This window comes from Amblyomma americanum, chromosome 5, assembly GCF_052857255.1.
Source record: "Amblyomma americanum isolate KBUSLIRL-KWMA chromosome 5, ASM5285725v1, whole genome shotgun sequence".
In the NCBI taxonomy this organism is placed as follows: Eukaryota; Metazoa; Arthropoda; class Arachnida; order Ixodida; family Ixodidae; genus Amblyomma; species Amblyomma americanum.
The window spans coordinates 106,671,465-106,743,553 of record NC_135501.1 but is presented as its reverse complement, the minus strand read 5'-3'; the positions used below and the strand labels follow the sequence as shown (position 1 = coordinate 106,743,553).

At 49.4% G+C, this 72,089-nt stretch overlaps 1 protein-coding gene across 1 annotated transcript; it reads left to right on the top strand.

The window, feature by feature from the left end:
- Window positions 1–35,566: 35,566 nt before the first annotated feature.
- LOC144134087 (uncharacterized) lies at window positions 35,567–56,608 on the top strand. The gene is made up of 5 exons (XM_077667073.1): window positions 35,567–35,683; window positions 36,251–39,460; window positions 54,958–55,074; window positions 55,614–55,760; window positions 56,462–56,608. Exons 1-5 carry the CDS (start codon window positions 35,567–35,569, stop codon window positions 56,606–56,608), a joined length of 3,738 nt encoding a protein of 1,245 aa, XP_077523199.1.
- Window positions 56,609–72,089: the final 15,481 nt, after the last annotated feature.

Below are 72,089 nucleotides of genomic sequence, written 5' to 3'. Positions count from 1 at the left end.
GTCAGTAGAAAAAGAACGAGTTCTGAACTGTAGAGACAGAGGCGCGGAGGGCGTAGACATCTTAGAGTGACTATGGCGGGATAAACGATATCCTGGACGGATGAAGATGTCTGATGGCAAGCTATGAAAAAACCTGTTATAGACGCAGACATGGGCAAGTTTAAGACGGAAAGCTGAGGTGTGTAGATCAAGCTGGAAATTAGGTTTCTCAATACTAGTGCATTTAGGCTAATCGGAAAGACTAAATGTAGCTGCACAATCATGAGTGAATTTGAGCAAATTTATCACGTTAGCTTATGCTATGGTTTATGGTTTATGGGGTCTTAAAGCGACTCGGGCTATCAGGGACGCCGTAGGGGAAGGACCCGCAAATTTCGACCTCGTGGTGTTCTTTAACGCACACTGACGTCGCACATTACACGGGCATCTGCTATTTAAACGACATAGAAATTCGAGCAGCCGAGAACGAAAGCCACTGATCCACCACGCTGGTTATCTTGATGAGGATCCACTATAGAATATGCACACTGTTGTCTTAGGTGGCAAATGTTGCATATGTGATATGTTTGACAGGGCCGATGCAAAGGCAAATTACGGCATAAGTAGCGGAGGGTGCATTTAGCAGACTTTATAATTTAGTTTCTATTGCAACGATATTTCTCTCATGAGATCTGGGTGAATAAGGAGAAAAATGTGTAGGCTAGTGGAGAATCGTAAAAGCGGTAGGTGGAAGTTGGTATTACGACGGCTGTGGAGAGACAGTAAAAAAGTTTCATTAACATTTAAAGTCGTAAGCCAGATATACACATTTGTGTTTTCGTGAGATGACTCTGCCAATCTCAAAAGTTCGACAGGTTAGCAGCCAGCCAGTGGACTGCACAATCATTTGCAAAAAGCCGGATGTTAGATTCAATGTTATGGGCCAGATCGCTAATAAGGATTATTCGAATGGACCTGGAAATTGGTACATTATCCTCTCGAGTCCGCCGTTTCCAAAGCATATTCACCCACCCTTTACCACGTCCAGACATGTTCCTCAAGTCACCGTACTTGGCGAGGAAAATGACACCGTTGGAGGAAAGACGACTTAAAGCTACCTGACAAGGCACCCTTTCAGTTTACTACATTTCTTTCGTGAGGGTCATATCTATTCATTAACACCTAGGCAGAGCTACCTACCGTGCTTTCTATTCTTCCGAAAAGAAAGCCTCGCTTTCAGCATGCTGTATTTCGTTATTTAAATACTTCGGTAAAATATATGCGTGAATAAAGGGGCGCAATTCAATGCATTCAACTCTGTTTCTTTGGCCTTACTCAAGAAAGACTACACACGCAATCTTTTCCACGCAACATGCACATTAAAGAGCGTTCGTAAAGATGTACTTTGCAGAAAAGGCCTAGGTCACATCAGGTTTTAAGAGCTGGACTGGTTCACCGTAGCGTGCTTTTGCTATGGCGCTTTGCTATGGCATAAATAACATCATTGTTAATAAGTTTAAGGAACGAAATCAAGCACTAACTGTCTCACTTATATTGATGGACACCCGAACTGCGCCGTAAAGCAACGGCTAAAGGAGTGTGTGAAAGAGGTGCCGTACTGGATCTCAGGAAAATTTCCACAATCTGGGAATCTTTAACGTGCACTGACAACGCATAGCACACGCGCGTTTTCTGCGTTTTACCTAACCCTAAACGCGCCTCCACGGTTAGTTTCAAACATGGGTACTCCGGCAGAGTGAGACGATCGTCTTACCCACTGAGCCACCGCAACGTGTCAGTACCACCATTAAATTGTTTTTAGCGATGTTGAGCTGGTATAAACTACTTGGGCTAATGTATCTGCATATTTTCTATTCTAACGACGGGTTGTACATTTGCGTCCCTCATAGCCTGAGTCGCTTTGGGACGTTAAACCCCAATGAACCAATAGGTTGTACATTCAATAGAATAGTGTCATCTCATAGGGCGACAAAAGTTGCGCCTTGAGGGTACGGCGCGACGGAGTTAATAGGTTGGTGCCTAAATATATAGGACTGACGACACTCTGCTTTGCATTCATAGATATCTGACAATCCTCATACATTTTTGGCCCAATGGTGAGCGCCACTGCACAACGGCGCAGTGGTTAAGCGGTGCAGTGTTTAAGAACTGCGCCGCTGCGCTCCGATGGCAAGGAATCCTACTGGTGGTGCTTGTTAGGAACCGGTTGTTCTTGTCGAGCAGGCACTCATTAACTACCGCCTACCAAGTTAATGAAAAACTGATATATAATTGGTTTTTGGGAAAAGCAAATGGCGCAGTATGTGTCTCATATATCGCTGGACACCTGAACCGCGCCGTAAGTGAAGGGATAAAGGAGGGAGTGAGAGAAGACAGGTAGAGGTGCCGTAGTGGAGGGCTTCGGAAAATTTTCGACCACCTGGGCATCTTTAACGTGCACTGACGTCGCACAACACACGGGCGCCTAAGCGTTTTGCCTCCATAAAAACGCAGCCGCCGCGGTTGGGTTCGAACCGGGAACTCCGGATAAATAGCCGAGCGCCCTAACCACTAAGCCACCCCGGCGGGTAATGAGAAAATGAAAATTGCTTTTTGGGAAAAAGAAATGGCGCAGTATCGGTCTCACATCTCGGCGGACACCTGAACCAAGCAGTAAAGGAAGGGATAAAGGAGGGACTGAGAGAAGAATGGAAGAATTTGGGGCCGTAGTGGAGGGCTCTGGAATCATTTCCACCACAAGGGGATCTTTATCGTGTATTGGCATCACACAGCACACTGGTGCCTTAGCGTTTCGTCTGCATCAAAACGCCGCCGCCGCGGTCGGGTTCGAACCCGGGTACTTCGGATCAGTTGCCACCAAGGTGGTCGGTTCGCTCGAATGCCGGTGGGAAGATTGTGATGACGTCACAAGGTCAAGTGGCCTAGGTGGCCGATATAATTTGTTTTTTCCGGTGATTTTTCGCTCGCAGTGCCGCCAATGAGGCCGGATATTTCCTGCTGAACGGAAGCCGTTTGGGACGCCTCCGGCTATCGGATTACTTAACGGACACCTTCAAGTTCCTTCATCCTGCAACCTTCTTCCGTGACCCTGTGACCTGTATATTGCTATGCGAGGAAGCGCTGTGGGGCTGCGACTTCACCCCTAGCCTCCGCCGTGCTTTCCTTCGGGGGAGACTGCGTGCAGACAGGGCGCCAAATTTTGGGGGGGTTATTGGGCGAATTATACAAGATTGCCTAAAAGCAAGGAAACAAACTACAAGTTAAAAAAGGATGCAGGAGCAAAATTTTGTGCTTATAAAAAAGGATAGTGGTAGCCAGAGAATTAACCTCCTCCTATGTCTCTTGAAGCGTTACTTTGGAGCGTGTGTAGATACGGGGAAATTAAATTATAATTCTGATTTAAGTCCGCGATATTCCTTGTTTTTGAAGCAAAAAGCTTCACTATGCTAGTCAACACCGCGCTTCGCGCGAGCCGGCGTATGTCAGAGCACGAGTGACGTCACGCACGGCGCAGGTTGCCGCCTCGGACTCCGTCGCCTGTTTCCATCCGTTTGTTTCTCTCTCTCGCTCCCTAGTCACTACTGCGCATGCGCCACTAGTAGCATCGAGCCACATGTGTTCCACCGCTGCACAGCGCCGCGCCTTAGATCAAAATGCAACTTTCAATTTTCCGTTTTCTCTTTCCTCTTTCTCTCCCTCCTTTATTTCTTCCTTTACGACGCGGTTCGGGTGTCCGCCGTGATATGTGAGACGGCTACTTTGCCATTTCCTTTCCTCAAAAAGCAAACAAAACAAGTGATCCGACGGCGTTCATAGGGTTTATAGAGCTTGACAACTTTGCAAAGACCGTTACTTTTCCGGAAAGGAATGCGCACAACTGGCTCCGTGGGTCAGTGGAGACCTCAATATCACTTTCGCTTTGTATATCCTCGATTATATGGGCTAATCCACAATTAATGCGCAGAGTAAGTAAGTCCATAACTTGAGCAGTAAATGGGGTTTGCACCAAATGTGAAGACATAGCCAGTGGCGACTTCAGGCGGGAAGACGCAATTCCCCTCGTAACGAGGTTGGCATCGAGTGACAAATATTATGCTGTCAAAGAGTCTACTTGGCCTTAGCAACCACGTGCGACACAAATGGCCCGTTTACATAAAAAAATCTTTCAGCTGAGAACTACAAACAAGATTTTTCGGGTTCTTTGAAGGCAAATTTCTAACAAGTCGCAGAGGATTTAAAGCATGTCGGAACTTCATCAGCAACCACGTTTTGATAATATTCAGGATCAACGCTTCAAATGGTAAAAATTGAGTAGCGACCGGGCGGTTCACTATGCAGTGTGCGAGATACGCATAGAATTCAGGTCAATGGGGGCATGATGAATCAGAGTGTAAACGGTACAAGCACAGCCTTGGTGATGTAATGAGTCTGCTGGTCTCATTCTTACGAAGATTATAGGCCTGGGGAAATAGGCAGAAGGTTAATAGGGCATAAATAACGGCAACCTGCTGCCTGAATTATAGGTAGAATGCGATATGGCTTCCCCGATCAGAAGAGCCCCGTTACACATTGGGAGCGAGCTGATTACACAGCTATTTCCCTGAATGCTGAGGAGTCCACCTAAATGCTGCTCTATGCGAGGTTTCATACCCCAAAGCACCATATTTACCTCAGAGTCTATATCAGGGGTCTGGTTCGCTTTTCAAAAGCACAAAGAACGGCTTGAGGGTCAGTGTACATGATCCAGAAAACGATGAACTTCCTTTACAACACGCACAATAGAGAGGATATCGAAGGTAGTAATGTCTGTTGGGTCTTGGTAAGGACTTGGTGTATGAGCGGGGTTGTAGTACCGTGTAATCCGCGTATGCAAAGTGTCGTTGCGTGCTACAGTCTGATTATATGTATAGTGGTGGGCAGCTTGGACCTGCCTCCATACCACGTGAAGGACTGGGGACATCCGCTAGACTTCCACTCGGGCACCTCTTTCTTCCTTTGTTCTGTATCTCCCTCCTTTATTCCGTCCCTTACGCCGCGGCTCAGGTGTCAGCCGAGATGTGCAACAGACACTGCGCCATTTCCTTTCCACAATAAACCAATTTTCGTTTCGCAATACCGCGTCCATCGAAAAAACGAAAATAATAATAAATTGGTTTTTGGGAAAGAAAATGGCGCAGTATCTGTTTTATATGCCGTTAGACATCTTAACCGCGCCGTAAGGGAAGGGATAAAGGAGGGACTGAAAGAGGAAGAAAGGGGTGCCGTTGTGCAGGGCTCCTGAAAAATTTCGACCACCTGTGAATCTAACGTGCACTGACATCGCACAGCACACGGGCGCCTTAGCGTTTTGCCTCCATAAAAACGCAGCCGCCATGGCCGAGTTTTTTTTTTTTTATTCGAGAAGTGTGCCATGAGGCATAAGTTGAAAAAGGAAAGGGGGGAAGGAATGCACGGGATTGAAAGTTAAAAGAAGGAGTGAAGAACCGTTGCGCTGAGGTAGTCGCAGAGGTTGTTAATGAAACGGTTGTCCATTGTCCACTTCACGAAGTCACTTTCGCGGTTCCACCGCAGGCCCACCTCCCTGAGGAGCCGTTTTCTGATAGCAGCCGTCGCTGGGCACGTCCACAACAAGTGCCGCACATCACATATGTCCGGTGCAGCGCCACAGTGAGGGCACCTGTCAGGTAGTGGCAGATCTTTGGCACGCCACCGATGACGGACAGATGGTGTCAGAGCCGCCCCTGCCCGAATCCGGCGCACGGATACCTCCTCCTGCCGAGTAAGACTACGGGGGAGAGGGTGCGAACACGGAGGAATTAGAGCGCGTGTTCGCTGGCGCAGAACTTCGGAATCGGAAACGTGGGACAGGAACAGATCTGGGGGAAGAGGGGAAGGTGGCGGATCGTCTAATGTATGAAGATGAGTCATAGCATCCGCTTGAATGTTATGTGGATCCTGGGCATGGCCGCGAATCCAGTGTATGCGCACAGGACATGGATACTTTGCGCAGAGCACATGAATAGATTGTGAAATCTGGAACGTTCGTCGAACAGCCTTCAGCTGTTTAAGGGCGGCGCGGGAGTCGGTGTAAATGTGAACTGTATTGAATGTTGGAACGAGCGGAAGGGAAGCAATGGCATTGTAAATGGCTTGAAGTTCCAATGCCAAGGGAGTGCACGTATCCGCAGTATACGTCGCGCGAGAGTTGAGATGCGGATGAGATGGACTATACACAGCAGTAACTCCCCTCTCTGCAGAATGAGATGCATCCGTGTATAATATGCACCCTTCAGCAGATACGCTGCTGATACCGACGGGGAAACAGTGGGGCGATTGTCAGTGAGCTGGCAATAGGACCACGGTGGAAGTGTCTTTAAACGATGAAGTTTGAGAGACTGTTTTCGAGCTCTATTGCCACCCGTTGGTCGATGATCTCACTGAGTGTATTAAGTTGGGCGAACTCCTGTAGCACAGGTATGGGTGTTAAACGAGGCAGATATGTTATGACGCGCATAGCCTCACGATTGATAGCTTCAAGGGAGTCCCACTGTCTGCGGGTGAGACGTTGAAATTGAGCCTGATATACTATCCGTGGCTGAAGGATAGAGCGCACAAGCTGGCGGGCCGTATGAGCACGTGCGCCACCAGAGCGCATAGCTATGCGACGAATCAGACCTAGAGTAGCGTGAGCCGATTTACGGGTGGCTGTCAGCCACGGGGTGCCAGTCCCAGATGTATGGAGGAGAAGACCAAGAATACGAACAGTTTCTACCTGAGGAATCAGAGAATTATGTAGCGTAAAATTTAAAGGGGGAGCTTTCCGTAAGGCGGCTTTATTTCCAATTCGAATGAAACATGATTTAGTAGGAGAGAGTGTTAGACCCAAAGGTGGGAGGCGAGATGTCAATACATCCAGCGCGTGTTGGAGGACCGACTGATGAATAGACGCATCTGGATGACAGCACCACAAGGTGATATCATCGGCATATGCAAGCACGCGGATAGAAGGGATGGTCTCTAGGGCTCGAACCAGAGGAATTAAAGCCACATTAAATAATGTGGGGGCGAGAACGGAGCCCTGCGGCACTCCTCTATTGGAAGGGAAATTACCAAAGGGCTTTCCGTGGACACGCACGCTGAAGGTTCGATTTGCTAAAAAGGCGTGAATGGAGAGGAGGAACCGGTGAGGGAGACCAAGAGTTTGTAGGGAGGCAAGAATGGCAGAGTGATGGATGTTATCATATGCCTTTGTTATGTCTGTAGCGATTACGGTTCGTACAAGGTGACTCTGTGGAGAGTGGTCAAGCACGTCAGCAGCCAAAGTAGCAAGGCCGTCCTCCGTTCCAATATGTGGGCGGAAACCAATTTGGGAATCTGGGTAACAATCATGGGATTCCAGCCACCATGATAAGCGTGCGGCTAGAATGTTTTCATAAAGCTTGCAGATGGTAGGGGTAAGGGAAATTGGACGAAGGGCCGAGAGAGATACTGGAGGCTGACCTGACTTGGGGATTGGAACCACAATAGAATGCTTCCAGTCTCCCGGCATGACGCCAGAAAGCCACACTTCGTTAAAAGTATCAAGTAGGGTTTCCAAAGCCCTCCCTTCCAAGTTACGGAATAAGGAGTTAGGTATGCCGTCGTGCCCGGGAGTAGTAGTAGTTTTTAAACGGTCAATGGAGGCCAGCAGCTCTGCCATGGTGAGGTCAGAAGTAATCCCATCGGGGGGCTCTGTTACCGATAAGTCAGGTGGAGACGTAGCGGTGCAGTCATAGTTTGGAAAAAATTGACGGGCCGCTTGTTGTGCAAATGTGTCCTCATCCACATTTAGCGCGAGGCGAATGCTCTCTGTGTAATCTGCAACCTGAGAAGGGCGCTCCATGGCGTGAAACACTCTCCAAAGATGTCGATTGCCCTGCGTAGAGGACAGGCGGGCACACCATGCAGCCCAGCGTTGCCTGCCTAGCCGCTTTGCATAGCGCCGCGCCCGTGCGGTAGCGCGGTGAAGAGTAGGAAGAGCCGAAGGGTCATCGGGGTGACGAGTAGCGTAAAGATCCGCCTGGCGACGAAGAGCCCACAGATTCAAGAGATGTATGTCCGGGTTTGGGTCATCTTCATTTACAGTAGTGGTAATAGTGTGAGTAGCGAGAACATCAGATAGAGTAGACAATGCTGAAGAGGGGTTGAATGTAGATAAATGATTGTCTGCGCGTACAGAATCCCATGATGTTATTCGTACAGTGCGGCGTATTTTCCGTAGACGCGTAGGCGTGAGGGAGATAAAAATAGGGCTGTGATCGCTACCCCAAGTATCAGAATCAACAGCCCAACGAGGGTTACCGGGGCCTAACCACCAAGTCAAATCAGGTGAATACGGGCCACCTCGTGGGCGGGTAGAAGTATTCGGGTGGTTTAAAAGGTGAAAGGAATGATCTGAAAAGCTCCCTTGGATGTGTGAACCCCTTGAGGAATCCGATGGGTAACCCCACGCAGTGTGTGCGCCGTTGAAGTCACCGCCAACTAGAATAGGGATACCCGAGTTGGTAGAACGTAGAAAACGAACCCATCCCAGATTGGGAGATGCGGAGCCAGGACGACTATAAAAAGAAACTAGAATAAGGGGTGTGCGTGCAGGTTTTACGAGAAGGGCGACAACCTCTTGACGTGTGTTGCACCACCGTGAAAGGTCGAGCGGTGTGTGCGGAACTGAACTGTGAATATAAATTGCAGATTTACCTGGGCTGAGGGAGGAGGCGGTGCAACGGCGATCAGGGATAGATGGTGAATGGTATGCGCAGAAACCTGAAAGGCGTGGGAGTGCATTATGCTCTTGCAGTAGGAACGCCCATGCCCTCAGCTTTCCGTCGCGAAGGCGGATGTTCACTTCAGAGGCCTTATTAGCGAAACCGCGACAGTTCCACTGCACCACCACCGATGATGATGCGCTATCCATGACGAGGCCGAAGAGCTTCCACGATGAGGGATGTCACCTGCTTCATCAGCGCTAATATCTTGTCCACTGTAGGGGTAGTCACGGCTAACAGGTGGTCGGCACCTGATTGTGGGCCAGTGCTTACCCTAGGTGATTCCTCTGATGATTGCTCCCGAGTTATGAGAATTCTTCGAGAGGATTGAGAACGACGCTGTTCCCGGCGCTGGGTGAGTTCTTCTAGTCGGCGGCGAGCCTCCGCGATTGCATTGTCTAAAGCTGTGTCTTCATCTGTAGTTTCACATGTGATGGATGCACTGGACGTTTGGGCGTACCATTTGATCTGGGAAGGTGAGCCGCTTGTGCATATGTACGCTGGCGAGGAGACATATGGTGAGCAGCAGGCTCAGATAAAGGAAGTTCAGGGAAGTCGTTGTCGTCACATGCGAGAGCTGCAAAGCGATTACTTGTAGGAACATCCATTTTTGCAGGCGACTTGTGAAACTTCTTCGCTTGCTTCTTCTTTGGACAAGCGGGGGAGCGAATGTCATGGTCCGGCGATTTGCACAGGGCACAATGAGCTGTTGGTTCATTCATGTCGGCCACAGCTGCTGGATTAGGGCAGGTATTTTGCATATGTCCTTCTTTGTGGCAGTGATAGCAAAAAATACGACGAGGTCGGAAGGGCTGTGGTTTGACGATCGCACCGTAGTAGGTAAGGTACTTCGGGAGAGTCAACGGGCCTTGCAGGATGAGCAGGTATGAGCCCCGGCGACCCATAGGCCGTGCTTGCAGTACAACATGAGTTGAGCAGCGAATATTTGCGCGCACCTCCTCGGGAGGGCTCGTGCTGTCGACATGATAAACCATGCAGCGGAGTGTGTCAGGACCAGATGCAAAATATATTTGCACCGGGACATGCTTGCTGTCATCCAGGGGGATCCGCGTAACTGCGCAAAGTTTCTGGGCGTCCATCAAGGATGACAAGTTTACCGTGATGGTGTTCGATGGGCGATGGACGACAAACCCGCAGTAGTTCGAAGAGCCAAGGGCATGGTCAATTGTGGCTTGAACATTCCGGGCAGGGATGGCAGTCATATCAAAGCGCAATGTAGGCTTGATGGCAACGCGGAACGAGTTCGCAGCAGGCGGAAGAGAGCCTTGACTCACGGGAGGCATCTGTGGAGGAGGCTCAGACGCTGGTGACGGCCCTTGGTGGGAATACTGAACTGGCGCGACGGGCACAGTTTCTTGAGGGAGTGCCACGGGCACGGAGGCGGTAGAGCAGTCCATGTCACAGGCCAAAGTCGTAACATCGGAAAACGGCGCAGGCTGGAGGCCTAGAGGCGCTGACGATTGCGTGGACGTGGAGGCTGCGTCAGGTGGCAACACAGCGGGCATCCGCGTAGCCGACGTCGACAACGCAGAATCCATGCAGACGCGTAGCGCGGCCTCGCTCGGCAGCGCCGAGCTAAGCCTAGCTTGCCCCTGAGGGTTCCGGTTGGGTTTTCTCACTTGAGAATGCGCCCGCCGTGCCGGGAATTTCTCCGTAGGGGCGTCGTCAGCATTCGGTCGCACGGAGGGCACTATCCGACCCACGCCACACACGAGAAGACAGCGAAAAGCGAAAACACAGACCTAGAAGCAGACACGTATCCACCCACTAGGTCTTCGTCTTCTTCAGATGCCATGCCCCATGGCCGAGTTCGAACCCGGGTACCCCGGTTCAGTAGACGAGCGCCATAACCACATATCTAGTACGGCGAAGCGAGGATGCTGCTTTGATCAACAGATATCGCAAGTGCAGATGAGATCCCAGCGGTGTAATCACCGGTTAAAATCAGTGTGGTCAACCACATTGAAACTTACGGCGCATGAGCAGTAGAGAGGCGGGACATGCGTCAAGCTCTACATCCAGGCGCCACTGCCTCTTTGTATTCTTCGCAGCTATTGTGCACCCCCATTCTCGTGAGGAACATGCATCTGGAGCATAACACCGAACGGAGGAATACGAGTGCCGAGGCGCTTATAAAACGCTTCGAATGCCTGAAGCCCGAGAAGGTCGCCTACGTGGACGCGGCTAGTGGGAAGTCAGGCGTGGTGGTTGCCTCTGTAGTCAACGGACTAGACGCCCCTCGCGTCAGCAGCACTATTCGCAGCCGCAACATAAAGAAGGCCGAAGTTGCCACAGCGCTCGCTTGCGTTGGAACGAGAGCAATATTCGTTGTAAGCGATAGTGAAACTGCCATATGGAATTCCATGAAAAGAAGAATCTCGCCAGAAGCGGCAAGGATCCTGGCCGGCAGAGAGCTGACCCGCAAATTCAGCTTAATATAGACCCCAGCGCGCGCGTCGGTTACCGGCAACGAAGTGGCACTCGAGTTAGCCCCAGCTCTCTACTTCCGGAAGCGCCGGACTCTCGGAACCTGGACGAGCGTGCGCAAGCCTATTCCGAAATTGTTCAGAACTCTATAATAAACAGAAAACTGTTGCCCCCACCGGATTATAAGCTAAGCAATAAAGAAGCGACCGCATGGCGGCGCCTGCAAGCCGGAAATTTCGTTACCTTAGAATGGGCCTTTCACGTCCTTCCAGGGGAACAAGAAAATGGATTTTGTAAAACGTGCGTGGAGAGGGGCACCCTCGACCACACAATATGTGAATGCGCCGACTCCCTCGGAGTCGAAGAAAATATTCATGTAAGAGAAAGCTGGAAACCCCCAGCGGAGCTAAGCTGCCGCTTCGCAGAAACAAGCTATCCGCCCGGATGCTGAGGCCGTGAAGAGACGAAATCCCTTTGTTAACGTTTAATCGCGGTAGCTCCGGAACTCGTTCCCGGCACGCAATCCTGGAGTAGCAATTAGTCTTCATTTCCGGTGGAAATAGAAAGCTGCGATACCATCCATCCATCTATACGCGCGCAAATGCAACACTGGCGCAATAGCGCAGCTGGTTGCCATCCTAACGGCGCATGCGCGGTAGTGGGGCGTGACGTCACACCTTACAACAACGCATGCGTCGTTACCATGGCAACCAGCTTCACGATTGCGCCAGTGTTGCAGTTGAGCCTGGCTATGGAGCTTGACGTTAAAACGCCTTATGGCGAATTCCACCGGTGGATCCGAAGCAAGGTGCTCGAATGGCAAAAAAACTCCCCAAACCACCTCGGACCGCAGCGACCGTTGTCGACCAGCGGAACATGTAGAGCACGCAGCGAAGTACTAGTTCCGGACGTTGAGGTCTGGGAATTCTGGTGCCAAAATATGCGTAAGCAGACGTCGAGAGGCAGGCACTTCTTTCGCGATGGAACCTATTAGTCGCTTTGTTCATGTTACGCTTAAGGTGCACTGCATTTTCGTGAACCTCGTAGGCAATGAGGAGCACAGTTATGATCTAGTTAAGTTCATAAATTAATATATATCGCATGTCTGCAGAGTGCTTACGGGGCAATTTCCAACGAGGAAATTGCCTTTCGTAGACGTTTCTGCGAAATGTTCCTCGAAAAATGCTTGGAAGAGGTACTTTTCGTTGTCGCTGCTGCTGCTCTCCGAGTGCGCGGACCCAGATTCCGACGAGCTCTCATCAGACAACGCGAGGGCTAGTGCTATTCCATACGATGCCATATTTAAGAGTTGTAACCGCTATGATGCAGGCGACGAACATGACATACGCGCGCAAAACGCGCGCGCGCGAAACAGCGCTCAGTGTTCCCCGCTGACATTCCTGCACGCGCTAAAAATAGCCAAAAATCACAAGTGTGTTTAGGAAGGGAAGACATCGCCGACTAAAAGTTCCGGCTAGATCCGCCGCTTGTCGGCGGATCAACTTATTGCGATCCGTATGAAACGGAGTTGCTCCGAACAACCAGCGGAATCGGCGCGGTCGGTCCAGGTCGACCAGTGGAACTCGAATTCGTCGTTGCGGAGCAAGAAAAGCTGCTCCAGCACGACCAGTGGAAATCGCCATTACAAAGCTGCACAGCTTTCCTTTTTAGCCGTTTGGCTGCGCTCGGGTGGATGTCAGTGAGTAATTACTCCCTATTATAAAAGCCCTAAGGGTATGCGCACTGTCAGTGCGGTGCTCCATGGGTGAATAAGCCGGCGGTGTGCGCGTGTAGTGCACCCCGCATCGTCGTCGGCTACGAGAAGCTGCTTCGGACACGACCCCGAAATCGTTTCATGGTGTGAAGAAGTCCGTCAGCGTAAGAATGAAGCTCTAAGGACTATGTGTTCACACGTAGCTCTCGCTACGCGTGTCCTGGCCTATATAGCTGCGCAAAGCCACTGCTTATTTTGGAGACTCACGCCCATTAAGAAATGAATAACTCGGCAGGGTCGATAGCAGAAAGCGTGATCTGCGCTCGTCGAACAATATTCCTGCCTATGTTGCCCGCTCTCAATTAAAATATGACAGCGAACCTTTGAGACATGGGTTAACCAGAAAAGTCTGGAACGACGTAGAATCGGTGCCGCCTGGCTCCGATCTATTGGGGTAAATTGGGTTGCGTCTTGCATCAAAAATAAAGCGTTAATGCTGCGTGCCGGCGTCTTTCTGCATAGGCAGATAATCATTGCAAAACTTTGCGGCAACACACTTTATTTTCAGTGCACTAGAAAAAGATGCAGAGCTTGATCAACGCAATGAAGTCCTGCTTATCAGTCCGAAGCACTCTTCAGGATATCGACCCAACTTGACACATTTCATCCCATGACTGAGCTTGTTACTGATATTACATTAGTGTAAGAAAGAGTGGCTGTGCTGACCGTTGAAGGTAACGAACGATATTGAGAAACGTTCGATGTTATTTTCGTCTGAATTCAAAGACGTGTCTGCATTTTGTTTAGCGAAAAAAATCACCTTTGTTATACATTGCCGGATAAGATCAGCAGAAATTCTTGACCGCTAAGGTTAGTATGGAGAGTTTAACACCCTACATTAGCGTCCGATCTCCTTGTAAACCCTCCTCTTTCCTTATCACCCTCATCCCCCTTAAAAGAAACAGAATTCTGCATTTAAACGTTGTTACCTATCTAAATAGGAGTGTTCATTACATGCGCCTTTGTTATCGCTGGAAGAGCTTAATACATAACATTTTATCCCTCCTTGGTTTTCTGCGTATTTGAATGAGTGTCAAGCGTTTCCTAACAAAGTAAAGATTATAAAAATCCAGAGAACCACACTGTCTTCAACGCAGCTGCGGTGCGTGTGTACATCCTGGAGAAGTGCGTGCGCATGGCGATGGGATATTCCAGCAAGAAGAATTAAACAAGCAACGATTGCAATAAGCAAAGAGGCTATTTGAAAAATGATACCATGGCCACTAGCGCGATCAGAGGAGGAGACAAATGAGCGGAGGAAGCTAAGAAATGACCTTGGTTTAGCTATGGTAAAACCTGGAATGACGCGATAGCTACAGCTGGCCGAGTGGCAGTCGAATTGCAAAATCAGCCTTTCTTCGTTGCTTCTTCATCTTCGTCCCTGGACGTGGATTCACGCTTTCCCCCACTCCCTATCGCCGGCGCACCACGCCGCCAGCAGCTGCCACGGTAGCCAAGACGCTGCCACGCTGAAGCTACTGCTACTGCTACTGCTGTTGCTGCGAAGAAAGAAAAGGAGAGTGCACGGGCCTGACTACTGGCTCAAGCCGAGCCACTCTCGCTGCCACGTACTGAAAGTGGAAGAGCTAAAGGATATCAGGGAAAAGATTGAAAGAAAAGACGCACCGCACTAATATGCCCAGGGCCGATCCCGGAAGCAGTGCAATACCCTGCCTAACCGCTACAGTGTGCTTCAAGCCAACCACACCGCCGTATTCCAAAAATAAGTTTAATATCTTGGGTCCAAGGACTCGCCGCAGATATCAGATATATGGTGGTGGACACGCCACCACCAGAACCACGCTGAAGCCTCGAAATGCTAGCGTAATGTAGGCGGGCGCCGCGCACACCATCTGCGTGCTCTGACGTCACTCCGCGCATGCGCACAACTGACGAGGCAGGCGGCGTCTGCTCGCCGTCAGCGCAGCAGAGAGGCGCGCGGCGCGGACACCAGCTGCGGGCTAGACGTTACTCCGCGCATGCGCACAGCTGGCGGAGTGGTGCCACGGCTCAGCGCGCAGCCAAGCTGACCTCGCGAAATGGCTTGCCTAGCGTAGATATCACTACAAAAGAGCAAGGATGAAAATATTCTAAGCTACTTGACGCAAGTTTCCAGATCGTTGTGTTTTTTACACTTTGACCACTACCACTGGTGCGTCCACCTCGCCTCTTCACTATCAAACACCAAGCATTCCTTAGCCACCTTTGCCTCGCTAGGTCCGGACATTCGATACTTCGTCAAGCGTCAGCGGCTATTTGACGAAGTGTTATACAGCTGCTGAGCCGCTGTTTGACGAAGTGTTATCCTGCTGTCGAGCCGAAGATATGTGTGCGACATGTGACCGCACTTGAGCAGAGTGATGTAACTGTCAGCAGCAGGACACTAGCTGACGGCTTCGACTATTCGGAAGTGACTTCAGTAGCGGTGAGCTCAAGCGACGTAGTAAGCCACGGTGATTCCCCTTCTCCTTGGCTATCATTAAATTGCAATTAAACTCGCCTGTCTGTAGTGTATGACTTGAGAGAGTTTCTGGACAAATCAGAAAAGGCGGACATCTCGTACTGATAGTAGTTATGCCTTCTGACTAACCCATGTACCCCAGATCCTCCATATTCGTAAGAAAGATGTAAAACCTGACAAGAGGACTTTTCGCTACAAGTGGCTTGCAGTCTCCTCCCCTTGGCTTGCATACTCAGCGTCAGCGAAAGGCGCCTTTTGCCATTTCTGTGTCGCTTTTCCTGCGAATGTTCACCAGGGTCCTCAAGGCAGTGACGCAGCCAATCACATAAACGGGCTGATATCTGTACCCAGGCAAGTCTCTCTTCAGGCAACCCCAAAAACAACGGGATTCACTCGGCGGAGAAATACTAACGTGCAGCAATATATGCGCCCCACTGAGACTTTCTCAATGCTTCTTTGGCTGGCCGCTTTTGTCAATGCAACCCAAAGAGCAACAGACTTCTCCGGCTGCATCCTAGAAGGATAAAGTATTTGAGCCGTGTTGAGTTTATTGTCCTCGCTGAAGAACTCCAAGGCTTTTACTGCATCTAAAACATTCAGGAAGAGGAAATCTGGTACGAGATGTGGCAGAACAAAACAGGAGACTGCTCAGAAACACCTTGCTCGAAACTTCTCTTTCCGGCCACGATGTTACACCCCACCCCCGCAATAGCCATTGAGTACGTCTGGCATTACTAGTTACCTCTGTCCTTACCAGTTACGATCTGCGCCAATCAACGCACCTTCTGTGCAATAAGAACCATGAAAATATCAGGGGCCACTTTGTTGACCTTAAGTGCGGTGAGGCGAAAGCCTTTAGCGCGGGGCTGCTGCTTGTTTGGCTGATGTGTGCTTAAGATGTTAATTAAGTACACAATTGTTTGTGAATCTTAAATGCTGGACGCACTGCCGGGCGCTTCGGAGGCATCCGTCTGATTCGAAGCCTTTCTGCCAACTCTTTGGCTGAAGGCTCTCTGGCTCAGTGATCAAGGAACACGTACGAGGTTCCGACACGTCTTGAATTTCATAACATCGTCATTGACCACATTATTTTTTCATTAATACAATGCCTGACCAGACGAACTTTCGTCGAATCATTGATTGCGTCCTACGCAAGGAGAACTACATATGCGTTGGCAGGAAGTAGTGTAGTCGTTGGCACGCTCGGCTGCGGACCGGAATAATGGTGATTCGAATCCCACCATGCAAGAAGATTTCTTTTCTTATCGAGATGAAGAGTGCAACGGACGGACGGACGCGAGCATCAGTAATTAAAGGTATTCGCATTAAAAGGGCTCCGAAACACCTTCCGAGGAAAGAACATCTCGCTTAATCAATGCATTCTGTTGTCATGAAAACCTGAGCCAAATAATACACTTTACACGCAGCAGAGGACCCACAATCACGCGCGAAAGTTGACAAGCCCTTCCCGGCGACTTTCTCATGCTCGCACCCTCCACCGTCGCTCGCATTTACGTGTACATGTTGAGAGGTGGCTACTGGTTAGATTCTTTCAGGCGTCCGGCAGCTACCGTGGCCGCGGCCAATAATGCGCGTAGCTCCAGCGGGTGAAGAGGCTCCGCTCCCGGAGATGGGGCCGGCGGAGGAGCGCCGACCTTCCAGCGTGCAAAAAGTGACGAGAGGAGAGGAAAAGGCGTGAAGACGTTGAAATTCAAAATTTGACTATTGATAACTCTACAAAGCGCATTACAAAGCGCATTAGAAAATTTCTTGCTGGACAGTATTCGTGAAGCGTGCTTTAAAATCCCAGCCATACATACTCCAGCGTTATTAGAGCCCTTTTAGAGCCTCTTTAAAACTTTGCTACACTCAACAATGACAAATGACAGGCTGAACGGCATTTGTATAATGAGTGCGCACCGAGAGCATGCAGTGAAACAGAGGGATGACTATCACCCTTGTCATCACGCAGTTTGCCCAGAAAAATCGAAGGCGTCTGCAGATGCTATTCAAGTAACTCTGACTGGTTGCAGTTACATGTTTGTGAAATAATTAGAAGAGTGGGACGGAGTGCATTTGTCAAGTTCTCTCGGTTTATGAGTGGCAGCTTACCAGTATTCCTCAAGAATTAAAGTACATCACAGCTGTATCTCAGCGGTACTCACCTACGGGGCAAAACCTTTGAGGCTAACGAAAGAGGTTCAGCTGAAATTGTGTCCAACGCAGCGATCTATGGAAGGGAAAAGGATACGTGTAACCCTTAGCGATAAGAAGAGGGTAGAGGTGATCAGAGAAGAAAGGTGAGATAATGACACCTTAGTCGAACCCAAGAGAAAAACAGGGCTTGGGCCACGCTTCTAACGCGAAGGCAAGATAAATGCTGGCGGCAGAGACTTAGGCGGGCGAACGAGATTAAGAAGTTTGCAGGGCTAGGATTGCGGTATATTTGGTACAAGGCAGGGCTAATTTGATACATATGGGAAAGACCTTTGTCCTCCAGTGCGCGTAGCCAGGATGCTGCTGATGACGATCATATTGTGTTGTGCGCACTTGTCATCACCTCACGTGAGTCATGAACCCGCACTTAACGAGACTGGTCACCCTTGCTTACGAATCAATAGTATTCTCAAACATTTTGCTTGTAAAGTTCAGTATATTGTTCAATAATAAAACCCAAAGTGTCTTCTATAAGCCCTCGCTATTTTGCCGCTTCTGATCTTTGTTTGATTTGTTAACTTTATACCACAAATAGGGCCTTTTTGGTGAATGCCTACCGTTTCTCTTCTCTCCTGGTCTCTATAAGCAACGAGTCTCTATCCTTCTCTCTCCCTCCAAAAAATTCTGCGGACGCGCTTGGTGACAGCACGATCCGGAATTTTCCAGTGATTGCATTTAAGTAACAGTCGCCTGTTGACTGACGCATAAGATGCCGGTAGCTTGATATTAGACGATTCTTGTTGTCCGTCCACAAAGGGTGCGCGATACGTTGCTCTTCCACACGTCTTGGCAGCGACCGGTGTAGTTGAGCATGAGAAGTGCAGCGCCCGCCTTGACTAAGTCAAAGCTCCTCAACCGTGGGACCACCATACATTTTGTTTTATTAACGACTGCATTGAGTGAAATAAAAGCGTTTTTTTTTCGAGCCGTTAAATGGATAATTTCGTACCAAATGTAAACGCTGGCACAAACTTGTGGAAACTGCTCACCTGGTGTCGTTGCTATGACGATAATGTTCAGGCGTGAGCATCAGTGGAACGACCATGAGAACAGATGCCGAACTGAATGAGAGTGCAATTGGACGCCGCTTGTCTGTTGTCGAGATATGCACCGTGCGTCTTCCTTGATATGATGGCCTGTTCGCCCACACATTTACGTCGGACACGGTTCTTTTTGAGAAATGCCGCAAAGTATCGCTCTTCGATTGGGCGGCTCGAGTATACTTGCCCGAGCGATATACAACAATTGTCCGTAAAGTTTCGAGACTGAGTCCATTGAAAAAAATGCGTTTAACATTGAATTCATTTGTTCACTGCCCCTTTGAAATAGTTTCTTTTGCTCTCTATACACAGCTTCCAACGATTGTTGAGGTGTTGGAAACAGTTGGAAAACGCTTCTTTTGGCAGGACTGTAAGCTCCTTTGTAGTGGCGTCTTGAATGGCATCCACGCTCCCCATCTAATCATATCTACCGCTCTCTTCACACGAGAAAACAGGAGAAAAAATCGCATGGGGAGAGATCAGGCGAGTATGGCAGATGGGGAAGTACAGTAATGCTGTGCTTGGCGAGAAATGTCACGCTGAGAGCAGTGTGCGGCCTTGCGTTATCGTGGAGAAGGCTCCATTATCCAGATGCCCATAAGTCAAAGCGACTGCGTCGCAGTGCATCACGCATATGTTGGTGCAGGTGGATATAAAACTCTTGATTCACCGTCTGCCCATGTCGGATGAACTCGTGGTTTATGAGACCTCTGGCATCGAAAAAAACTATCGGCACGTCTTCGCTTTGGTCTTCTGTCGCCGGATCTTTCTCGACGCCGGAGATCTTGCATACCGCCCTTCGGCGCACTGTCTCTTTTTTTTGAGGATTGTATTGAAAACACCATATTTCGTCTTCAGCAATGATGCTGTCGACAAATGCAGCATCCTTCTCTGCCTCGGAGAGCAAATCAGCGCTCACTGATACCCGCGTGTCCTTCTGGTCCTCTGTGAGGGAGTGCGGCACAATTCTGACATTCAGCTTTCGTTTCCCCAACTTCTCACGCAAAGTTTGGTGGCATGTTGTCTTACTAATGTCGAGAGCATCTGATAGCATGCGGATTGTAATGGTGCGGTCTTGCTGTACGATTTCCCTGATCCGAGCCACGTTGTTTTCATTCCTGGAGGTTGAAGCGCGCCCCTGCCTTGTGTCGTCTCCCACCGACGTTCTCCCCGAAACTAACCTCTTGTGCTACTCGAAAACTCGCGCTTCCGATAATGTCTCGTTGCCGTAAGCATCACAAAGGAGCTCATACGTCTGTGCCGCTATCTTTCCAAGCTTTACACAGAATTTTTGCTCACATGCTGTTCGATGTGGACGTCCATCTCTTCCCATTCTCTCACAGTAGAATGCGCAGACAACTAGTGACGTGTTTTTTACATGTAGTGCCATCTAGCAGCTGTTACAGCAATTAGCATAAGCAGCTCAGGTTAGCCTGAAAAGATGACGCTACACATACGCACCAACATTAGTTTTGTGGAATCATTTGTGAAGAAGAAAATAAATCAGTCTAAAAAGTTTACGGACAAAGCCACTTAACATTCCATTTCTACCGCAAGTCGCTATTGCGGCCCAACTTTGCCCGTTGGCTGCTGAAGCGTTGAACAAATTTGTTTGCACACTTTCAACCATAATTTTGCGCAGTAGACTAAGTTCACAAAAAGCGTAACTGGCGAATATAGTGACGACTCCGTAACACGCGGTCATGGGAATGACCGCCCTCAAGTGGAAGCGAGCGGAAGCCGTGGGTTGTGCAGCATTGCATCTTGTTAATAATAATAATAATAATATTATTATTAATATTAATAATAATAATATTAATAATAATAATAATTTGTTTTGGGGAAGGCAAAGGCACAGTTTCTGTCTTATATATCATTGGACACCTGAGCAATGCCGTAAGGGAAGGAATAAAGGTGTGAGTGAAAGAAGAAAGGAAGAGAGAGGTTCCGTAGTGGAGGGCCCTAAGCACTGAGCCACCACGGCGGGTACATCTTGTTGCAAAATCTTCTTTGCGCCCGATTTTGATCACGCGCACAGCTCCCACTGAAGTTTGTATCAGAAGAGCTTAACCCTCCCCTCGATTTTTATGTCAAAAGTGTCGTTGAATTTTTATGTACTTTGTCCTACTGTAGGCAAGCACAGACCCATACGGAGTGTACTGATGAAAGTAAAGAGAGAAGCAAGCACGAAAGTGGACCAAAAACAGAAACCATTATGCAGTGAAAATAAACGCACCAAAGGCAGCAAGAATATCTCATGTCTGAAATAGCAGATAAATTTTGTTCGTTAGTAGATATACTAACATGGTATTCACAATGTCATGCGGCAAGCGAATTGCATATTTCAACAGCCAGTGGGAAGAAATAATAATTAGGTGTACGGTTAAAACTACATTTACCGACGTGAATGAAAATCTACGAATTAGATTTCTCTGCAAACCAAAAACGCCAACTGAGGTCGGCCTGGATTTCGTTTGCTGGTTGGTGTCGAATTCCGAATTATCCCTCGTACAATAGCTTTTCCTCTACCACAAATCGCACAATCTTTGCAGCGATGCGAATTGAGTTTCAGTGCGACATTCAAACGTGGCCGCAAATTTTTCAACCGCGCAAGTAAACTCTTTTTCTCGCATTACTACCTTGTATCCGTCGTTTTCATCTCACTTCTCACAGACTGAGTCACATTTCGTGAAATGTGGCGCTTTCGTGAAAAGTACTTGAGCAGGGTGCATGCACTACGCACAAAAAAAGAAATTGGAAAGTAGCCCATGGCTTACGGGCAATGTGCCTGTGCCCACCTTGTTTGGAGGTCTACATGGCTCACATTTCGCACGAGTGTTACGTCAGAAAGCTTAAACCTACTATAAGGTGTCCTCTTTTATGCATGGAAGTGCGACTCTCGAGTGCTGAACACAAGGGTGACACAGGCTGTACGCCGCACCCGTTCGCTGGCTGTCGGAAAGCTAAAACATTCAGTTGATGACAAACACTCACAGCAACATTCCCGTTATTTAGGTATACAGCAGCACTTAGAGGCCAGCCCATGACACAAGCAGGAATTCGAAATTCTTAATTTTTACGCACTTATATACTTAAGCGCTCTGGGTCATCGAACTCGGCGGATGATTTGTATATCTTTATTCGCGAAGTAGGGTTTTGGATAAAAGTGACGCCGCCAGATGTTGGTGTATTTGCGTGATAGAAAGAACAGAAATAGATGATGAAATGGAAGCTTGCGCGGCTTCTTGCACCCATCAGCGGACTCATCACGGGTGACTGCACCTGCACGAAACAACAAATGCCCGTGCGAAGAAATGACAGCACCAGGTAGGTGACGCGCTTGCTAGCAGGGTAGCGTGTTTTATGGGAAAGGAGAATATCTCTGCAATTCGTCTGTACACTCTTAAAACACTCGATGGCTCTTTCACTCAGTGTGCTAAGTTGCGAGGGCCACAATTGTGCCTTGGGAGTTGAGCTGATATGCTTGGCCAGATGGTCAAGCGCGATTTGCTCATGCAAAGCAAAAAGTGAATTGCTTATACTTTGACACAATATATCGATATGCTTAGAATGTTGCTCGCGCGTACAAACGTCTTAAACGTGCGCAGATGGAAGCTATTAAGCGTTGGTTTAGGAGATCCCGAAATGATCGGCGCGTTTTGTGCTGTGCATGGCGGCACGTCAGTTTAGTCGTTTGGAGGTTTAGGTGGGCGTTATGTATGCCAGCACCACTACATTTTATCACTGCACGGCGCGAAGAACGTTTCTACTGGTCGGAAAGGAACCACCTAAGCGCTGCCTACACACGAAAACTGGCTGCATTCACCTCCAATTCCGGATTCCCTTTAAACAATTTTGACCTTTAACCTTTTAAACGCTGCGCAATCAAGCAGTGTCTAAAGTTGCAACTTTCTATTAACAATTCAAATATGCCTTCTAATAAAGCGGCCGAAAAAAGTACCCACATTTACGAGGACAAACAGGTCTCTCTTCGAAGTTCAATTACTAGATCATTGGCAATCCCTATATGCAGAAGCTAATGTCGTCTCAAAGAGCTTTTTTATCTGTGAAGGACAAACTTCTTCAATGTGCTTTGTGAAGGGAACCTTAACGGTTTCTGTAATGTATTCGAATATTATAGAAAGCAAATTAAAGTGAAAACCGCTATGGTAGATTGCTTTCTTTCGCCATGCGATCTGCAGCGCATTCAGCGCTACAGAAGACGCGGTAGGCAAGAGATAATTTTTTCTGCGAAGCCTTTTTGCAGTATAGCAATGACCCGAACGGCCTACGACGAACCATGCGTGCGGGCTATTAGTAATCACGTGACCACCATCAGCATGTGCCTCACACTGCCGTAATCGTCTTTAGGTGGAGTGCATGCGAGAAGAAATAAGTAAAATGGGTAGAACCACACCTTGCATGCAACACTCTTCTCGCTTTGTGCAATGTCTGCAGTCATCAGGTGGGACACGCGGCAGTGAAGACGCCACAAACACCTCGAAGCACCTCGCAGATGTCGCATGCAGCCACGACATGAAAGCCCCAAGACATGCCGCCGGTCCGACATAAGAAGCACGGTGCTGCAGCCGGTGTCCACGAATGAGCTGCCCGATAACATCAGTAAATTTGCGGTCATATACTTGATTCAATAAGGCATCGTTTACGCTAGCCAGCGTAATGTGAGCGACTCTAAGACGGAGCTACTGTCTTTTTAAATTTTCCTACGCTGGATAGAAATGGTCCCCAAGGTACGTTTGCATAAAACTCATCGCCAAGGAAAGTCATGCAGGCGTTACTTTTTTCACAAAATCACCAAATATTAATCATTAGCTTTGTTCCATTTTGTTCGTTTCAACATTTTATGCTCGCGCGTAAAGGCTACACTAATACAGTGCTGACACAAGGAGGAAAATTTCTCCGTTTATAAGCATTAATTCAATTCCTTGAAAAACGTTGTTAAGAAATGTTGTAGTGTCAATGTTTTTTCACGTTATTCATACGGTTAGCGTAAATAAAAATTTTGAAGGACGGTGCTTTTGCAGGTCGATAGAAATTGCGTTTCATAATTTTGTATTTTAGAAGTTTGCCCCGAAAACTGTAACTTCCTTTCAAATTTGGTCATATAGAGCAGATTTCAGATGAAACAACATTATTCCAGTATATTAACAGGTTCAGAAGTCATTTCTGTGCGAATGATGATCGTGTGCAATTTACCATAGATGCTGAAAGAGCACAAGGTCACTAAGACGATACCAAAGCCAGTATTTACCCAAGCACTTGAGAAAAAAAAAACATTTTGGCGTGAGATCCTGCCAGTTACGAATTTATAGTGTAAGGACCATTTCTGACAGGTAACAAACCCTCTAGAAAACTTTCAAAACATTCTGTTCCTCGTACCTAACTGCATATCTGAAGATACATCCTGGCGAAAAAGCGGCTTCAGGAAACATTGTTCTTTTACTGCGAGCTTTCGACACAAAGAACATGTATCCCGTAATGCTGAGGGTTCACAAAAGCGAATAGATTAGAGAGAAAACATGCAGAAAGTAAGCTACCGAGGTGTCTCTTACGTTTATACTACTGCTCAAGCGAACGTGCCCAATCGGGAAAGGACTCACCTTCAGATAAAGTCCAGCACGGCTACTCAGTTGGCCTCTATGACGCTTACATTCTTGGGTTCGTCGGTGGCGTCTGCGAAAGTGAAATACTGGTAAGGTGGCAGGCAAATCTAATGCGCCCGCTAAGCATAGGCAGAGCCTCACGATGTTACAGCCAGCACAATGTGATAAGGCCGCGAGTTATATAAATGGCTTTGAACCATGCAAGGAAGTAGCTAAATAAAAAGAGAAAAAGTTTACCAAGTACCAATCACAGCAATTTTAAAGGAAACACGAGACTGTGCGCCAAATAAAGCCTCGAGCCGCAGCTGTGGCAATGCACAGCAGCAGATTTCAATTGTGCGAGGTAAAAGAACCGCGGCGTGACTTGCTGGCACTTTCTTAGCTATAGGCCGAGATTTAAATGATCATTTTATTGCCATTGGAGAAAAAAAGTTCAGCCATCAGCGTCACCTTGTTGCACGTGGTTTCGCGGAGTTAAAAACACAGCGGTTTTTCTTCAATGGCTTCGTTTCTAGTGCCCTAATCATCATGAAGCCTAAGACTTCTCGGTGTTTGCCAAAATTTGTGGAAAGCCACAAGGTGAGTATCTAATAATATTAATAATAATAATAATAATTGGTTTTGGGGGAAAGGAAATGGCGCAGTATCTGTCTCATATATCGAGTATTTATTATAATTGGTTTTTTGGGGGGAAAGGAAATGGCGCAGTATCTGTCTCATATATCGTTGGACACCTGAACCTCGCCGTAATGGAAGGGATGAAGGAGGGAGTGAAAGAAGAAAGAGAAATAGGTGCCGTAGTGGAGGGCTCCGGCATATTTGCGACCACCTGGGGATCTTTAACGTGCACTGACATCGCACAGCACATGGGCGCCTTAGCGTTTTGCCTCCATAAAAACGCAGCCGCCGCGGTCGGGTTCGAACCCGGGAACTCCGGATCAGTAGTCGAGAGCCCTAACCACTGATCCACCGCGGCGGGTGTCAGTATTTCGCGTGTCAAAAAAACGGCTCCTCTGCAATGTTATTTTGTTGTTGACAAGAACCACCCTAATTTTTTTATTGCCGCATGGTGAATGGGTGGCCTAGGGCATCGCAGGAAATGTGGGTTTATATAAAAATGCGCTGGCTAGTAAGAAGTAAACATTTTTGTAGATTTGCTTCCTTCATTGTTTCAACTTATTCATGGACCGCTAATGTTTGCCTTATCAAACATGTTTTCAAATATCCGATGTACAAATACGAAAATAAATTTGAAGATTGTCTCTTACGTTAAATATTATTCCGCAATCTGTCAGTGAGACACGCATGCATAACCTAATGCTCACATTTAACGTCCCGTATAGATAATGCCCTCCGATAGCCGCCGAAGTGGCTCAATCGTTATGCGGCTCGACTGACTGAAAAACGCGGATTCGATCCCGGCCGCGGCGTTCGCTTTCCCATGGCGGCGAAATACAAAAAAATTCACTTGTTCTGCGATGCCAGTGCACGGTAAAGATCCCCAGGTGGTCGAAATTATTTCCGAAGTCCTCCACTACGGCACCTCTTTCTTCCTCTCTTCTTTCACTTCCTCCTTTATCCCTTCCCTTACGGCGCGGTTCAGGTGTCCAACGATATATGAGACGGATACTGCGCCATTTCCTTTCCCGAAAAAACCAATTATTATTATTAGGAAGGAATAGGACACACTAGCGGTCGCACAAATCTAAGTGGACACCTTAATCCCGCCGTAAGGAAAAAGAGGAAGGTAGGCGGTGCAAGTTAGTAGTAGATAGAAGAAAACATTTATTCCAAAAATGTAGGATACAGAGGCTAAAACACTGATTTTGTCGGGAGTCCTTATTTCAGGACCCCAATGTCCACCGCAGTTACTTTTTCTTGGGATATGAACTTTCGCTGCGTCGCCAAGTCAGAGCTGAGCAGGGCAGACTCCCACTGTTCCTCGGAGTGATGTTTGTCTAGTTAGGGGGCTTGGGACCGAAGCAGCCCCATGTAACACGATATGTTGTTGGAATTCCGCCACACCAGGGGCAGATTCTCTCATATCTATCGGGGAATATGATGTGGTACTTGTGTAGGTTAGGAAAGGTGTTCGTCTGTAGTTGTCGCCATTCCCTCGCCTCTGCCGCCGTTAGCTTACGGTGTGGTGGGGGATAGACTTGTCTTTGTGTCCGGAGAAGAAGGAGGCGCTCGCCGTACGTAGAGGGAAGAGGGGTGAGGTCGAGGAGGTTAGTCGCTCGGTTAGTGTATCCTCGAGCTAGACTGTCCGCGGCCTTGTTTCCCTCGAGCTCCTCGTGCCCAGGAGTACAAGTGATTTGGTGCTTGCATGAGGAATTTTGAACTTGTGGGGTAGTCAGAATGGGAGCGACGGAGTGTGGAAGTCTGCCAGAGAGGAAGAGGCGACACGCGGACTGGGAGTCGGTAATAATTTTTAACTCATTTCCCGTAGCATCGCCGTGCTGGATTGCGAGGGCAATTGCAGCAGTTTCTGCTACTGTGGGAGAGCAGTTTCGTAGGGAGGCGCTGGCAATTTCCTTGAAATTGGTGTCCAAGACGACCGCCACCGCGTTTCTTGAATCGGGGTACATGGCTGCGTCGACGTATACAGCATTTTGTGCCTGTCAATGTGCGCGGCCCATAGTCCACTCGCGCCTCTCATCGTCCCTTTTGTGAGTCCGAGTGCATGTTCTTCGGGAGTGGAGCTACATACACGCGAGTTCGCAGAGTTGAGGGTAGGTCTCGGTTGTCCTTCACGGCGCGTATGTCAGCCGGGGAACCCACTGTTTCCAAGATTGTGCGTCCAGCTTTGGTGGTGCGGAGGCGTTCCTTTTGCGATGCTAGGACAGCTTCTCGAATTTCTTCTATTGTGCTGGTCAGTCCCAGGCCCTGGAGGTGGCAGCTGGCCGTGCACATCGGAAGGCCTAACGTATGTTTGTAGGCGGTACGGATGATGGCGTCTGCTTTGTCTTGCTCATTCCCCAGAAGTGGTAGGAATGAGAGACCGTATGACAGGCGGCTCATAAATAGAGCCTGTATCAGTCGAATTGTATTCTCCTCTCTCATGCCTTTTCGCTTGCGGGTGATGCGCCGAATCATGCGGAAGATCTGGAGAGAAGTTGTCCGGAGACGCTGTAACGTGTGCTTGGCTTTCCTGTCGCTCTGAAGCCAAAGGCCCAGGAGGCTGATAAGAGGGACTTCCTTTATTCTCGTGCGTTCGAGGTAAACCTCTATGTCGCCGGGAGATTTGTAGGCATAGCCCTGAATGCGGATAATTTCGGATTTCTCGGGTGCGCAGCGGAGGCCACAATTTTCTGCTTGTCTTTCTACGCAATTGATTGCCTCTAGTAGGGTGTTTTCTTTGTCGGCAAGGGAACCCCAGGTGGACCCGATGGGAATGTAATCAGCGTAGATAGATAGTATGCCGATGCCTTCAATAGCCTCGAGTGATTTTGCCATGCCGATCATAGCTATATTGAAGAGGAGAGGAGAGGTGATAGAGCCCCTGGGGAGTGCCTTTGTTGGGTGTCTGCTCTGTGCAGGAGCGGACATCTCCCATGCCAATCGTGGCCGTGCGGTTGCTGAGAAAGTTTTTGATGGAGTTGAAGGTCTTCGGTCCGCAATCGAGGGCGTTGAGCTCTTTCAATATGGCGTCGTGAGAAACGTTGTCAAAAGCGCCTTTCAGATCAAGTGCCATAATTAGGTGCTCGCCGCCTCTCGGGATGTTACTGAGTACTTCTTCCTTCAGAAGGAGGAAAGCGTCTTGCGTAGAAAGACCTTTCCTGAAGCCGATCATAGTGGGTGGAAAGAGGTTGTTGTCCTCTATATAGTTTTGGAGACGGGTCTCGATAACGCGCTCGTATAGTTTGCCCAGGCAAGAGGTGAGGGAGATGGGTCGTAATGCTTCCAGGCTTGGGGGTTTGCCTGGTTTTGGGATAGTCACGATTTCGGAGTGTTTCCACTCTGCAGGGAGTTCTCCCGCCTCCCATAAGGTGTCAATTATGTAGGTAGTGAGGACCTCGATCTGCGACTTGCCCAGGTTTCGAATCATCCCATTTGTGATCTTGTCAGCGACAGCTGCCGCGTTTCGTATGCAGATCGAGACGCGGCGTGCTGAACCAGCGCGGCGTCCGAGTTCGGTCCTGGTTGTCTTTCCTGGACCGGTGTTGTTCCTTGATGGGTGGGGTGGAGGATCGGATGGAGGGTGGCTTTTTCTTGAGTGGTTTGAACCGATTGGGGCACTCCTTGCTGCCGGTTTCGTGTGTTCCTCCACCCAGAGCACACTTCGGCAGGCACTGATGTCCGTCAGGAGGATTTTGGGCCCCGCATTTCCTGCAAACCGCCAAGTCTGGTGTCACACATCTGAGCGATGACCCGGCTGCATGCAAACATAGCAGAATTGTCGTGCTGTGCGGTATAGATGGCAACGAAACGCCGCACTCTTGAAGTACACAACTTTAGGGGTGGTCGGGTCGTTGAAGGCAATAAGCATTGACGATGTTTTGCCAACCGTACGTCGAGTACGGTGGTCCCGCGTGAGCGGATGTATAGGCCCGTCTGGAGAGCTTCCGGTGTCACGTGGTCCGGAATTCCGTGGATCACACCCCGTCTGTCGTGCCCTGTGAAAGGTATGTAGCCTTTCACGTCATGAGTGAAGTCACCAAGGGACAGTGTGTTGATTTGTCGAAGTTCGTTGGCAACATCTGCGTGCGGAGTGCTCGCTACGAGGATATTTGATCCGTAGTGGGGGTGGACGAGGTACCTTCCTTCCACTTGCTGCGGTTCTGGTCAGGCGTTGATTACTGCTTAGGCAAGATCGAGATTTGAGAAGTTCTTTAAAGCGAGTCTTCGGCGTGGTTGAATCACGATTTTGATGTCCGTTTGTGGTAGAGGCGGGAGGCGGACTCGAAGGCCGCGTTTCTTTGGCGTAGAATGTTTGTGATTTGGTGGGGGGTCCTGGGAGTCGGTGCTGCCCTGCACTTGGCTGTTGGTTTCAGTCCGGGCTGCTTTGCGAAGCTTCCTTTCTTGATGTCTGCTCAAGGCTATCTTCCAGCCGTTGGGCAGAGGGGTTGTAGGCGGTGGCGAGGCCGGGGACGAACTGGTCGTCGGACCGTTCTCCGTTCGGTCTTGAGAGTTGGTTAAGTCCATGTCGGAATCCAAGACTTCATTTGTTGTGGGTAGCAGGGATGCCTCCGAGCTCATTTTAAGCGCCGCGCAGCGCGGCGCGGAGCGAGGCGTGGGCTGGAGGACCGCCCTTGTTGTGCTAGGCACAACGCGAGGCCTAGCGTTCCGCGCCTTGCTAAGAGCGTTAAAGTCTTTTTCGTGCAAAAGTTGTCGGAATTGCACACAAAATGGTGGGAACGGGTGCCGAACACCTTCACTGACCGATTATGAGTGGTATCAGTCCATTTCAGGTCGAAAATTCGCCATCCCGAGTAAAAATCCACGGAGCCGAGGTGAAGTGCGTCCGCTCACGGCGTTCATTCGTTGGCTCTCCCCGGTGCAAGTTAAGCGATGTAATCGTCGCATGCGCTCGTTTCATGGACGCATGCTTAGTTGCAGTCAGCCGGGTAGAAAGCATGAGAAGGTGCCGCTCATGATGACAAAAGATCGCCAGCATTCCCATAGTGTGCTAGTGAACTATTGAGGATTAGTCGCAATTTTTAGTGGTCCCTGCTAGTACGAGGAACATCTGGGTGAGAAGAAAATGGTTGCTAATGGTGTCGTTTAATGTGATACCAAGGCCACTTAACTGAGTAATTGGTTAATAAAGAAATGAAAACGAGAAGAGTCAGAAACTTCGCAATGAAAAGATAATGTTTGATTACGCTAATTAAAAAAATTAGGATGTGTAATTTACCAATCAGTTCATTTAAATGGCTGAAAAAATTTAATACTGCGTTCAAAAGTGTCAAACAGCTCAGAATGGAAAGCCTAACCCACTACCCTCTATGCCCTTGCGCCATTCCTTTAATCCGGAGTTTATACTCTGTTTCATACATCCGAATGAAAAAAGATTGTGCGAAAAAGAAGTTTCACTATGCGGGATGAGAACCCACGCACCCCCAGTTGCCTGTCGACTCTCCGGAGCGGCGCGTTAGAGCACACGACCGCAGAACAGCGCGGAGTGATACACCTCTTTTTTTCTGTAGCCTTCACAGCCTTGCACTTCGTGTTTTAAACGGGGTATAGGTGTTAAAGCCATGATCAAGGGACCACTTCGCCACATAGACACGTGGATAGCTGACATGGCTAAGCAACAATTCTGAACGTAATAGGAGTTATCGTCACATCACTTGTCTCGGATTAGAAAAAACGCCGTTGGGCAAAAGTCGTTCAAAGTCATTCTCCGGCCTATGCAGCGACTGCTTTGCCTAGCGTAGTGAACATTTTCGCTTTAAAAAAATGTTGCGACCACCTTCTAGAAGACTTCGAAGTAACGAGCGTTAGCTGTTTGGTTCACTAGAATTGATATGACGTCATAATCATGTGGTTTTAACATCATTAGCTGCCAAATTTGGCCGCCATTTTCGATTATGTCGCCATAGTAATGTGCCGGCCTAAGTCAGCCGGCATCTTGGATTAATCAATGATGCCATCAATTATTTATCATTATTGTTCGACATCTTGAACCAATCAATCACCAATTGGATATATCAGTGACATTACCAATTATTCACCAATTCGATATACTAACGACGTCACCAGTCAATCATCAATTGGGTTTCTACACCAATTTGCTATGGGGGCCGCCGTGTTGAATTCCTCAGACAAAATTTCACGCCGAAGGAAGTAGCAGACACCAAGTAATCGCCGAAGGGAGGTGTAACAGACAACATGAAATCGAGAAATGTGATGAGTAAGAGCTAAGGCTCTTTAAAAATATTGCACGATGGCGCTGCTGTTACTCAGTGGTAATAGTGCTCGGATGCTGACCCAAATGAAGCGGGTTCAATTACGGTTACGGCGGTAAGTGGTTTTCTTACAATAATATTAAATGGAAGGAAAGCTTTTTGCTAACCCCGGATCTGCCATCGATACTGAAGAACCTGAGCTGGGGCAGCGGAAATAAAGGATAGCAGGCAGTGGAGAAATGAAATGAAAGAGGTGAGGGGAAAGAGAGAGAGGAAAGGGTAAGAAAAGCCAAGTAAAATGAAAATAAAATGAAAGTAAACTTTGTTTTAAGCCAAGGAAACGACGCCTGTCTCACATATGTCGCTGGACACCCAGACCGCGACCTAAGTGAAGGAAAAGCACCCTTATAAGACAACACCGTATTCACTAAAAGCGCCTTTGTTCATTCCAAACAATTGAGCTTGCATGACGGAGTGGCTAGCGTGCTGTGTCGCACTTCGGAGGCCCTTGTTCGGTTCCCCAAATCGACCAATTTTCTACTCGGTTTTATTTATTAATGCTTCTGTCTTTTTTAATGCTTTAACGCACACGGCCGACGACGCCTGTTTTTCTGCGGCACGGAGCCCTTAATACTGTCGCTTTAAAGCCACGTACGTGATGGATGATAACGCGCGCGTGAAAAAAGGGAATACGGTCCGGCGAGTTCCGGTAAACTTTAGGCTCAAAATGAATGCAAACAGCATATCTCCTTTGAAATAAGGCGTACAGCATACACCTCAAGTACATTTCACTTGCATCTGGTTTCGCTCATTGTAGAGCCACGTGTGTGAATTTTCAAGTGACATCGCAACGGCTAATTAGGTATCATTTTAAATCTTCCCTGTCTAGCGACCTTCACAGCGTGGATTGGAGCCGCATTTCTTTTTCCACGCCGCCACTTGTCTATTTATCTATTCATTCTTTTTCATTATTTATTCTACACGACAGCGTATACAGCTCGGTCGGTCCGAAAGTCGTCGGCGTCGTAGCAATAGTGATAGTAGTTGTCGGCACCGCGCATCAGAAATATTCCTTCCCTTACGACGCGGTTCCGGTGTCCACCCAGATATTTGAGACAGGCGTCAATTTCTCTCCTTTAATTATTCACATCCATGATCTCCAGTCATATTATTAAAGTTATATAATCAATGTCGATAAATTAAACAAGCTCGCGGAACGATGAAAACGACCGGAGATAGTCATGATAAATCTTATCTTTTTATTAATTTCGACTGGCAAGAACAACTTTATTTAAAATCTTGGCGCATGTAGCGGGATACGTTGTATATACATATATTTACCTGTTTTCATGAACTGTACGATATGGATTGGGCATGTCGTGTTCCTTGAGAAGCTTCATGTCAACAAGGTTTCTCTAGTATCAGTTTCGACTTTTTGCGCATGCTTGTTTGTGCTGATCTTGACTGTTCAGAAATGTGTGACAGTTTCCTGTCTGTGACGGCTTTCGTACAATAATATCGCCACTTAGAATAATACAGTTAAAGCCTGCCTAAGTGATCAGCATCTGGTGTCATTTTGTCCCTGCTCTTCTCCGTGACATTCTTTTACATGATTCGAAGCGATAGAGCAGTAGCTCCCAGCTATGGTCGCCGCCAGGAATAAATTAGGAGTGCAAAAACACGAGCGCTAGCACAAACCGAAGCAATGCACGCGAAAACGAAACCGAAAGCAGAATTTCTGTCTCTGAGATTCGAAGACCCGAACGGCCATCTCTGAGGGCGATGTGTCTGCCGGTTTCGCTAGGTGCGCTGTGCACTAAGTCGGCCGCTGGGGCCTATACGGGAGTGTCCTCTTTTTTCCAGTATGTTACACTTCGAAGTAACCGTGCTGAGAAAGTTTTGCTGACACGAAAGTCGAGACGCAGCTTTTCACTGTTTTCCCATTAATGAATGAATGAGCTGTTTATGTAGAAAAGAAGGCTCAAGGCCGTTTGCTGGTGTATTGGGTTGTTAAGGAAGAGAGAAGTATGGGTCTATTGATGCATTAAGGGACGGCACGGGTGGTCTAGCCAAGTTTTACACTGCTTTATAGAGGGCACTTAACATATTTGTCAATATCTTCCAATATGCCGTTCGCTCCGGCTCTGGTCAATGCATGAAATTCCTAGCCATTGGTGGGAAAACCATGCTTGGCGACGAGGTCGTCGCATCCCCTGCGGAACTCTGAACGTTGCCAAACTAGGTGGTACAGGACAGCACGACACGTGCTGCCACCCACAGTACGGGCACTTAACAACGTCAATATTGCCCCCTTGATGCCAGCGAGGGCCAGTAAGCCATTTACAGGTGATGTTTGGCGTCTAAGCGGCATCGGCGATGACCTTATTAATGAAGATCTGTTGATGCCGTGTAAAAGCAGCTCAGGTATCAAGGTAACCGGGTGGTATAACCGCCGTAAGTCATGCACGGCTCCTCTGTTTAGCACGCTCTAGTCTGCACGTTAGGACAGCCAAGTTGTACATATCAGCAGGGTTGTCGGTAAGGGCGGGGTATTCCGGCGGAGGAAGGAACGAGACACTGTCCCGAGCCCTGTTGTGAGCGGACTGGTTCCCGTCGTCATCGCCCGTGTGTCCCGAGATCCAGCCGAGGCAGATCCGCGCGTAGCGTGTTGAGAGGATTCTGATTATAGATGTAACCTGCTGTGCAGCTAAGTGGGTCGGGAACGGTCTGTGGAGTTCGCGTGCAGCTTCCTCTGAATCAGAGAGTTATCAGAATTTGTGCGACATGTCAGTTTGTAGAAATTAATTGGCGGCCTGAACCTTTTCCACCTGCAGTAGTGCGCCGTATATAGCGAGCAGCTCCCCTTCCTTTATAGTGCACGAAGAGTACGGCAGCCGTTGGAATTGAGATTATCATGGCTGCGCTCTGCCATTCATATAGCGCTGTCTTTCAGGTACACATCTACGTATATATCCTCTGTCGGAGACAAAAGAGTTGAGACGGCGCCGTGCGGTGCGCGATGTTATCGGCCAACGTACCCAGGACGGCGGGAGTGCTGTGTGTGTGTGTGTGTGCACGTGTATGTGTGTGCGCGCGGGCGGACCAGACGGCGGGCGCCCGGATGAACAGGGCGGCGGTCTGCAGGGTCATCGGCCGGCTCGTCTGCCTGTCGCCGGAAAGGAGGAAAGGGAGGACTCGGCCCGGCATCGGGACAGTGGTTGTGCGGGACGCTGAACGGAAAGGCCGTGTTTCCAACCTCTGCTGTAAAGTTTTCTTTTGCCATTCGGCCAAATAAACAAGTTAAGTTTTACCGGATTATCTTTCTTCCTTGTGACCGGAAATATAGAACGCGTACGTGGAGCACGTATTCTTTCACGTACAACAAGTTTGGTGCCGAAACCCGGGACTTCTGCTGAGGATTTGTGAGATCATCGCTACATCGCTCCAACGCTCACGATCAACGCATCCACTTCACGTAAGTCTCGGCAACGACGAATATCCATGTCATCAATCCGGTAAACTAATTGGCTAAACGAACTGTAGAAGAGAATGGAGCGCCTTTTAAAGAAACGAAGAGTATTACGCTCGCAAACTACGAAGCTTACCAACGAAACTGAGGAGCGACAAGCGTCCCTCACGATTACAGAAGCTGTATCGTTCCACGCTCGACTCATTAAGCTGCAGCAACAGCTAGAGCACGTCAACGAAGAAATTGAGCCATTAGTACCGGAAGAAGATGCTGAAAACGAATATCAGCAAGTGTACGATTATCAAGGCCGTATTACAGCGTGCCTTGCTGTACTGCAACTTCGAGTCGACAGTGGTTCGTCAACAACGCAGGCTGAAGTGAATTCGGCGGGCAGCGGCATTGCCATCCAAACGACCACGCCAGCCCCCATAACGACCACGTCGGTGAAGACGAGAGTAAAGCTGCCGAAAATTGAACTTATCAAATTCACCGGGCGGCGCTCTGACTGGCAAGCCTTTTGGGAAGTGTTTGAGCAGGTAGTGGATAAAAACGAAGACTTGACTGACACAGACAGGTTTCACTACCTGCGAGCATCGGTGACAGGCGATGCGGCTGCTGCGCTGGCGGGCCTTCCATCGACGTCACGATGTTACAACGACGCTATCCAACTCTTGAGGAAGCGGTTTGGAAACGAAGAACTTCTTGCGCAAGAACACCTCAAGAGTCTAATTGATTTTAAGCCGGTGCGTTCTTCAGATGATGTCCGTGGTCTTCGCCGTCTCTACGACACCTTGGCGGCGCACATCAGAGGACTGGAAGCGCTCGGACGGAAGTTGGACACCTTCAGTTCAATGCTACTTCCGATTGCACAACGAGCAATGCCACAGGACATTCTGCTAGACTTCAACCGAAGGTGCGTTGCCGACACCGACCGTCTCGCCAGCGAGCAACAAGGCTCCGTCTCCGATGCCTCATCGCACACTACGGACGAGACTGTAAAAGGTACCGTCTCTTCATTTTCTAAGTTACTCTCCTTCTTGAGAGTAGAGGTCGAAAGCAGAGAGAACTTGGCTGCACTGCAAGGCATGGACCTCTGTCGACAACCTAAAGAAGGCACTAAAGAGAGTCACAAGCAGCTTCGTAAAACGCATAACAAGCATGTCCGATCCGCAGCGATGTTGCATCAGAGCTCGAGCCCGCTGACCTGCTTTTTCTGTGACTCTAACGATCACCAAACGCACAACTGCGACGCCTCAAAAGGTCTAGAGGAGAAGAAACGACTTTTGCAGTCGTCCGGCCGTTGCTTTAGGTGCACGAGAACTGGACATCGGTCACGAGCATGCCGCGTAAACCTGCAGTGCAACAAATGCCACAAGAAGCATGCCAGCACGATGTGCGACCCGACGTACTCAAGTAACAGGCCACCCGGAGCGAACCGAACAGTGACTAATGCACAGATAAGCCTCGAAGCTACGACCACGGGAGACAGCTCCGCTCTCAAAAGAACAGTTTTGTTACAGACCGCGACTGCGTTATGTAGTGGAGAAACTTCCAACGCGCAGGTGCGAGTCCTGCTCGACGGAGGAAGTCAGCGCTCCTACATCACCTCTGACACCTCACGGAAAATGGGATGCACGCTTCTCGGGCATGAAAGGCTGACTGTCGGTGTGTTCGGAGGCCACCAAGAGGAACGCGAGTTCCGAAGAGTCAGAGTTAAGCTAAAGACGAGGCGCGGATGTGAGCGCGAGCTCGAAGTGCTGGAAACAGATGTAATTTGTGACCAGCCGATACCCTCGCCACCGGGAAATGTACTGCAAAAGTTGATATCCCTCGGGTACGAAGCAGCTGACTTCTCAACAGACAGCGGTGGAGAAAAGGTTGAGCTGCTCATCGGGTCTGATCATTTATGGGACTTCACGACGGGCAGATGTGTCAAATTAGGAAATCGACTGAGGGCAGTAGAAACATCAATTGGGTGGACTGTTCAAGGGCCTATTGAGAGCGATATCGAGCAGACAAACTGCCTCCACACCGTGACACTGCGAACTTCAGTGATTGAAAAAGAAACAACTAATATTCTGACCAAATTTTGGACCTTAGAATCAATTGGGGTGAATGAGAGCGAAGACAACGAAAAACCATGTGAGGCCTTGGAGTTTTTTGAGGACAACATCAAGCGAGACGGTAATCGTTATGAAGTTGCGTTGCCCTGGAAATACGAGATTTCACTCGAGGACAACAAGGAAATTGTGCTGAAGCGACTCAGTCAGCTGGCCAACCGGCTCAGGAGGGCTCGTGACCTGCTCCAAGAGTATGACACGACCATTAGGCAGTATGGCGTCTCCGACATTGCAGAACGGGTAGAAGACGAGACCAGCCGCAACCGCTGCGTTTATCACATGCCTCATCAAGCGGTCATTCGCGATTCCCGAAAACTGAGGGTCGTATTTGATGCTTCCTCCCGCGGAAGGAATTCCAAGAGTCTCAATGATAACTTAGAGACTGGACCCAATCTAACTGCGGACCTCGTGGAGCTCCTTCTTAATTTCCGCAAGTACCGAGTTGCACTTATCGCTGACATCCAACAGGCCTTTCTGCAAATTGGAATCCGAGAACAAGACAGAGACGCCCTTCGATTTTTTTGGTTCCGAGAGACCCCTCAGCCCGGTTCTCCATTGCCTCCCATTGAAACGTGGCGCATGAAGCGAGTTCCGTTTGGAACCACCGCGAGCCCATTCTTACTCTCCGCTACTCTTCAGCACCACCTGAAATCGTGCGAGGAAGGTTTTCCCCACACCGCGAGCCAGCTGCAGCAAGGCCTTTATGTAGATGACCTACTAACTGGTGCAGATGACGAAGAGGAGGCAGTGAAGCTATACACCGAGGCCAATGCAATCTTCCACGCCGCCTCGATGAAGCTGCACAAGTGGTCGTCGAACAACGAGAGGCTGCGCCAGCTATTTGGGCAAGACTGTAACGAAACCAAGCCTCTGGGATTTGTGTCTGGTGTACTCAAGGTATTAGGACTGGCATGGGACCCCATTACAGATCGCCTGACCTTTGCGTCTTGCGTCACAGACGACACTGGTAAACCAGACACCAAACGGTCCATGCTACAAACTACGGCACGGATTTACGACCCGTTGGGATGGCAGTCACCCTTTATCGTGCGGGCCAAGATCTTGTTTCAGAATCTGTGGCGACGACACGTGGAGTGGGATGATCCCCTACCAAGTGATGTAGCCGAAAGGTGGCTTACATGGCACGGTGAATTAAAACACCTCTCTGAAGTACAGGTGCCGCGGTACTATGGGGCGGACGTAAACGGGCAGTCAACAAAGACGGATCTACACATCTTTGCAGACGCCAGTCCCGCGGCTTATGGGGCGGTCGCATACCTTACCATCGCCTCGGAGGACGGCCTGAATTCAACGGTCGTGATGAGCAAATCGAGAGTGGCCCCCCTGAAAGAACTCACTCTAGCGAGGCTGGAACTCATGGCATGTTTGCTCGCTGCTCGACTATGCAGCTACATCCTAAGCACGATCGAACTGAACCCTGGTCGAGTAATTTTGTGGACCGACTCTGCGATAGCGCTCCACTGGATACGAGCAGATGCGGGACGCTGGCAGCAGTTTGTGCGAAACCGTGTATGCGAGATTCAGCGCGTCACCGGCGGCTATGAATGGAGGCACTGCCCAGGAAAAGAGAATCCTGCGGACCTCCTGACGCGTGGCGTTTCCGTTTCTCGCCTTGCGGCCAGCGACGTGTGGTGGACAGGGCCCCAGTGGCTCCGCAAACCTGATGGCGAGTGGCCACAGGGACTAGTGCAGAACGCTTTCTCTAATGCGGAACTGGAGCTAAAACAGCCAACGAAGGCGCTGCCGGCCATGTCATCCCAAGTGCAATCCCCTTCACTAATGGACATTCAGCGCTACAGCTCCTTCATCAGACTGATCAGAGTCACAGCTTGGGTGCTTCGATTCGTCTCAAGGATGAGACGACGCAACGATGAAGTCGGAGCTCTTACCGCCGAAGAACTCGATCAGGCTGAAATATTTTGGATCCGCAACGAGCAGAGGGAAGGTTTTCACAGAGAGCTAAAAAGCGTTCATAACCAGCAAGCTTTCCCCGTCGACTCTCCACTCAGAAATGCTTCTCTTATGGTGGACGACAAGGGAATCCTGAGAATTGATGGACGGCTACAACGTAGTCACCTGGACTATGACGCTAAGCATCCCGTCGTGATACCTAAGCAGAGCCACCTATCGAAGCTGCTTGCTCTTTACTGTCACCGCAAAGTGCTGCACGGAGGGATACGTTGCACCTTAACGCCGCTCAGGGAAAGGTATTGGGTGATCGGAGCGAGGCAGCTGGTGAAGAGGACTCTAAAAGAATGTGTAACATTCCAACGGTTCAACGCTCAACCAGCAAATCAAGTGACTGCTCCACTACCTAAAGACCGCATAACCGAGGCCCAACCCTTTCAGGTGACCGGTGTTGATTTTGCCGGGCCACTCGTTGTCAAGGGGACCTCTCCAACCAAGTGCTATATAGCGCTGTTCACCTGCGCAGTCACTCGAGCTATCCATCTGGAACTGGTCAGCGATATGTCAGCGAGCTCATTCCTTCTCGCATTTCGAAGATTCACCGCCAGACGAGGACTTCCGAGCACCATCTACAGTGATAACGCTCTCACATTCAAGAAAGTGAACAAGGATTTGGGACGTCTCTGGGATGCGATGCGAAGTGGCCAGGTGCAAGAGTACATTGTAAGCGCTCGGGTTCAGTGGAAATTCATTGTAGAACGCGGACCCTGGTGGGGTGGCTTCTACGAGCGTCTTGTCGGACTGTCGAAGCAAGCGTTGAAGAAGACTCTCGGAAGAGGCTACCTTACACTTGAGGAAATGACAACTACGCTGACCGAAGTGGAAGCTGTACTGAATTCCCGCCCACTTACACACGTTTACACAGAGCCAAATGAACCGGAGCCCCTTTGCCCTGCTATGTTTCTTACCGGAAAACGACTGACCTCTCTACCAGCGCTACAACGAAAGGAAATCGCCGCTCTGACCTGTGACCACCTGCGACATATGATCTCGACTCGTGATAAAGCGTTGGAGGGGTTCTGGAAGCGCTGGTGCTCTGAATACTTAAAGGAGTTGCAGCTGACACATTCCAAAGGCGTTCAACGTGGAAGACAAGTTGACATTGGCGATGTGGTCCTCTTAAAAGAAGCTCTGCAGCCGCGCCAAATGTGGAAGCTTAGAATGATTGAAAGGGCTTTCACTGGAAGAGACAACAAGGCAAGAGCTGTTGAGGTCCGTATGCCAGGGGGGGGCAAGACTTCGGCGGCCGATTCAACTTATATACCCTTTGGAACTCTCCGGCTAACAAATGACTTCCATCATTTGGGGGGAGTGTGTCGGAGACAAAAGAGTTGAGACGACGCCTTGCGGTGCGCGATGTTATCGGCCAACGAACCCAGGACGGCGGGAGTGCTGTGTGTGTGTGTGTGCACGTGTATGTGTGTGCGCGCGGGCGGACCAGACGGCGGGCGCCCGGATGAACCGGGCGGCGGTCTGCGGGGTCATCGGCCGGCTCGTCTGCCGGTCGCCGGAAAGGAGGAAAGGGAGGACTCGGCCCGGCATCGGGACAGTGGTTGTGCGGGACGCTGAACGGAAAGGCCGTGTTTCCAACCTCTGCTGTAAAGTTTTCTTTTGCCATTCGGCCAATTAAACAAGTTAAGTTTTACCGGATATCTTTCTTCCTTGTGACCGGAAATATAGAACGCGTACGTGGAGCACGTATTCTTTCACGTACAACATCCTCCTCATCTTGTTCTCTATCAGCGGCCGTGTGCCGAGCTAGATGGAGCCCGTGCGGCCGTTTGTGCTCTGGGTGGAGTCGTGCGTTTTTAGGGACCGAGGTGTGGGCGAAGACAGGGCGGAGCCGGCCGGCCTTCATAATCAGCCGGTGCAGAGATTTGGCGGTCCCAGCGTTCCTAAGAGCGTCCCTCCTTCGTACAAGTACTGCGTTTCGTGGCGAGTTACAGCATCCTTAATGATTTCGTGTATAGGAGGAAGCACCACCGCTTACTCTAGAGCCGTGATGCTCGTACGTCGTGGTAGGCCTGATATAGTGCGTAAACGTGTCCCTGTACAGAAGAGCTAGGTCTTCGCGAATTTCCGTGGTCAGTTCGTACGAGGAGGCGCCGTAGAGAATTTTGCATACTGCTACCGCGTGAGCCAGAGTCTGGCACGCCTCCTCCCTAGCACCACCGTACTTGTTTGAGATACGAGCTATGAGATGTAGGGTACCCTTCCAGGTGCTCTTTAGGTGTTTGATCCAAGTAGGAGGACTGTTACAGCAGCTAACAGGCACACCAAGAAGCTTGAGTGATCTGTTATGAGATATCACCTGGCCTGCCATGAGAAGATGCAACTGTTGGGACGGGTTAGTACGGGTCCTGCCATCAATGCTGAGAAATTCAGTCCTGTCAGCATCTAGGTCAAGGCGCAGATCTGTTATTGAGGTCGCCAAGCTATGCACCGCTGCCTGCAGCTTGGCGTGCATGTGATCTGCGGATTCAAAATCTTTGGCCTGCACCCACACTGTTACGTCGTCCGCGTAGGTCGCGAGTCTTGCAGCACTATCATGTTCTAGGCATCTTTCTACCTTTCACATCGCCAAGTTAAGCAGTATAGGGCCGAGTACTGAGCCCTGAAGAACTCCCTTGTTGAGGTAGTATGTGTGACGGTTCCATTCTTGGGTACCACAGTTGAGACGAACGGGTCTGCTCTGGAGAACGTTCCGTATCCAGTTCAGCGCCCGTTTACGGGGTAGGCCTGGGCAAGCTCCGGAAGGATGACGTTTTCTCCTACGTTGTCAAAATCTTTTCTCATGTCAAGCGCTATGACGTAATCAGGCACGATGTGTCGGGAAGTTCGATTAATGACTCGTCGAAGCACCGAAAACAATCTTGATTACTCAAACTGGGTCGAAAGTCGATTTGTGCGAGTGAGAGCCAAGTGGCTCTTTCCTTGAGCGAGCGCCACCGACCCTTCCTGCATTGTGACTCCCATAACTAACGAATTTCCTACTCATAATAATTACATAAACAATGCAGGGCACGGATGTACATGAGCATAAATAACAAGTCCCAGCTCGTAATTCCAAAACCAGTCAATTCAGACAGGAAAACGCCAGCATACTGCTGTAGCAGCCGGTCATCCATCTCAATCCAGGAGAACGCTTTTGCGATAAGCGCTAAGACTTGTGAAGCTGAAGCTGCTGTGTTCAAAGAAAATTTGCTCAAAATTTTCGCAGGTTGGCATTATGAAGAATAAAAAATGAATTCGCTACAGTGGTTACACAGAATAGTTAACTGAGAAGAACGTTTCTTTCACTGAATCCACACAAAATTATGCCTTTATTGTTGTCTTTCTCAATAGTAGCCTCATACGGAACACGCGGTGGTGGTAGCGGTTTCATTAAGAATAATAGTAAAAAGGAAGGAAAAGATTTTTGCTAGCCCCGGGCATCTGCCATCGACACTGAAGCACCTTAGCTGGGGTAGCGGAAATAAAGGATAGCAGGCAGAATGGAGAAATTAAATGAAAGAGGTGAGGGGACAGTAAGAGAGGAAAGGGGGAAAAGTAATATGTACAAACTATTTACACAATAAAAAATGTGTCCAGGTTGTGCGCGTGATTAGTTCATTTTAGAGGAATTAAATCACACACGCGCTCAGCACTGTGTTGGTTACAACTGGAGTGGGGCGTCCAGTTATTAATCGTTCAAGGTAGAACTCGCGGAGCGTTCGGTCACTGCGTGTAACTACCTGACGGAGAACAGGCGGGACGTCAAGCCCGTGTGTTCAAGGAATGCACAGAGGCTCACCAAAGTTCGCTCACGAGTGCGCGCACGGCCTAGATCCTACGCCACACCGCACACACAACTGGACAACGAACAAGCCAGGTGTCTGAGAAGACTCCAGGCGGGCAACTATCCGAACCCACACTGGCTATACCTCCTTAACATAAACGCAAGAGAACACGACAGATGTAAACAATGCGACCAGAGAGGGACACTAAACCACATAATCTGGCAATGCCACTACTCACCTGGGGCTGCCGTAAACATTCCTAATGAGGAAGCTTGGGAGTCTCTCCTTCGAAGCTCAAAACTCGAAGACCACCTCGAAGCCATCCGCCTGGCGACCGAGGCCTCGAAGAACAAAGAGGTTCACCACACAGGCCTCTAGCCGCGGAGCCCCTACTCCCTCCCGAGTCTGCGTACCTGAGCTGGGAAGGTAGGCGTGTCTCCTATATCGGTGGGAAATAAAGTTTTTCTGACTGACTGCCCTGCGGCCACAATAGCGTCTTGATGGAGTCTGGTAGTATGTCCTGCACCCTATAAGCCGTGAATATATCGCGACGAGCGTCGGCGAACGCGGCACAGTGAAGGAGCAGGTGTTCTAGTATTTCCACTGCACCGCGGAAAATTGGTTTTTGAGGAAAGTAAATCGCGCAGTAACCGTCTCACATCATCGTGGGCACAAGAACAAGCACCCCTTCCTTCTTTTCATCGTTCATTCTCATCTCCGTCTCTTCCCTTATTATTAATATTAAGGGAAGAGAGCAGTGAGAGTGAAAGATCACAGGAAGGAATAGGTGCTGCAGTGGGTGGCTCCGGAGAGAGAGACTGAAATAACGAAATTGCACCCATCAAAAATGACGGTGGAGATGGCTATAGCCTAAACCCTCATTCATTCCCCTAACCGTCCATCCGCCGCGGTGGCTGAGTGGTTAGAGCGCTCGGCTACTCATCCGGAGTTCCCGGATTCAACCGCTGCGCCTGCGTTTTTATGGAGGTAAGGCGCCCGTGTGCTGTGCGATGTCAGTGCATGCTAAAGAACCCCAGGTGGCCGAAATTATTCCGGAGTCCTCCACTCTGGCAAATATTTCTTCCTTTCTTCTTTCACTGCCTCCTTTATCTCTTCCCTTACGGCGCGGTTCAGTTGTCCAATGATATGAGAGATACTGCGCCATTTTCTTTCCCCAAAAACCAATTATTATTATTACCCCCTAACCGTCCGCCCGATCCCTGGAGACTCGGCGGCGGTCAGGGCGAGACCGGTGACTGCGTTGTTCTTCTGCTTCGTGGTTGAGCAATAATGTCTCCCACGATTGTACAATTCTATTCGGATCGGTATTACAAGGGTAAGTCCAGACCATGTCAACTAGATCTGCAATGCTTTTGCAGTGCGTACATCTACGATCAAAGACTTCAGGATGCTATTCACTGTACAGTTGAGGATTTGGAAACACCCCAATTTGCAACTTCCTTCACATTATTTCCTCTTACATACTGAGCTCTTTATCTGCTGCTGGATAGGTCTGACGACCGAGCTTATAATGAGAAATTATTGCATGGTATGTAATGTGTTCGTCACCCGATGGGTGGTGTTCCTTATACATGGTTGTGGTGGTGGTGAAAACATTTACTAATGATAGAGAAAGGTGTTGGGGGCCGTGACCTGAAGGGTCACGCCCTTACAACCACCAGGTGGGTTACAACCACGCGCAGCCTCCTCGCGTGGTGGCGATGCATCAGAGGCGATCAATCGTAAAGTGATCCCTCGGGCGGTCGCGTGCGCCTTCTCGTTTTTCCACAGGCCCTGATGAGCTAGGGACCAGATCAGTGAGATTAGCTCTGATGGGACTTGCCCTTCTCTCAGAATTTTGGCGGCTGCAGCAGAGATTCTGCCCATAAAATTTTAAAGGATGCCTTAGAGTGACTCACAATCACCCGTGTGTGTTTAAGGGTGTTTAACTTTTGTGCTTATCGGTGCATCACGAGACCAGGCCTCCACTCTATCGAACCGCTACAGCTGTAAGTGCGGCCTGAGATAGTATTCGACAGCGTCCGTGTAGAGCACATCGAATCTACCGCAAAATTTGCCCTGTAGGGCCACAGGTCTCTCTTTGCGTCTACCTTCGTGAATAACAGGGGGCATGTTCTTTAGCAGCGGTGAAATTTTGCGTCAAACCATTGATGCTTTAGGAACGTTATCTGTCCGCTTTGACCACTCCTAGGGTTCGAACGCAAGGTGCTCCATAATTTTGTTGCGAGAGCTACACTGGGCTACCAGTCGAACATTTTGCGGTATATGGGAGAGGAGAGTTTCGCGCATGCGCCGTTCCCATGGCGACCCAAAAGGAGCAAAGAGCGTCGTGCGCTTCGCGGTCGCCGCGGCCGCGCGCCCATCAACCGTAAAAGCCGTGCGTGTCGTCACGCGGAGGAGCAGTTTTGCGCATGCGCCGATACCATGGTAACCAGAGAGACCCCACTGCTGCGCCGCGTTCTTCAAGGCCGCCTCGCCGCACGCCGGTCTATCACCCGAACCCCGCGTCGCATGCGCAGCATTGCGTATAAAAGGCGGAGTAGTGGGCGTCTGTATCACATCGTTTGACATGCATGCAGAGAAGGAGAGTCCAGCCGCTACTAAACGGCGGTATAGATATGTGAACATTGACTCTTCCGATCCTGAGGTTGTCGCCTGGCAGCTTCCTTGAACCAATTAAAAAAGCTAGAATCTGTATGTACATGAAACAAGGTATCACCGGGGTCAGACGTCTCCCTTCGATCGCGATGAGTAATAGTGAAGCCTGCTGTGTTCGGCTTCTGGAAACCCACATTATCATCCACGGAGCCTACATGGCACCGGAAACATCTCTCAAGCAGACGATTGATGTGGCTGCCACTTGTATCCCAGCCTACGACACGGTTTCACAGTTGTGTTTGACTTTGGGTGATTTCAACTGGAAACAGGATTCTCTTAGTGTATGAAAGAAAAGTTTGACTTTAATTTACTTTCAGACCCTCTTTCATGTGCACACTAAATCATCATGGATTTTCGAGCATGGTGCGTCGGACAGCGGAGCGCTGCGCGTGCCAGCCCAGGGTGCTGTTTGCGCGTGCCAAGGGTGCGTGCGAGGCGACGGCGACAGGGAGCGTGGCGAGCAAAGAGGAGCGGAGAGCTGACGTGTCAGAAAACCGAGGTGCAGTGGAAGAGAACGCAGCGGAGATCGTGTTATTCAAGCGCGGAGGTGGCAGCTGTCGGACGTTGGGTCCGTGCTGCCGTGACCTCCCTTGGATCACAAATGCAAGGCTACTGCGTCCCTTTCAAGCTTGGAGGTGGCAGCCGATGGATGGATGGGTGGTACTGCTTAAAGGCATCCTTTTATAGTCTGCTCTAAGCCTCTGGCGTTTCGGGCCGCTCTCGACGGTAGCTGGCTACGATTGTCCTGCTGCCGCCTAGTTCTTCGGGCTCTGGACGGGAGACCAGTGGCGTCTCCTTGAGTTCCTCTCAGCTCCTACCACCAACTGGCTCCCTTCCGCCCCTACCTTCGACACAGCGCCAGGGATGCGTCGCACTACAACCATCCGCGTTCCATCCTGTCTTCAAGGCATCCTCGCATCACCTGGGACGCTCTATTTAATTAATAATAATAATTGGTTTTTGGTGGAATGGAAATGGCGCAGTATCTATCTCATATATCGTTGGACACCTGAACCGCGCCGTAAGGGAAGGGATAAAGGAGGGAGTGAAAGAAGATAGGAACGAATAGGTCCGTAGTGGAGGGCTCCGGAATAATTTCGACCACCTGGGGATCTTTTCTGCTGTGTTGTACGCGTGTTGAGGGTTTGTTGCCTGTTTTCGTTTGATGTTGGTTCTTTTGTCTGTTGGTTCTTTTGTCTGTTCTCTTTGTTGTTTCATTCCAACTTGCACGCGGTAGCGTTCCCCTTCAGTAAACTGGGGACGCGTTACCAATTCGCGACAATTGGCGCCCGTGCGACAGGACGAAGGCATGGTTCCCCCCTCCCCCTTTCGTGCGTCCGTAAAAGAAAACGATGACAACATTAAGGGATTTCCTCGAGTTGGGTGAACGCATGGGGTTGAAAGACGTCGAACTGGGAACGTGGGTGGCTGCGAGCAAGAGAGAGAACGCGCAGCACGTGCTGCAGAACGCGAGCACGCCAAGGCGCTGGCAGAGGCAGAAGAGCGTAAAACGCAAGCTGAACGCGAGCATACAAAATCGCTTGCAGAATCTGAAGAGCGTAGATTGCAGCTCCAATTAAGACCAGCAGAAGCAGGGGGGGGGGGTAATCTAGAACCCTCACCCTGGACCTCAGCAGCTGTTAGCCCTCAGAAATTGATCTCGCTTTTCGACGATTGCAGGGACGACATAGATGCATACCTCAAAAGTTTTGACCGTATCGTAGAAGGGCGCAGCTGGCCCGAGGAAAGAAGGGCTACAGCACTCAGTATGTCTTTGACTGGGGAAGCTCTTGGTGCGGTCGCTCGACTATCCCCAGCTGATTCAATGGATTATGATAAGGCGAAACTAGCCTTGCTCCAACATTTTCGATTCACGGCGAAATGTTTTCTGAAATTAAGCCGCTTGATAAAGAAACAGGCAAGCAATACACAACACGTTTTCTCAGTCTTTTCGATCGATGGGTCGATATTTCGGGAACGGCCACAACGTATAATGATTTACGTGATTTGGTGGCGGACGAACAGTTCGTGAGGAACTGTCATAGTCATCTGGCGACTTTGTTTTGAGAAAGAGAGTACAAGACGCTGGAGAAAATGGCTGACACAGCAGGCAACTTTCTAGAGGCCCAGCGGCAAAGAAATTTGTCCTCATTAAAAGAAACTTATGACGTGGGCATTCCGAGAGAGAAGGTGTACCATCGAGTAGACAGTGCCTCATTTGTAACCGACCGGGACACAAGGCTGCCGGCTGTCGCTCTAAGCCAAAACAGCTTTATTGCGTTTACCGTCAGAAAACAAGGCATGAAGTAAGTTCCTGCTCAAGGAACGACGAAAACCAGACCGAATCGTCCTGTTGTGTTCAACCAGAGAGTTCTGCGTCTGGGACTGCGTCCACAACAGCAGATAGACTTGAACCAGCTGAGGATAAGGTGGTGGTCAGACTTGTCCGGGAAAAGCCGGCAGACGCACAACACATGCCCATCCTAGAGGGAGAGCTCCGAGGTATAGCCGTAAGGGTTTTACTATACACGGGGAGCAATACAGTGATTGTGCGGAGGGCCCTAGTTTTTGGCTCCGCTCTCACTGGCTCCACATCTACGGTGTTACTTATTGATGGCAGTAGTCTGGAAGTTCCTGAGAGAGAGGTCTATATCGCTTCCCTTTATTCCACTGGCACAGCCCTGGTAAAGTCCATGGAGGCATCATTATACAATATAATTGGAAATACACCAGAGGCCCGTGAGCCGTCAAATCCAGATATCAATTTGCAGAACTTGAAGGGTGTTGCTAAATTATGTCCTGAAATAGTCATTGACGAGGTCGCCAGAGAAAATGGTGAGGGCGAGTGTCCAAAAGTGGTGTTGGCAGGAAAGAAATTTTCTGGACGAAGGAGGAAAAGTACTGCTTTAAGCGTTGGTTCCATGAGGTTTACCAAGGAAATGTTAGGAGCAGATCAAAGAGACGATGAGTCACTGAAGGCGTGTTGGGTGGAAGTAGGGAAGGTGTTCCGTGGCAAGCATTGCACTTCGCACTCGTATTCTGTTCAAAAGGGTTTGCTGTACCGACTCCATCATCTCCCCTCTGGCAGAGAGGTTCGACAGGTAGTACTTCACAAGTCTTGCCGATCACAGGTGTTAAGGCTTGCCCATCATCAGGGCATTATGACCACTACAGATAGATTTGTGGAATATTTCTGCTAGCCGGGAGTGCAGGAGGAAATGAAGAGGTATGCCAGGTCGTGCGACTCCTGTCAAAGAACGTGCCCAGAAAGGCAATGTAGATAAAGCTCCGTTCGGACACATGCCTCTTATCGAAACTACATTTCATCGGGTCACTGTCGAAGTGGTCGGTCAGCTGTCGCCCACGTCGGTCAAAGGGAATAGATAAATTCTCACTCTCGTCGATTTTGCCACGCAGTATACCGAAGCCGTGGCTGTGCCAAATATAGATTCAGACTATGAAAATTTGGTGGAGATGTTCTCACGTATAGGTTTTCCGAGGGAGGTCCTTTGTGACCAGAGCTCCTCATTCACTTCCGAAAGGATGAGAGAGCTCAATGATCTCTTGGCGGTGAAACATCTCAGCATGACCACTTACCATCCAATGTGCAATGGGATGGTGGAAGAATTTAATGGCACACTCAAGCAGATGGCGCGGAAGTACAGTCAGGTGCAGACCAATACATAGGGTCATTATATCGCTCCGCTTCTGTTCGCATACCGAGAGGTGCTGCAGGCGAGTCTGGGGTTTTCTCCGTTTGAGTTGATATTTGGATGGCATGTGCGAGAACCGCTCGCAGTCCCGAGAGAGCTCTGAACAAGAGAAAAGCGTGGAGAAGGCCCGAAGACAACACATGGTTACGTTCTCGATTTAAGAGAACGTCACGAGCAAACTGTAAGAGCAGCACATCAAAATCTGTTGCATGCCCAACGGTCTAAGTAGAGATACTATGATAGAAACAGCAAGAAGCGGCAGTTAAGGGTGGGTGATCGTGCCCTCATTCTTTTGCAGAGCAGCCACAATAAACAGTTAATGCAGTGGAAAGGTCTATTCGTAGTTGGTGGCATAAATAACGATGTGGATTATTGGATCGACTTGGGCCACACTAAGTAGGTGTTCCACATCAATACGCTTAAGCGACACGAAGAGCGTGCGCTCGAAGAGACCGGGCAGCTGTCATCTTTCGTTGCAATCGGAAAAGGTTACTCAGTCTCGGAAGAAGCAGGTGCTGTTTGCAGGATTCGTTTGTAAGGTGAAGAGCGGTGAAGCCGAACGTACAGTTCGACTATCCGGTGTTTGCAATTGTTACCTGTCCAAATGTAGCCTGGTGTGTCTACGTTATTTCTTTCCTTCATTCTCCGGCTATGGGTTCCTAAATGTGTACATATTCATCTTCATGGTACAGACATGTTTAAATTTTGTGTCTGATAATTTGTGGTGTTTTATTTTGCCTTTTTTCACATGAATAAGGCTTGACATGATTTCTCTGTGTGGGTCACTATGTTCCTCCATGTGTCACTGCGTAAAGTGCTTTGAATGACTTCAACGGCGTCTAAATTGGCAGTTCATAACGTGAACATTGCTGTTCGTGCACCAGCGGCGATTATATGCTTCCCGTGTGAACATCCGTGTTCTGTGCACCGACGCACTTTTTTCTGAGAAAAATCTGTTTTGAAGGCGGGCGGGGGGGGGGCGGCATATGTGAGGTGCACACCAAATCATCGTGGATATCGGAACGCGGTGCGTCGACAGTAGTGCGTCGGGCAGCGGAGCGCTGCGCGTGTCAACCCAGCGTTGCGCGTGTGCGCGTGCGAATGGTGCGTGCGAGGCGACGGCGACAGGGAGCGCGGCGAGTACGAGGAGCGGAGAGCTGACGTGTCAGAAAACCGAGGTGTAAAGGAAGACAGGGCAGCGGAGATCATGTCATTCAAGTGTGGAGGTGGCAGCCGTCGGACGTTGGGTCCGTGCTGCCGTGGCTTCCCTTGGATCGCCGACGTAAGCCTCCTGCGTCCGTTTCAAGCTTGGAGGTGGCAGCCGATGGATTGATGGTTCGTACTGCTTAAAGGCACCCTTGAATAGCCTGCTCTAAGCCTCTAGCGTTTCGGGCCACCGTTGTCGGGAGCTGGCTAGGATTCTCCTGCTGCTGCCTAGTTCTTCGGTCTCTTGACGAAAGACCACCGGCGTCTCCCCGTGTTCTCCGCTTATTCCACCACCTGGCTCCCTTTCGCCGCTTTTTTCGACGCAACGCCAGCGACGCATCGCAATACAACCACGCGCGTTCCATCCTGTCTGCAAGGCATCCCCGCTTCATCTGGGATGCTCTGTATTTCTGTAGTGTTCTTCGCGTGTATAGAGTCTGATCCTTGTTTTCGAGTCGTGTCAGTTCTTTCCCTTTAAATTTTAAATACGGCTTTGTTTTGTTTTGTTTGATCTTTTTGTTCTCTTGTCTTGTTTGAACCTGCACGCGATAACGTTACGCTTCGGAAAGTGGGGGTGCACTACCAATTCGCGACACCCTCACGTACAGACTGCGCAATGGGGAACTGCTTTAGATATTGTATGCTAAAGAGGCTCTACCAAATCGAGATACTGTATCGAAAACATTGAGATCGCTGCATGCTCGCTGCAGATCATCGAGGAGTCTTCGTCTCTGTCAAGCAAAATGAACAAAAGATGTGTATACCCAACCTCTCTCATTGCTAAACATACAGTGACCACAACAAGCTCACCTAGGGAAACGTACCTCTCGCTACGTATGTCCTGGCATAGCCGAGCTAAGCCACTGCCAATATTTCTTTACAGTTTGTTTTTTAAAGCCTTTGATGCTGCGACACCGTGACAGCTTCTATGGACTACTTCAGATTGTTTGAGACACCTAGCCTTAGATGTTTTACCGTCGAAGTGTTCGGAGGAAGACCTAGTGGGGTTTTGATTCCTTTTCTGATCATGATTTCAATTTGGTCCTTTTTAATTTTGGCCAGTTTGAAACAGAGGGAAACGTATAGCACTCGACTTATGACAAAAGCATGAACCAATCTCAAAAGATCGGCCTCCTTAATACCCGCATTCTTGTTAGAAATTCGCTTGAGTAGCCTGCACGTCTGGCAGGTACCTGCTTCAAGTCTCATGATAGTTTCTGTGAATTGCCATTTGCTTGTAGGCGCAGCTCTTGGACTCGAATACTGTCTACCGTCGGAATGGCATTGCCATTCACTCGTAAAGCATTATCACAGCCCTTGGAACGGGTACTGTTTCTTTTCTTTTTTTTTTTGATTTGATAGAAAAAGAGCCTCTGAATTTTCTGTCGAGTATTTTAACACAATCGGCTCGAGATATTTCTCCAAGTGTGGTTTCAAACTGTCCATCTCTCCCCTCCTCACGTACAGCGTCAAATCGTCGGCATATATGGTGTGAGCCAGCATGTCTGATGAGGATATCTCCGAAAAAATTTCTACTACCTGAGGATCTTCAACGTGCACATGGCACAGTGCATGAAAAAAATCTGAAAAATTGGTTTTGAGGAATGGAAGTCACGCAGTAACTGTCACATATCGGAGGACGCAAGAACTGTGTCGTAAGGGAAGGGAGGAAGCTTTGAGTGAACAGAAAGAGACAAAGAGGTGCCGTAGTAGAGGGCTCCTGAAAAATTTAGACCAACTTGGCCTCTTAAAAAATCGAAAGCACGTTTAGAGGTAAAGGAATGACGCAGTAGCTGTCACACACATCTGGGGTACACCTAAATCCCGCAGTAAGGAAAGGGAGGAAGGTGTGCGGTGCAAGTTCGGAGATATAATCGTCGCAGGCGCTCCTTCCGTGGACGCATGCATTGTTGCAGTCAGCCAGGTAGAAAGCATGATATGGCGCAGCTCATGATGACGTAAGACCGCCAGAGTTCCCGCAGTATGCTGCTGGATTATCTAAGATGAGTCGCAATTTCCAGTTGTCCCTGCGGGTCCTCGCAGCATCAGTAAGACAAGAAGTGGTTGCTCAAGGTGACCTTCAAGGTGTCACCAAGCCGACTTCATTCACTAAACCGTTAGTTAAAGAAATGAAAAATTGGAGGGTACACTCAAATTCTGCCTTGAGGGTATGACGCGATAGCGAAATGGGTTAGTTGCTATATATGCCGAAGGCCATTCTCTATATTCATGAATCCCCAAGAGTCGTCATACCGCAGAAACGCGCGGGACTCAAGCTGCAGTCGTAGTTCATCGGCACATCGTTATCGACAAACCCGATGCCACGAACGCCAGCATAGCTTCGGCTCCGACCAAACTAGCAGCAAGCCGGAAGCTTCGTGGTGAACGCGCCTTTGATGTGCGCGGCGTTCTTCGCCGCTCACTGCGTGATTTCCGCGTACCCGCATGACCCCTCAGTGCAAGAACGAGACCAGCGGGAAAGCGCTGCCTTCGCGAGCTATCTGTTGGACCAATGGCCATGAAGGGCAGTGCAGCACATTGCGAGGAGGAGGAGGAGGGAAAGGTTTTAGTGGGCGCTACGTGCGCGCCAGTGAAAAAAGAAAATTAGCGGAAACGTACTTTGCAACTTCCTTAACTGTGACTTCTGTAATTTCCAGGCTCATAATTACTAATACATGCCACAGTCATGCCTCTAAAGCACCCTTCTTAGACAACACCACATTCTCTAGACGCGCCTTTGTTCATTCCAGACAATATAGCTGGCTTCAAGGAGTGGTTAGCATGCTCTTCTCGCATGCTGGAGGCCCAGGCTTGATTCCCCAACTCAACCTGTTTCCTACTCGGTTTTATTTATAAATGCTTCGGCATTTTTCGCTCACGCCCAACGCCGCCGACGATGACACCGGCTTTTCTGCGACACGGGGCTCTTAACGCTGTCGCGTTGAAAAATAGATAGTAGTTCAAATGTGGGTTCAAACGCTAAGGCGCCGCCCCGCCGCGGTGGCTCAGTGGTTAGGGCGCTCGACTACTGATCCGGAGTTCCCGGGTTTGAACCCGAACGCGGCTGCTGTGTTTTTATGGAGGACAAACGCTAAGGCGCCCGTGTGCTGTGCGATGTCAGTGCACGTTAAAGATCCCCAGGTGGTCGAAATTATTCCGGAACCCTCCACTACGGCACCTCCTTCTTCATTTCTTCTTTCACTCCCTCCCTTGTCCCTTCCCTTACGGCGCGGTTCAGGTGTCCAACGATATATGAGACAGATACTGCGCCACTTCCTTTCCCCAAAATCCAAGTATTATTATTATTATTCAAATGTGTCAGAATGCTCGGAATTACAATCGAATGCTTGATTGCGCTAACAATATTTAGAGCAAGTATTTGTTATATTATTGAATTAAGACAGTTGAAAAACAAGTGATCGTGCTTTCATATTTGTCAAGCTGCTCAAAATGGAAAGCATGACCCACTATGCGCTATCGCGTCACACCGTTATTGGGGAGCTAAGGTGTTCTCTGCAATTTTTACGAATACCTACACGTATTTCATAAAATAGCTGCACATTTATAGAATAGCTATACGTTTTTATAGAATACCTAGAATAGTTGTTCTGCATTTTGTTTTGCTATGATCGTTACCAAGCCAAAGAAGAGACCTTCCACTTGACCCGATGGGGGGCTCATTAGTTAAAGAGCTCGTCTACTGAGCCGGAGTACCCGGGATTTAACCCAACCACGGCAGCCGTGTTCCTGTGGAGACGATGTGCAAAAGGCGTCCTTGCGCAGTGCAATGGCAGTGCAGGGTAAACATCCTCAGGTGGGGTTCTTTATTTTTCCAGATACCCACTGCGGCACCTCTTTCTTCTTTGACACCCTTTCTTTATCTCTTCACTTAAAGCGCGGTTCTGGTATCCATCGAGATATGTGATAGCTAAGGGGTCTCTCCTTTTCCCAAAAATAAATGTTCAATTTTATTTGCACTGGCGCTTCAAAGGCTGTCACTCGCGCTTCAAAGACGCCCTTAACGCGGAACGTCAATGCCCACACACAGGTACGTCTACAGCCACAACCTTTACGCTAAGCCAGACGGAAACGCGTGCGCAGGAAGCTTCTTTCCAGGTGCGTTGTGATTACACTTGGTTCGCAGACCACGCCTATAAAGCGTACAGCGTTTGCATAGCGTAATGCACACCGCGAGAGTGAACCAGCCAACGGCGAGGCGTCATTGGTAGACTTTTTCTTAGATAATGGTTGAGAGAAAAAAAGCTTTGTTCCATGGTCCGTTCGCTGACTAATATGCGGTAAATCGAAAAACAAAGAGAACATTTTGAAGCGATAGTTTCAATACGCCATGTAAAGCCGATTTCGCCCTGCCTGTAACAATGGCCAAGCGCCGAACAACAGGTGTGCCGCGCGTGACGTAGCAGGTTCGCCGCCGCCGCCGCCGCCGTCGTCGCCGGCTTCTGCGCTGCGCCGGAGCAGCCGCCGGCTATTCCGCCGTGCCTGACGTCACACCAGCGCGCAGTACAGCAAGCTCAGCGCGCCGTTCCAGTATACAAGGGGTTCCTGGCTGATCGCTGGGTGTGTGTTCGCTTGGGCAACATCACCAGCTCACCGCGGCACATCTCGCGAGGCGTTCCCCAGGGGAGCGTCCTGAGCCAACCGCTTTTCAACGCTGTCTTAGCCCCCCCTTCCCGCCTTCCTTCCTAAAGACCTCGGGCTACCCATGCACGTGGTAATCTCAGCGGATGAAATTGCCATCTGGTGACCTGGGCCCCGCACACAGAGGGTTCACACCATCAAGAACGTCCAGCTGCCCATCGATGCTGTCGACAACTTCCTGGAGCGTGCTTGCCTTGGCATCTCGCCTACTAAAAACCAGGGGATGCTCCTGAACATCAAGGTGAGGGCCCGTCCGAGCCACACATTCCTTCACTTTAGTAGCCACGACCTCTCCTGGAGCCGGGAGGTAAAATACATTGGGCTCCGCATCGACGCCTGACTGGCTTGGAGCCCTGCAGTGCGTCATTTCCTGGCCCTGTCCACCAGGGTCCAGAGGGCCGTACGATCCCTCCTAGCCAAGGGGAACGGCATCATACCCAAGCTGGGACTTCAGCTCTACTAGCGCATGGCCGTACCGCAGTTTACTTATGCTCTCCTGCATGTACTGCTCATGGTGTCCCAACATTTGGCCCTCGAACGCTAACTGCGGGCGGCTATACCCCTATGCTTCTGGCTCCCCCGCTGCTCTCCTGTGGCTCCCACCCTGGCGGAAGCGGGCTCATGGCCCTTTGAGATTCTGTCTAGGCGCACCTCCCTCCGCCACGTAGAGCGCCTACACAGTGCCCCTGACGAGCGTCCCCTCCTGGGCCGCCTCAAATACGGGCCCAATTCAAATACGGGCCAGGTGTCTTATGAGTTCGAAGGCATTGTTGGGGGCAGCCGGAGAACTTCCCCTCCCTTCTGGCCCGCACCATGGACACCTCTACAAGGCTGACCTCTGCCTGCGTGGTCTCAGGACCAAGCGGAACACTCCTGCTGTGGGCCTACCGCAGGAGGTCGCTGCTGTTTTCCAGGACGAACCCCCTGGTACGGTCCGAATCTTCACGGATGGCTCTGTTCTGCCAGGACCCTGTCCCTCCGCGGCTGTGGCTTGCACTGCCCTATCTCTCCGTGCGAGCAGACAGGTCAGGCTCCAATTTGTGCCCTCGTCCACAACCGCCGAGCTCTCCACTATCTATTTGGCTGCCGATTTCTTCGGTAAGCACCTTGGAGTCATGGAGGCAGCCATCTACACCGACTCAAGGGCAGCCCCCCTGCACCTCCAAAGGCCCTTCCGAGGCCCTCCATCATCTGCAGTCTTTGTTACCGGCTGGAAACAATCTACTCCAGAGGAACCCACATCCGGATGACCTGGTACCAGCCCATGTCGGAGCTCATGGCAACGAGGATGCAGACACCCTAGCCAAGGCAGCACACACCCCAGGAACTCGTGTGTCCAAGGACATGTGCCCCTTGGAGCTTAACAGGAGCATAGTGGACAGGCACCTCCTGCTTCTCCACCCAGATCCAAGAGTGGCTAATGGTCAACCATTACGCCCACTCCCAGCTGTTGGCCTTGATGGCAATTAGCGCAGCCTGCTCCTAAGACTCAGGGTGGGCTGCTCCAACACCGGCTCTCGCATTTACAGCAACGGCCTCAAGGCCTCCCCTGGGTGCCTATTCTGCAACGATCATGCGGAGACAGCCCAGCACCTTCTGTTTGAGTGTCCTGCCTTTTTGCCCGCCAGGACCATCATGGAGGCGTGCTTCGGCACCTTGGGCCTCCTAGGTCTTCAGTGGAACACCTCCTTTTCCCTGGCGGCCACCATACTGTCAAAGCCTTCTGGCACCTCCTCTCCTTCCTGGAGGCCAGCGCCCTCTCTGGCCGCCTCTAGGCGCCTCCTAGGGCAGCATATGCCAAGTGGCATTGACACTGCGGCTGTGCGTCTACCCTCTCCTATCAACCTTTCCCCTCCCCCACCTCTTTCTATGGCACGCTGGCAGTGGAAGTGGTGGCTAGTCCTCCAGTAGACACGCCCATGTCTTCCCCCTTTCAATCCTTCTATCATCCACTGAAGACGAAGAAGCTGCCTAGTCGAAGGGGGTGGCTACCTAGCCCTACGAGGCTGGGATGTAGCAGCTCTCACTAATGTGCCCAGGGTTCCTTGCCACCGGGTGTTTCTGTTCCTTAGCCGTCATCGTCGTTTGGGATGATGCCGTTGTTGTGACGCGCTTCCTTTCATTGAATTATTTCTCTCCCATCTCTGTTAACTCTCTTACTGTGTGCACGTGGATGAGATCGTGGCTCAGCTTCAGCCAGTAAGCAGGCCCATGCACTTTACTTTTAATTTGTCCTTCAGTCGCAATAACAACAACATCTTCCTAGTAAAATGAACGATGAGTGAAGAAGCGGAATGTCTGCGCACGTACTCAGCACGACAGCAGTACAGGCTATGCGAAGCCACGTCGACGGATCTCGATGTTGCAGCATGGTACACGCTGGGTCAGCAGCGAGCCCAAGGAGCCAGGACAGTCTGACAAGGCTCTTCTCCCCAAACGAGGTATTGACCAAACTAAAGTGAACCTCTTTAATCCGTGGATCACTATCTCGAGCACACTAGGCTTAAAAGGAGCTAAATCCTCGGCAATTTTTTTTATTCCAGGTACGCTGTATTTTGATACGACGTCTGGCAGCGGACTTTAAGACAGGACCTGCCAGTCACGCCAGATGGTAAGGAATTTCGCATGTCGATAATGAAGTGGGTGGGCAACAGGACGTATTTATATTGTTCTTGTTTCAGAGTGTATTAATAAGGAGAATGGCTGCAAGACGCTCTGAAGTGGCTCATGTATTATTGCTTCATCAATGGCCAGAGTAAGGGGTATAACGTGACGCGAGGGCAGCAAGGTTGGCTGTAAGGGTAAGACGTAATTTTTTTACGGCGGTTTTGAATTCGAGACGATCGGTTAACAACACCATGTGAGAGGGAACGTTGTTCCAATACAGGTCTGTGAGTAGAACAAAAATTAGGCAGTGGCTTAGGTCTGCTTAAGCCTGTATATACGTTTTGGCGGTTGACGTTTAGCTTTGGTTTGGCTGCACGTTTAGCTTTGGTTTTATCATTTGTTCGCTGTTGTGCAGCACTCTCCCAAGCGAGTACTTCTGAATCGGACGAATTTAGTTTCTCGGCTGTTCTGCGTAGTCTAGCAGCAGCGGTACTCTCCTTTCCTTCCATGTCGAGTGCGCACTCTTATTCCCTGGCAAGAGCATTATATAGCCTCCTTGCACATGCACATGACGCACTTGTGCAATAGCGCACGGCTGCGCCGAAAGGTCAGGCGACGGAGTCAGCGGCGGCGACGGCGGCGGCGAGGAGCGACCACCTGAGCGGAGCGTGACGTCACTCATTTTCGCGCATGCGCATAACTGACCAGTTCGGCTCACAGGAAGTTCGGCTCTGACCCGGGTAGTGAAGCTTTTCGCTTCAAAAATGGCTTCTGAAATGCAGTGATAGAGGCGCGCTGGAGTAAACGTCCTTAGGATGGCTGTGGCGAGATAATCAATATCCTGGAGGAATAAAGATGTCCGATGGCAAGCTATGAAAGAACCTGTGATAGCAGCTGACACGTGCTAGTTTAGGACAGGAAGCAGGGGTGTGCAGATCAAGCTGGAGTTTATATTTGGTAATACTGGTGCATATGAGGGTAATCGGAAGGGCTAAATCTAGCTGCGCGGCTATGAGGGGATTCGAGCAAATATATAAAGTTAGCTTCTTTTATAGTTTGTGGTTTATGGGGTTTAACTTCTCAAAGTGACTCAAGCTATGAGCGATGCCGTAGTGGCGGTCCTCACAAAATTCGACCCCCTGTAGTTTTCTTACGCCCTCTGTCATCGAGCAGTACACGGGCCTCTACAATTTCGCCTCCGTCAAAATTCGATCGCCGCGGCCCGGATCGAACCCGCGTCTTTCTTGTCAGCAACCAAGCACCATAACCACCGCATCACTACGGCGGCTGGTTGTCTTGATCAAGATCGAGTTTAGAATATGCACATTCTAGGGATAGCGATATGTTTGACAGGAGTGGCACAAAGCCAAATTTCGCAATATGTAGCCGACGGTGCAATTAGCAGTGGTGAGAATTTTGTTATTATTGCACCGACATTTCTCCCAGGAGATATGGATGCATGGGGACTAAAATTTGTCGGCTAGAGGAGAATTTTAAAAGTGGTAGGTAGGAGTTGGTAATACGACGCCGGCGGAGATAGGGTAAAGGAGTGATTAACGTTTACAGTCTTAAGCCAGATGTCACAGCACATTTGTGTTTTTATGAGATGACTTTGCAAATCTATAAAATTAGACGGGTTAGCTGAAAGCCAGTGCACTGCACAATAATCAGCAAAAACTAGGACGTTAACAACAGCGTTAAGAGCCAGATCGCTAATACGGAAAATTCGATTGAATCTAGGAGTTCTTAAACAATCCTCGCGAGTCCGTCACTGGAAACTCTCATTCATCCACCGTTTACCACGTCCTGCTAGGTGTTCCTCAACTCACCGTACTAGGATGCGAAGATGACACCGGGGGAATAAAGGCGACGTAAGACTACGTGAGGAGGCACCCTATCATACTTTATTCCTTTCGAGAGGGTCACACGTATTCAATAAACCCTGCGCAGGAGGCGCCCTTTCATAATTTATTTCTCTTGAGGGCATCACATCTATTCAATAATCCCTGCGCACTGCTAATTGAGGTGCCTAATATTGTTTGGAGCAGAAAGCCTCGCTTTTAGAATGTCACTATTAAAATAGTTGGATAAAATATATTCGTAAAAAGAGAGGGCACTTCAGTACCTTTAAATTCGTTTCTTTTGCCTTAATCAAGAAAGGCTACCGACGCAATCTATTCCAGGCTATACGCGCTGTAACGAGCGTTCCTACTCATGTACTTTGCAGGAAACGGCTAGATCACTCTAGATTTCAAAGGGCTGGACATGTTCATCGTGGTGTGATGTCAATGCCTTGCTATGTCGCACAAATAATATCGTTGGAAATTGGTTTGGACGGAAGGGAATGGCCAAGCAACTGTCTCACATGTGCCGGTGGACACCCGAACCATGCGGTCAGGGAAGGAATAAAGGAATGTGTGAAAGAAGAAAGAAAGCAAGAAAGAGGTGTCGTAGTTGGTCTCTGGAATAATTCCTGCACTGACATCGAACAGCACATGTGCACTTTTTTCATTTTACCTACATCGAATCGCGGCCGCCGAGGTGGGGTTCGAACCGGGGTAGTCCGGCTCAGTTGACGAGCGCCTTAACCACTAAGCCACCGCGGCGGGCAAGTATGATCATTCATATATTTATTGATTGATGTGGTGCTGGGCTAAGCTACTTTGATTGATGTGCCTGTATGTTTTGATTACAGCCACGTGTTCTAAAGCGAAAGTTTTACTAGCGGCGAACTTGAGATTTCGCCATGGCCGTGCTCCGAGGAGGCACATGACGTTACAATGCGCTCCCCGCCGAGGATATTTCTCTCTCTCTCTTTCGCTTCCTAGTGACCACTGCGCATGCGCCACTAACAGCGCCGAGCCAGAGGTGTTCCGCTGCGCCTTTCCTCAAAATGCAACTTTCAATTTTCACTTTTCTCTTCTTTCCCTCCTTTATTCCTTGCTGTAAGACGCGGTTCGGGTGTCCACCGAGATATGTGAGACGGTTACTGTGCTTCGGGCGCTCGCCTCGCCATCTGGCATGATGTCAGACCGCGCGGCTCGCCGCCGCCACAGTTTCGTAGGACGTTACACCGCGTTCCTCGTTGTTGCGCTCGCCTCCACTCACTTCGCCAGCTTCTTCGCATGCCTGATATGTCGCAGGATTGAAAAGGAGAGCTCGAGAGCGCCGAAACGACAGTTGTGTCGTCTTTAATGCGACAAGAACATAGCTAGACAATCAGACTAACCTGGACTTGCAATCAAGCTCAACCAAAGCTAACCATGCTATGCCTTAGCTTTCGTAACGTATATCCTAGCATAGCCGAGCTGAGCCACTGCCAAATTTTATTCTCTGGAATGGGGTCATCTCAGATGGACACATTATTTGCGCATAAAAACTACGACGCGATCAAATGTGCCTCCTTAGATTCTTTTTTTCATTGGTTAACTTATGCGCATGACTGATGTGTGATTTTTTGGTGCCTTTTCAACGGGAATGCTCGACATTCTGTTCCTATATATCCCCTATCTCACAGCATGAATAAATAGTTGGTAGTAGCGCTCGTGAACCTGTTTTTGTGTCCCTTACTCTGTCCCTCGCCCGGTATCTTGCGCTTCCTAGTATACAACGTGCATCACCAACTAGCCCGGCAGCATGCTCTCCTGAAATTAATGGGCTTGTTCCTATATATAAGAAATTGATCACACTCAACTTTACACTCATGGATCTCTGACAATTCTCATACCTCCTCAGGCGCAGTGGTGCAGCGCCTAAGCGATGCGCCACTGCCCTGCGGTGGCAATCCCCACGCAACCAGTGGGGCTTGCCAGATGTAGGTTGCTTTTCCTGAGCGATCATTCAGTAACTGCCACCTGTCAAGGTGGTCGCTTTCCTCAAAACCGGTGAGAAGGTTGTGGTGACGTCACAAGGTCATGTGTCCTAGGTGGCCATCCAGGTTGCTTCTAGGCGGATTTCTCGCTTGCAGCGCCAGCTACGAAGCCGGATATTTCCTGCTCAACGGAAACTGTAACGCAACAACGTGAAACCCTTTATGGGACGCTTACCGTTACCGGGCTACTCACCAGCCACCTTCGAATTCGTTCATCCTTCTACGCTCTTCCGTGACCCTGTGGATTGTGTACTGCGAATACAGGAATCAATTCAATGCTGCGAGTTCACCCCCTAGCCTCCGCCATGGTTTCCCTGAGTGGAGACTGCTTGCAGACAGGGAGTGAAATTTAATTTTTTTTTATTGGGCGAATGATATAACATCCCTTAAATCCTGGAAAGAAACGTTATGTTTCAAAGCAGTCTTGAGGCAGCATATTTTGTGCATATAAATATAGAGAGTGGTAGACAAAGTTTCAACTTTGTGCAATGTTTGATAAAGCGTTAACTTGGAATGTGTGTAGATCGAGGAAAAGTAAATTCCAACTGTGCTCTAAGTTCTCCATTTTTCTTGTATTTTGGAATGCAAAGAGTAAGTAAGTAGATTCACTTCAGCAGTAAATGTGGTTTTCACCGTATATGAAGAGACTCAGCAAGTGACGATTTGAGGTGGGAAGACGTAATAGGCCTCCTAACCAGCTCTGCGAGACAAAATTTATGTTCTTAAAGAGCCTTATTCCGGCTCAGCATCTACGTCCGAGAAAGGCGGCCCCTTTAATAAAAAATATTTAAGCTAAGAGCTGTAAACAAGGGTTTTCAGGTAGTTCGAAAACAAAATTTATACAAGTAGTGTTCGATTTAATGTACGTTTAAACTTAGGCATATCAAGATTATAATCAGGGTTAAAACTTATAATAATAATAATAATTGGTTTTTGGGGAAAGGAAATGCCGCAGTATCTGTCTCATCTATCGCTGGACACCTGAACCTGGAAACTCCGGATCAGTAGACGAGCGCCCTACCCACTGAGCCACCGCGGCGAATAGAGTTGAAACTTCAAATGGTAAAAATTGAGCAACAAAGGTCAGTAGAAGATGCGGCGTGCTAGACCCGCATTAAATTCAGGACAGTTTTCTCATAACAGCTCGGAGTCTAAACGGTACTAACACAGTCTCGGCGGTGAAATGAGTGTGTTGGACTCAATTTTAAAAAGGCTATAAGCCTGCGAAATCGACAAACGGGTGAGTGAGGAAGGAAGAACGGCGACCTCCTGCCTAAATTCCAGGTAGCAATGCGATAGGGCTTGCCCAATCAGAACGCCTTTGCCACTCAGTTGGGTGAGCCAGCGGATCGATGGAGCCCTGTTACTAGCGTTGTGGGCGATATAATTACAATGCTCGTTTCCAACAATACATCAATGCTTAGGGGTCCACCTTATTGTTACTCTACGAGGTTCCAGACTCCAAAGCACCATATTTAGCTCAGAGTGTATATTCAGGCTCTGGTTCGCGTTTGAAAATCATGGAGGACGGCTTTAAAGTGAGCGTGCACGAAGTACTGTGCCGTCGAAAAAAGATGAGCGAATTCTTTGCAGCACGCACAATCGAGAGGAACTCTAATCAGATACCGTATGGCAGTTTAACTGAGGACAGCTGGTAGAAGTCAGCGGGGCAGAGTAGGAAGGGGCCGGTATGAGCTTGGCTGTAGGACCGAGTGTTCCACATAAGGAAAGCGTCCGTGCGTGCTACAGCGCGACTGTATCAATTCGGGCAGCTCGGGCATGCCTGCATCCCGAATGAATAAATGGGGCATGATTCGGGGAATGAGTGTGATGTGGAGATTGTAGACATGTGTTAGGCGAGGGACCTGAACTGATTTATTGAAGCACATTTATTTATATCAGAAAAGACGTTTGTCCTGGCTCCTGGCACGCGAGCTTGGAAGTCGGGGAGTTGCGCGTCCGCGGTTACATGCTGGCTGCCACTCCTTGACCGGTAGCGGCCTCATCCGCCATATGGACAGTGGTGCGCAGGAGCTCAAAGTCCAGGCTTCTTAGCAGGGTCTCCCAGGCTTCTCTATCAATGTTTTCCCCCGCCCTGGGATATATTGGGCACTCCCAAATTGTGTGTTCTAGCGTCTCGCTCGAATCAAATTATGTGCATCTATCATGCGACCTCAGCTCTGGGTACACGTCGTATGCCCATACAGGCTTCATTATCGTATTAGCTTATGAAGCCATCGGCTACCACGCTACCGCCGTACCCGTAATGCCACTCGCCGCATCGACAAAAGCGACTTTCTTCGCTTCCATATTATCGCACCTTCGCTGTAGAGCCTAGGCTCGTTTGGCCCTTCTTTCTACGTTAAATTCTCTGTGCATGTCTCTAGACAATGAGCCACTGCCAAGGCTTTCCTTTTTTCTCTACTAGTTTCGAATTTCGTTTCAATCAATGTGTCTCGCTTGCGTCCCACTTTTTCAAGTGCCACCCTACCCGTCTTGATCGTCCTTAGTATCTCTGCCTTCGCCAATTTTGGGCACGTGTTGTGCAACCCCAATTCGAGCAGTCGCTCGTTCGAGGTGATGAAAAATACCGATACATCGTCGATAATCCAGGACTATACTCCGGGACTTCATTGATTGATTGATTCAAACAACCTCAAACATCCACCAGAAAAAACACGCCTCCCCCCTCACCCACCGCCAACGCCACAAACGCCTCGGAAAAAGGGCAGTCGTGCGCCCGCGGATTCGAGGCTGTAGAAGAACTGCAGATTGGGCTAGTTGGTGTTCATTCGTAATGTTGGTTCAACGGTGCAAACACACAAAAACCAAGAAAGAGAGAGCTAATTAGAAGCTGGCAGGCAGCCCTTGGATTGTTGTGGCCTATTCCGCCAAATGTATGGTGCGTCGCTGAAAGATATATGGTCCGGGCTTGGAAGCACGGTCTCCCAGGCCTCTTTACTTACTATATTTTGTCCCACTCATGCGCATTGTAGGCACGCCCAGTTTGTGTGGTCCGGGTCGCTCCCGCCCCACAGTGCTTGCACTGATCGTCCTCCCTAAGCTCTCGTAGCACGTGAAACGCCCAGACCAGGTTCATAAAGGTATTAGTTTGTTGCCGTCTCCACGCGACTTCTTTATTCCTTAATTTTGGGTCTGGTAGGGTTACCAAGCTGCGCCTCATTTTTTAATGGTCAAAAGTTTGGCTTTAATTTTCGAGACGCTCTTATTTCGCCCAGTGCGCGGAGGTCTCTACGGCTCTCTGGAAGTAGAGAACTCAGACTAGCTCATGAACAGCTTCGTGACCGTGGACAGCGGCGTACGCAAGTGTCCAAATTAGCTGAATTTTCCCATCCAGCGGTTGATGCCCAAGGATCTTGGCCGCTTCCTGGGATATCCTGCCCTTTGCAAAGTTTTGAATGGCTGTCTCACTGTCACTTACTACGATTTTTGCTTTTCTTTTTACGTAGGCGATCGCTATAGTAACTTCCTCCGCATTTGATTCCGTTTGCAGCGGTCGAATTTCGGAATGCATAACCATGCATAACCACTTAGCTACTCCAGCGGCATCGTCTCATAGTTTTTTTTTTCTAATCATAAACTGATTAGGAAGGCTAATTTCTGTGAAGTTCAGTATAGTTGCTTAGCCTCGAGTTCTATGCACCTTGCTATGCACCGAAGTGGTCCCTTGATTTTTTCTTTACCAGCTAGTGCCATAAAACCTGATATGAAAGTTATCTCGTGTGTAAAGACAGATGTGCAGTGACAGCTGGCTCACCATACAGTGGAAGAAATTTAAAGGACGCTTAAGCTTCGCCTTTAAGAGGGAGACGAGACAGCGTGTTGCAGCGTTGCCAAGAAATACACAGAACACCATTGTCCCTCGGTGCGACCCCTTCTCCGGACAATTTAACGAAAGGAAACGTATCTTGGTGGACACCGAAACAGCGCCGTAAGGCAAGGAAAATTAAAATAATTTTAAGGAAAATAAAGGACGCCTGTCTCACATGTCTCAGTCGACACCCGAACCGGGCCTTAAGAGAAGATAATTGAAATGAAAATCGATTTTTAAAAAAAGGAACTGACGCCTGTCTCACAATTCTCGCTGGACACCCGTACCCCGCCGTAAGGGAAGCAAAATCCCTTCCCTCATGGCGCGGTTCAGGTGTCCACCGAGATGTGCCATTTTTCCCCTACGGCCAAATACGCCGACGACACCGGCTTTTCTGCGACCCGAGCTCCTTAACGCTATCTCGTTAAACGCTGATACTCTTAAGCACCGCCTTAAGAGTGAAATGCGATAGCGTTCTCTCATGGTTGAGCACACGCTCATGTTCGTCGCACATCAGCATTCACGAAAGGCACAATCTCAGAGTAGTGTTCCTGTATATGCTCCCACGAAGGTCCGCCAATTGCAATTACGCGAAGGTCCGCCATCATGTTCGAATCCGACCGCAGCGGTCCAATTTCGACCTGGCGGGGTGGCTCAGTGGTTAGGGCGCTGGACTACTGCTCCGGACTACACGGGTTCGCACCCCATAAATAAACCTTAATAGACGATAACAGAGAAAATTCCACTTATAACTACCACCGTAAGCAGACAGGGATATAAACAATGCTCAGTGCTCTGAATGAGAAAATGCATGAACCGCTGTTTACAGAACCCGCCGCGGTGACTCAGTGGTTAGGGCGCTCGACTATTGATCCGGAGTTCCCGGGTTCGAACCCGACTGCGACGGCTGCGTTTCGATGGAGGCGCAACGCTAACGCGCCCTTGCGCTGTACGATGTCAGTGCACGTTAAATATCCTGAGGTGGTCGAAATTATTCTAGAGCCCTCCACTACGGCACCTCTTTCTTCCTTTCTTCTCTCAGTTCCTCTTTGTCCCTACCCTTACTTCGCTGTTCAGGTGTCCGATACAGTGAGACATATACTGCGGCATTTCCTGGGATCCCCGGATCCTGGACCGCAAGGATTCACCTTGTGTATCCGAAGAAAAAGCGACCAGTCTAAATACTATGTAGGCAGCATTGAGACAAGTGCCCATTACTTTACCGATCATCGGGTAGTGTTTATCTCTGTGAAAACAGTTCAATAAATAAACAATGCGTCTCACCGATTACTTCTTCAATGCTTAACATTTCAGTCACACAACAAACTCGACAACATGCGCAATCAGCGGAGAACTACAGCTGTCGCTACGTATATCCAGGATAGCTCAGCTAAGCCACTACCATCTTTTGGCAGGGGGCGAATCATCAGATTTTTTTGACATCCCTATCTACCTTCACCTTTTGCGTGGGGCCCCTAGCCGGTTTTATTCCAAATTTGGTCAGAATGGCACTTGCTGCCTTCGCGGTGCTACGTCTCTCAATTTGAGATCTTTGCACCGCCTCCGCCAATTCTGCCCATGTATTGTGTACACCTAGAGCGATCAGTCTCTCTCTGGATGTGCACATGGGCGGACCCAGCGCTCTTTTCACGCATTTTCTAGTTGGAGGCTCAATCTTTTCTTTTTCCACCGCTTTCAAATGTAGATACGGCGTTGCGTACCTCATCCGGCTGAAGATGTACACCTGCACGAGTTTAATCATTTTTTTTCTTTAACCCTCAGCCCCCACTGTCCACCTGCCTAATTAGGTAGGCTCAGGGTCTCTATAGGCTCAGAGCAAAGCTCGAGGGATTAAAATTTATTAACTATGCGGATGATATCACCCTTTCGGTCAACCGGAGAGGTGAATTGGGGCATTGAAAACCTGCTCCAGGCAACCACCGACATCACTATTGAGTGCGCGGCCGAGAGAGGCCTAGCATGCTCGCCGCAGAAATCAGATTTGTTTATATATAATCCAAAGCACTTAACGTGCAAGCCATCGCCAGAGATTAAAATTAAAGTGACGGGTAAGGAGGTACTAATAGTCCTGGGCCTGATCCCCCAGTCAAACGGACATAATGCCGAGACTATCAGAAGGCTGGAGAATCTCGGTGGACGCACGAATGGCGCCGTAAGGTAAGTGAGGAAGGTGGGAATGAAAGCAGAAAGGAAAAATGAGGTGCAGTAATGGAGGCCTCAGGAATAACTTCGGCCACCTGGGGACCATTAGCATGTACTGACATTGCGGTTGCACGGGCGCCTTTTGTGTTTCGCCTCCATCGAAACGCAGCCGCCGCGGTCGGGTTCAAACCCGGGTACTCCTGCTAATTATAGGAACGCCCTCTCAGCCGTAGAACCTGGAAAATTGGAGTTGACGAAACGAAGTGACCCAGTAACTCTCACACAAATCTCGATGGACAATTGAGTCCCGCCGTAAGGTAGGAAGGTGAGCGGTGCAAGTTGCGTGAGAGAGGGCACAACCAATTTTAATGGCCGCCAGCTTGGATTCGATAAATCGAATCTATGCCGTCATTTCTTCCCATTACGCCATACTGGAGGCCAGGGGGGGTAAAGGAATTGGAGGGCACAAGCAATTTTAGATGCCGCCATTTGGATTCAAGAAACCAAAACTATGTCTCCATTTTGTCCCCTGGCGTCACACTGAGATAGTTCCACCTCTATCCACCATATTGGAGCACGACGTTATTATTGCCACGCGGCAGGTTGTTGCTTCTGCAATGGTATGATAGATTCCGCTACAAGCCTCAATGCGAGATTTGTTGTTTTATAGTTGCTGCCACAGATGCCTCCGTGATCTCAGAGGGTGGCAGACCCCACAAAATCTCGAAACGGGATGAGTAAGAGACAACACTCTTAAAATGCTCTTTTTCGTGGTCGGCTCGCTGCTTACTATGCCTTAAACCGGAACGCATTGCGAACATTTTGAAAAGAGCTTCACTACACCATGTAAAGGGGCTGTCGCCGTGCATGGCATAGCCCTCTACTGCACAAGCGCCGCGCAACAGGTGCGCCGCGCGTGACGTCACAGGTGCGCTTCCGCCGTTGCCGGCTTCTCCACAGCAGCCTGTCCAGGTTTGAGTTCTCCCGGCCGCGGTACTCACCCGTGTACTCTTCCGGTCGCTCCGCTCCGTAGCAGTTGACGCAGACTTTTTCCAAAAGTTCGAAGTTTGCTCCTTCATATTGATGAACTAGTTCTTGAATGGCTTTGTTGTTCTCCGATTTCGTTTTTGTGGGGTATGTTAAGGCTTGGAGGATACGACACGTTCTTGTTGTGCTTAGGGTGCTGTTTAGCGAGCTTCTAAACTGTTGACAGCTCTGTCTTGCAAGTTCCATTGCGTAGTCCTCTCTATCTTTGGTAATTTTTGCAATCTTCTTCTTTAGCTTCCTGTATAGTCTGTTTTTTTACCTTTTGTTGAGTCCGCGTCTTGCTGCCCATAGATTGAGGAGCCGTGAATCCACCTCCGGTGTTTGTTCCGTTCTGTCCATTTCTTGAGCGTATATCTGCTGTAAATCTTTCAGCTGCCTGCACCAATCTTCTATGGAGGTTATCCCTTCTTCCATTTCCTTGCAGTCCTTTGGAAAGCCGTTCCAGTCTATTTACTCGGGTTGTTCCAATCTGGCGCTTGACGTTTTCTGCTGACCCTTGCGTTCTGATTCTATAATGGTCGCTTACCATGTTCTCCAGCATATTTTCCCACTTGGCTGCCTTGCCCCTCTGATGTACGTCAGATCTGGGCATGTGTCGGGGCTTACGCTGTCCTCCAGGCGCCTTGGATGATTTTCTTTCGTTAGGAGGGTGCAATTTGTGGTTTCAGCTGCGTCGCTGACCTGAGCCCCCTTTGTGTGGTTTTTTTACATCCCCAGTTCTGTCCGCGGGCGTTGAAATCTCCCACTATGAGCATAGTATTAGATTTTGCCAATTTTCTCGCTCCTGCAAAGTGTTTCTGGAAATCTCCGTCTCTCTGCCACGGCGGTCTATACAGATTTATAATGAATGTGCTTTTGGCTTTCCGCTTTTTCTTGGTATTACTTACGTCACGATATACTCTATCCGCGTGTCCGGGATTTCATCGTGCGCTATGGTGACTAGCTTTTTGCTAACGAGCGTAGCCGTGCGACCCTTTCCTGGCACGTGTATCCCTTGAGGGTCGGCACTGTGGTTGTCTCCTGCAGTGCTATTATGTCGGGAGAATTTTGTTGCGAATTTATTATTTGTTGCAGTCGGCCTTGTTTGTTGTGGTAGCCTCTGCAGTTCCACTGCCAGATCTATAATGTGTCGTGTCTAGCCATGGTGAATTATATTGGGTTGGGTGGTGCTCTGATTTTCGGTACCGAAATTTCTTTTTTGGTAAAGCCTCTCTCTGGCTTCGCTAGTTGTTCCCTGCGTGTTTTTATTTTTATGTAGTTTCGGAAACTTTGGTCCTGCATCGCCATTTTCTGGTTTTGCAGCGTCAATTCTTCTTTTGTTTCATTTCATTTCAGACATCAACCCGAGGCACAGCAGTGGGCGCAAACAAGATTAGGAACGCACTGATCCGCGATCTGAGCGAAGAGGCAGTCACGCAGCTGACGGATTTCCTCAATGCTCACTGGGTTACGGGAGTAGTGCCGGAAGAATGGAAACATGGGGAAGTGGTAATGAAACGCATGCCTGAGAAGAAGCTACAAGTAGAAAATCTCCGACCGATCTCACTTACGTCATGCCTTGGCAAGCTTTACGAGCGGGTGGTAACAAGAAGACTATATAACACATAGAAGACGAATATCTGTACCCCCCCAGCATGTTCGGATTCCGCGCCAAATTATGTACGCAAGACGTCTTCCTACAGATCAAGGAAAAAGTCCTCAGCAACATTCCATACAAAAGAGAGAACATGATAATATCACTAGATGTCAAGGGCGCATTGCACAACTTTATCCACGCAGCCATCGTGGCCGGGCTGGACGTTCTAAACACCGGCAAGAAAATACACAGTTATGTGAAGGCATTCCTCTCAAATTGCACGGCAACAGTAGGATTAGGAAACTTGGAAGTGACAAGTTCCACGCCCCCACCAAAGAAACACCGCAGGGATCCGTCATTTCACCGATTTTGTTTAACATCACAATGAAAGGATTGGCCCATAAACCAGAAAACATCCAAGGCGTAGAACACACGATATATATCGACGATATCACGGTCTGGACCAACAAGGCTCGCTCAGCCAAGAATAAGAACGCCTACAAGCAGAAGCAACGTGCGTAGAAGATTGCGTCACAAAAGAAAGCCTCGCCTGTTCAAAATAGAAGTTTGACCTCCTGAGATTCAGGCGAGGAAGAAGATCGTAGAAAAACCTCATCGTCATCCTCGAAGGGCAAAAAATACCAAAGAGCGAACTAATTAGGGTCTTGGTAATGTGGGTGCAAAGCGACCAGCAATGCACACACGCAATCGGCCTGCTCAAACGAGCAACAACGCAAGTCACCCGAATGATCACCCGAGTATTGCAAAGAAGAAGCGGTATGAGGGAGAGGGACAGGATAAAGCTGGTCAGAAGCCTCGTGATCAGCCGAGTCACGTACTCCCTCCCGTACTACAACACCAACAAGGGCGAAAGGGACCAAGCCGAAGCCATCGTTACGAAAGCCTACAAGACAGCCCTCCACCTACCAGCCACCACATCAGCGGAGAAGCTGCTTGCCCTCGGGCTTCACAATTCGTTCGAGGAACTCAAAGAGCAATTAGAGTCAGAACGAGACAGGCTCCAGCAGATGACCCCTGGAAGTGCGCTCCTCATTAGACTGGGGCATCAAGCAACGCTAAGTGCAGAGCAGAGAAGATCGAGTCTGCCTGATAATTTCCGCAGCACCAGCAAAATAGGCTCGCTCCTAAAACTATCGATCCAAATTTACACGCCGCTAGGCGAAACGCCCGAATTAAGTAGAAAAATACTTGGAAGTCAAGGAAAACATGATCTGCACGGAAGCCGCGATGTAACCCCGGAGACGGGGAACAACGGAGCAAAAAGTCGTCGCGACTATAACCAGCTCAGACTATAAGGAGATCATTTGCGCGTCGGCACGGGACTGCTCGCTAACTGAGGGAAAGGAAATTACTGTTGCTCAAGCGGTCGCAGAGGGTTATCGCGCGAATAAGTCCTTAACAATTCTCCCAGATTCGAAAGAGGCATGCCGTAACTACATTAACGGAATGGGTCATAAAGCGCTCCAAATCCTCCTCTGCGCAGGCCTACCCAAAGACCACATTAGACACACCATTTTCTGGATACCAGGACACACCGAGATTGAAGATAACCAAAGGGTCGATGAGTCACTCGCGAATACACCAACCGACCACTCTTGAACGAAGACCCGGAGGACTTCTTGAGGGTAATCCCGACGTACTCCGACATTCTAAATTATTACAGAGGGAAGAGACTAAAGTATCGTCCTCCCCACAAGAAATTAAATCAACAAAAAAGCGATTTACTGGCGGAAGCTGTAAACCAGAACCTTCTCCAATTTACACATCTTTAGCAAAATGTTCCCGACCCAATACAGGGACATCTGCCCATGGTGCGGTGCAACACCCACCCTGTACCATATTATTTGGAATTGTGACAGAAATAAAGCATTCCATGGCTCAGAAACTCCGAGTGCGGAGCAGTGTGAGAGTGTGTTCTCCAGCGGCAACCCGATCATCGAAAGAGGAGTGGTCATTCATGCCCAGCGAGGGGCCAAACTCAGCGGGACCCTGGAATAGAGGCGCCGACCTCTGCAAGACTGACGGAGACATCTGCTTGAAGATGAAGACCTCTGTCTGAACGAAAGACCTTGCTAGAGCAATAAAGTGCATTCTATCCTCTCCACTACGCCGGAGCCTCCGCCAACTCCTCCGCCGTGC

Bases quoted from the DNA above. Each gene is read 5' to 3' on its own strand.
- LOC144134087 (XM_077667073.1), top strand. From the start codon at position 35,567: ATGCCACAGGACATTCTGCTAGACTTCAACCGAAGGTGCGTTGCCGAC. The intron at 35,684-36,250 runs GTAAAAGGTACC...TCCAACGCGCAG, and splicing joins CGCACACTACGGACGAGACT to GTGCGAGTCCTGCTCGACGG. The intron at 39,461-54,957 runs GTAAGCGCTCGG...CCCCGCACACAG, and splicing joins GCCAGGTGCAAGAGTACATT to AGGGTTCACACCATCAAGAA.